Source organism: Rhinopithecus bieti, unplaced genomic scaffold, assembly GCF_001698545.2.
Source record: "Rhinopithecus bieti isolate Rb0 unplaced genomic scaffold, ASM169854v2 scaffold_13400, whole genome shotgun sequence".
In the NCBI taxonomy this organism is placed as follows: Eukaryota; Metazoa; Chordata; class Mammalia; order Primates; family Cercopithecidae; genus Rhinopithecus; species Rhinopithecus bieti.
In genome coordinates, this window is record NW_016807991.1 from 4,982,526 (window position 1) to 5,033,825 (window position 51,300).

General features: G+C 47.3%; 1 protein-coding gene across 1 annotated transcript; it reads right to left on the reverse strand.

Moving 5' to 3' along the window:
• Window positions 1–31,863: 31,863 nt before the first annotated feature.
• Window positions 31,864–48,039, reverse strand: ST6GALNAC1 (ST6 N-acetylgalactosaminide alpha-2,6-sialyltransferase 1). Its single transcript, XM_017884771.1, has 9 exons — window positions 47,706–48,039; window positions 35,699–36,398; window positions 34,423–34,591; window positions 34,081–34,252; window positions 33,584–33,722; window positions 33,247–33,350; window positions 32,964–33,053; window positions 32,777–32,876; window positions 31,864–32,485 (listed from the first exon to the last, which is right to left on the reverse strand). The coding sequence occupies exons 1-9, from the start codon at window positions 47,831–47,833 to the stop codon at window positions 32,288–32,290; spliced, it is 1,800 nt and encodes a 599-aa protein (XP_017740260.1). The 5' UTR covers window positions 47,834–48,039; the 3' UTR covers window positions 31,864–32,287.
• Between the last annotated feature and the right edge of the window lie 3,261 nt (window positions 48,040–51,300).

Genomic DNA, 51,300 nt, shown 5'->3' on the forward strand with positions numbered 1-51,300 from the left:
AAAAAAAAAAAAAAAAAAAAAGGATGACTTTATGTAAATATAATTATATAATATATACTTATAAAATTGTACTGCTTTTTATAATTACAGAATTTCTTTTACTAGAGGTTTTTTTTTTGTCTCGTGTATTTGAATTACCATCTTCTTTCAGCCTGAAGATTCCTTTAATATTTCTTGTAATGTGTGTCTGCTAGCAATAAATCCTCTTTTTGTTTACTTAGAAGTGTCTAGGTGCGTGCCACCACACCTGGTTAATTTTTGTATTTTTAGTAGAGATGGGGTTTCGCCATGTTGACCAGGTTTGAGTCCACTTTCCCTGGAAAGTGGGGCTGCGGCGTTCTCATACTGGAAGTCCATCTTTTGCAATTTTTTTTTTTTTTTTTTGAGACAGTCTCACTCTGTTGCCCAGGCTGGAGTGAAGTGGCACACTCTTGGCTCACTGCAGCCTCCATCTTCCAGGCTCAAGTGATTCTCCTGCCTCAGCCTCCAGAGTAGCTGGGATTACAGGTGCCCGCCACCTCACCCGGCTAATTTTTGTATTTTTAGTAGAGATGAGGTTTCACCATGTTGGCCAGGCTGGTCCAGAACTCCTGACCTCAAGTGATCCACCTGCCTTGGCCTCCCAAAGTGTTGCGATTACAGGTATGAGCCACCGTGCCCGGCTGCAATGGTTTTTAATTTAATGTTGACTTCCTCATTGATTTGTCATCTTAAAATTCTGTTTTTTGAATCAGGAAAATTGAGCTGGATGTTTGATAAATCTAAGGAATTGTTAACTTTTAAAATGTGTGGCTAGGTGTGGTGGCTCACACTGTAATCCAGCACTTTGGGAGGCAGAGGCAAGATGATATCTTGAGCCGAGGAGCTTGAGACCAGCGAGGGCAACCTAGTGAGACTCCATCTCTATTTTAAAAAAGAAAGAGGCCGGGTGCAGTGGTTCACACCTGTCATCCCAGCACTTTGGGAGGCCGAGGCAGGCAGATCACCTGAAGTCAGGAGTTTGAGACCAGCCTGGCCAATATGGCAAAACCCCGTCTCTACTAAAAATACAAAATTTAGCCTGGGGTGTTAGCAGGTACCTGTAATCCCAGCTACTCAGGAGGCTGAGACAGGAGAATCGCTTGAACCTAGGAGGCGGAGGTTGCAGTGAGCCGAGATCACACCATGGCATTCCAACCTGTGAGACAGAGTGAGACTCCGTCTCAAAAGAAAAGAAAGAAAGAAAATGTGTGATAGTAGCATTGTGGTTATTTTTTAAAAATGTTCTTATTGTTAGTAATACATACTGAATATTTACAAACAAAAGAATATGATATATGGGATTCTTTAAAAATAACCAAGTCTGGGCCGGAAGTGGAGAGTGGCTGGGGACACAGATGAAATGAATTGGCTGTGAGTGGATCATTGTTGGGGCTGCATAATGGGCATATGAGGGTTCATTACAATATTCTCTCTACTTTTGTATATATTTGAAATTTTCCCTAATAAAACATAAATTTTCTTTTAGCTGAAATATGCTTCATTAGATATTTTAAAACTATAAGGTTATCCTTAACTTCAATCAAAGGCTTTAAAAGTATATATACATGTTTTTCACAAGATGAACTATGGATTACGGATTTGCAAAACCAAGATATCAGAACTGCAAGTACTGTATGTTCTAAAACAACCATGTGTAAGCATTTTGTAAAACACATTTTACTAAAATCTCAGTATCTGAAATTGGCATGAATGTCAAGCAAGTTCCGAATCAAAATGTATTAGATGTTCTAATTATGTATCAGAGGCTGTTTTTGTCATTTCAATCAAAACCATTTTTAGATGATTAATTATTTTATGAAGAAAAGCAATGATGAAAATTGTTTTAGTTGTATTTCAAGAGTTTATAAAAAGACAAATTTATGCATTGAGTTGAAGCTGAGTAGAAACCGAGTTTGGAAAAAGAAAATACAGTTGATGGCTTAAATTTGAATATGAACCAGATATTCTAGGTCAGTCAGAAAATGGATTGTTAGCACTTGTGATTCACACAGTTAGAACCTACTGCTTTTCAGGGTTTAAGAAGTTTCTTTTTTATTTTTTTCTGTATACTCATTAATGGGAAGACTTTTTTTTTTTTAACTTCTTGAAAATGTCAACATTTTGAAAAAAACATTATTTTATCATAAATGAGAAACTAATTTTTTTTTGAGACCGAGTTTCCCTCCTGTTGCCCAGGCTGGAGTGCAGTGGCACGATCTTGACTGACTGCAACCTCCGCCTCCTGGGTTCAAGCAATTCTACTGCCCCAGCCTCCCAAGCAGCTGAGATTACAGGTGTGTGCCACCACCCACAGCTATTTTTGTATTTTTAATAGAGATGGGGTTTCACCATGTTGGCCAGTCTAGTCTCAAACTCCTGACCTCAGGTGATCCACCTGCCTTGGCCTCCCAAAGTGCTGGGATTACAGGTGTGAGCCACTGTGCCCGGTCAAACCATTTTTGTTTAATCTCATTTGTACACGGTTGTCAATCGTGCCTATCCAATGAAGCCTTCATAGAAGGCCCAAGAAGACAGAGTTTGGGGAGTTTTCTGGATAGCGGAGCATGTGGAAGTTCCAGGAGGGTGGGGTGCCCAGGAAGGGCATGGAAGCTCAGTGTCCCTTCCCCATACCTTGCCCTATGCGTTTCTTCATCTGTATCCATTGTGATATCCTTTACAATTAAACTGGTAAACTTAAGTGTTTCCTGCTCTGTGAGCCGCTCTAGCAATTTAATTGAACTTGAGGAGTGAGTCATGGGAACCCAAGTTTATAGCCGGTTAGTCAGTAGCACAGGTAATACAACCGCTGGGGGTTGCGATGGGAATTGGAAGTGGGAGGGAGCAGTCTTGTGGGACTGAGCCCTCAACCCCTGGTCTGATGCTGTCTCCAGGCAGATGGTCTCAGAAGTGAACTGAATTAGAGGACACCCAGCTGGTGTCCGCTGCAGAATTGATTGCTTGCTTGTTAGCAGGGAGAGATCCGCACACATCTGGTCACAGAGGTCTTCTGTGTTGATTGTTGTTGAGTGAGAGCAGAGGAAAAACGCGTGTAGGAAATGCGCACAAAGGAAATGTGCACGTGTGAGAGGGTGGGGCAGAGCTGGGAGCCGGATCCTCATCTTCCCTGGGAGACATCGGTAGATATCTAAAACGTAATTGTCAATGCACACATGCAGTTTCAAAGTGTGGAGGTAAATGCCAAAGGCTCAGCTGGAAGATTTGAAAGTGGCAGACTCTGTGTAGATGAAATAGCAGGAGAGTAGCTGGGGACTACTGATTTTGAAAAACAAAATTCTCACAGGGAATTCACAAGTTGAATTTTGTCCTCAGGCCCAGCATCTAGAAAATAAGCCCGAGCTCTGATGCCTGTCATTCAAGGCTCCCAATGAGCTGGACTTCGCCTGCTGCTCTAGTAAGATTCCTGCCTTATATTTTCTGCAACAGCATCACCTACTGTCTTGTAGGCCCCACATGTGCATGTTGCTGTCCCGCCCCATTCTTGCTTCTGCTTCCTCTTTGCTTGGTTTGCTATTTCTTCCTTCCACCCTCCACCTGCCCCACCATCACCTTTTTCTCCTGCCTTCCTGTGGGTTATTTTACTTTTAGCATTCTGTTTTTGTTTGTTTGTTTTTTGAGAGACAGAGTCTCACTCTGTCACCCAGGCTGGTGTGCAGTGGCATGATCTCAGCTTACTGTAACCTCTGCCTCCCAGGTTCAAACGATTCTCCCGCCTCAACCTTCCGAGTAGCTGGGATTACAGGTGCGTACCACCACACCCGGATAATTTTTGTATTTTTAGTAGAGATGGGGTTTCACCATGTTGGCCAGGCTGGTCTCGAACTCTTGGCCTCAAGTGATCCACCCACCTTGGCCTCCTAAAGTTCCAGGATTACAGGCGTGAGTCGCCATGCCCGGCTCCATTGTTTTCTTTATTCCCCAGGTTCCATGTTTTCTTCTTTTATCATTTCCTTCCTGTTCGAAGAGCTTCCTTTAGTTATTCTTTCAGGGTAGTTCTGGGGACAGTTCTCTTAGTTTTCTTCATCTTGTCTGGACACTACTGCTTTCCTTGGGTCAGTCTATCATTGTGGCAATACCACGTTGCCTTAATTACTGTAGCTGTGTAAGCATCTGGATATCTGGTGATGTAAGGCCTCTGGCTTTGTGGGATTTCTTCAGTATTGCCCTGGCTATTCTTGGCCTTTTGCATTTCCAAATGTTTTAGAAGCCGCTTGTTATTTCTACAGAAAATCCTGTTGGGATTTGGTTGGGATCACATTATAGATTAATTTGGGTAAATGGGATATCTAGAAACATTATATATAGTTCCATGTATTTGGGTTAATTTCTCAATAATATTTCAGTTTTCAGTATGCAATTGTGCTCATTTTTCCGCAAATGTATACCTAGGCGTTTGGTCCTTTTTTTTTCAACTTAAACATACTTTACTTTATTAAGAACTTATTGTACATAAAATGTCTTATGTGGTTGATCTGAGCTTTGTTCACGCTGACTTCAGGGGGTCTGGTTTTCTATGCTCAACATTGTTTGATTGCTGCTGTTGCTGTTGGTTTTCTTTCAGGATCAAGGTGGGTGCTTTCATAGATCTTATTTTTCATTCCTTCTCTGGCGATTCTTTCCTGGATTCTTTGCTTTGCATAATTATATCTCCAATGAAACCAGCTTCCCAAAGTCACCAAGATAAATCCCCCTACTCCAACATCACATGATCTTCTAATTCTACCTTCCCCTTCGTGCGGCTCGCCGGGCTCCAACGGGGGGGCCATGGGAAAGATTCCGCGCCTGCACCCGCCCTCTGTTTGGTGCTTTTTGATGTTATTGTAAACAACCTTGTTTTTAAAATTTAATTTCTTTATTTTTTCGTTGCTGACATATCAAAATGCAATAGTTTGTGTAATTATCTGTGTTTTGAGATCTTGCTAAATTCACTTTTAAATTTATGTATTTTAGGCCGGGTGCAGTGGCTCATGCCTGTAATCCCAGCACTTTGGGAGGCCGAGGTGGGCGGATCACAAGGTCAGGAGTTCAAGACCAGCCTGAGCAACATGGTGAAACCCCATCTCTACTAAAAATACAAAAATTAGCCGGGTGTGATGGCGCGTGCCTGTAATCCCAGCTACTCAGGAGGTTGAGGCAGGAGAATCGCTTGAACCAGGGAGGTGGAGGTTGCAGTGAGCCTAGATTGTGCCATCGCACTCCAGCCTGGGTGACAGAGTAAGACTCCGTCTCAAAAAAAAAAAAATTATTTATTTATTTATTTATTTATTTATTTATTTTTTAGTGATGGAGTCTTGCTCTGTTGTTCTCTAGGCTGAAGTGCAGGGGTACGACCACAACTCACTGCAGCCTCAACCTCCCAGAGTCAAGTGATCCCCCCACCTCGGTCTCCCAAGGAGTAGCTGGGACCACAGGCGCACACCACCATGCCTGGCTAATTTTTATGTATTTTTAGTAGAGACGAGGTTTTACCATGTTGGCTAGGCTGGTCTTGAACTCCTATGCTCAAGTGATCCACCTGCCTCGGCTTCCCAAAGTACTGGGATTACAGGCATGAGCTACGGTGCCTGGCCTAGTGTTTAATGAGTACAAAGTTTCTGTTACGCATGATGAAACAGTTCTGGAGATGGACAGTGGTGATGGTTGCACAACATGATAGTGTTTGCAATTGTTGAATACATAGAGGGAAGGGTCCCCCTCCTGCCAGGGAAGCTGAAGGACTGATGGCCCTCTCCCTATTCATGGCAGCCAGAACACAAGCACAGGGCAGAGTCTGCCACCTGGGTGCTCCTGGGACTTCGAATCTTGAGAGATTGATATAGAGATGCAGAGATAAACAGAGTTTCTTTTTTTTTGGGATAGAGTCTTGCTCTGTCACCCAGGCTGGAGTGCAGTGGCACAATGTCGGCTCACTACAACTTCCGCCTTCCGGGTTCAAGCCATTCTCCTGCCTCAGCCTCCTGAGTAGCTGGGACTACAGGTTCCCACCACCGCGCCCGGCTAATTTTTTTTTTTTATTTTTAGTAGAGATGGGGTTTCATCGTGTTAGCCAGGATGGTCTTAATCTCCTGATCTCGTGATCCACTCGCCTCTGCCTCCCAAACTGCTGGGATTACAGACATGAGCCACTGCGCCTGGCCAAGATAAACATTTTTTTACAACTGTGCATGGATAGATCAAGAGTCCACTGGGCTGGTGGCAGATCCCTGGTGGCAGCAATACAATGGTGTTGTCCCAAATGGACAGTTCCAGCGGCAAGATCTTGGATGCAAGTCTAACTGCCTGGTCACATGATCACTTATTTGAAGTCAACTTTATACTCTATGAAAGCACTGAGAACTGGATTAAGAAACAGAGGACATAACTGAGATCGTATGTGTGTGTAGGCATGGGTGTGTGGTGAGGGCAGTGCCACCCAGTGACCTCCAGCTGGTACTCTGAAACTGTGCATGCCTCCCCAGCCTCCAATCTACTCTGACTGAGTCCTCTTGGGAAACTCCCAGAGGCTGCACATTTCCCCAGAATGCAAGACCAGGCAAGCTCTCCTTTCTGCTGCTGGTCCCTAGTGACAGTCTCCCACCTCAGCACCAAAACAAAGCAAGTCCTCACCTGCTCCTTTCCCCAGGGAGCCCTGGATCTCAGATGTACTTGCCAAGTCCTGTGTGATTGCCTCCCTGGCTGCTGTCTTACTTCAGAGAGGCAGTTGTAGGGACAGAGAGAGTCAGGGACATCTGCTACAGCCACTGTTCCCCAAGAATCCCTTAGCTGGGTTCCCTTGGAATAAAAACGGAAGAGGGGAGGAATGCCAAGGAAGAGAGCACTTCGAACATCTCTGAGCTTCAAACACGCCAAACGGCAGTAGAGCACTTAAGAGAGTGGACTCCAAAGCCCAACAATCTCAGCTCTATTTGTTAACCGTGTGAACCCAGGGGAAATTACTTAGACTCTCTATGCGTCGGTTTCCTCGTCTATAGCACAGAAATGATGATAGTACCAACTTCATGAGGATTGCTGTGCTCATTAAATGTGCTTGCAACAGTTCTGGAAACAGGAAGTGCTATACAAACGTTGGCTGATACAGTCCTGAGCAGATTGAAAAGTGATGTGTTGGGGACAGACCTAGGCCTTGAGAAAGACTGGACTCTTTGTGGAGGAAGAACTACACTGCCAGGCATCGGACAGGGTAAGAGCTGGACTCTGCATGCAAACCTGGTGTCACCAGATCTGTTGGACTGCTGACAAAGATGGCATTGGCATTGAACGCACACCCCTTTGCAATGAGACTTTATCATTCCTCCTAACAAGAGGCTGAGTCTGTTTACCCACCTGCTGAATGTTGGCAGCTGCATAGGAAACGCCACGCTGGAGCAGAAAGAAGCTGATCCCAGCACAAATCGCTGATCTATAAAATCATAAGCAGATACACGGTCATTGTTTTAAACCTTCAGATTTTGGAAGACTTGGAGGGCAGCTTCACAGGTAGTGAGGTTGTTCTTGGGCCCTGTCTTTAGGGTAGAGCTGCTGCTTACACCCAGGGAGCCCCAGGAGTGGTGGCATTTTTTTCCTGGGCTCCAGCAGGCATCTCATGACGTGCTGTTTGTTTATCCCTTACCCACAAAGATGGAAGCCATTATTTCTTATATCACTTCTCTCTCTTTTTTTTTTTTTTTTTTTTCCTGAATCAAGCTCTTACTCTGTCTCCCAGGCTGCAGTACAGTGGTGCCATCACAGCTCACTGTAACCTTGACCTCCTAGGCTCAATCATCCTCCTGCTTCAGCCTCTTTTATTTTATTTTATTTTTTTAGATGGAGTCTCGCTCTGTCACCCAGGCTGGAGTGCAGTGACCGGATCTCGGCTCACTGCAAGCTCCGCCTCCCGGGTTCACGCCATTCTCCTGCGTCAGCCTCCGGAGGAGCTGGGACTACAGGCGCCCGCCACTTCGCCCGCCTAATTTTTTCTATTTTTTTTTTAGTGGAGACGGGGTTTCACCGTGTTAGCCAGGGTGGTCTCCATCTCCTGACCTCGTGATCCACCCGTCTCGGCCTCCCAAAGTGCTGGGATTACAGGCGTGAGCCACCGCGCCCGGCCTGCTTCAGCCTCTTGAGTAGCTGGGACTAAGGTATGCACCACCACACTCGGCTAGTTTTTTGTTTTGTTTTTGTAGAGATAGGGTTTCGCCATGTTGCCCAGGCTGGTCTCAAACTCCTGGGTTCAAGCGATCTGTCTGCCTCAGACGTCCAAAGAGATTACAGGCATAAGCCACCGTGCCTGGCCATCACATCACTTCTTGAGAAACTCTAGATGCTGGACCTGATTTCTGGGGAAATACAAAGCTGTAAGCAGGTTAAAAGACAATGACTAATTTTGGAGGACTGCACAACCAAAGGAAGGGAGACACCCAGAACTGCCCTCTACTGAAGGAGAATGAGGAAAGGGCCAGATGGGAACTTTAATCAAATAATAATAACTGTCCTTGCCAGGCGCAGTGGCTCTAGCCTGGAATCCCAGCACTTTGGGAGGCTGAGGCAGGCCAATCACCTGAGGTCAGGAGTTTGAGACCAGCCTGGCCAACATGGTGAAACCTCGTCTGTACTAAAAATACAAAAATTAGCTGGGCATGGTGGCGCACACCTGTAATCCCAGCTACTCAGGAGGGTGAGGCAGGAGAATCGCTTGAACCCAGGAGGCGGAGGTTGCAGTGAGCCAAGATTGCACCATTGCACTCCAGCCTGGGTGACAGAGCGAGATTCCATCTCAAAATAATAATAATAATAATAATAATAATAATAATAATAATAAGCGTCCTTTCAAAATAATAAGAGCCTTTTCAGATCAAAGAGATTGTATTAAAACATTTTAAAAGATAATGTTCTGGGACCAAAAAAAAAAAAAAAAAAACAAAAAACAAAATCTCATGATTTTCCAAGCTTAAAATTTCATTAGCCAACTTGAGAAAAGAGAATGGTCTTTGTTGAAATCCAAATAATTGGTACATAGGAAAAAAAATTAGAAGATGTAAGTTATAAAACAAAGAAGAGACTTGGAGGATAGGTCCCAAAGGGAAAAAAGAGCAGAAGGGAAGATGGAGAAGACAGACACATTCACCGGCCAGTGGGAAAGATTTTCCCGCTTTGAGAAAAAGAGAATTGAATTTGCAGATGAGAAAGGCTCACGGACACCCAGGTAGGATTACCTCTGAAAAGACAGATGTCTAAGCCTATCCTGGTGAAACTCCTGAAGGAGAAAGAGGAAATGTGGCCGGGCGCGGTGGCTCAGGCCTATAATTTTGGGAGGCCAAGGTGGGCAGATCACCTGAGGTCAGGAGTTCAAGACCAGCCTGACCAACATGGCGAAACCCCTTCTCTACTAAAATACAAAATTAGCTGGGCATGGTGGCGGGCACCTGTAATCCCAGCTACTTGGGAGGCTGAGGCAGGAGAATCACTTGAACCAGGGAGGTGGAGGTTGCAGTGGGCCGAGATCACGCGACTGCACTCTAGGCTGGGCGACAAGAGGGAAACTCCATCTCAAAAAAATAAATAAACAAATAAAAAAGAGAAAGTGTTGCCAGCTTCCAAGGGCAAGAGCATCTCCTTAAAAGGGAAAGAGAAGTAGCCTCACATTGAACTCTCTCGTTTCTAACATTAGAGGCTGGAGGACAATTTGGCAAGAGGACGAGGTTCTTATGAGATGTGTGGGTATGTTTATACATTCACAAATGCCCCCAGCCAGAAGTGATGTGTGTCTCCACGCCCAGCTAAGCACTGTGACGAATGATAGTGCTCTGGTTGTCTAAATGGTGTCTGCCTAAGTAAGAAACATACTTATTCCCTTGGCCCAAACCCCTTTCTTGCCAAGCCTCTCTTCCGGACCCAAATTGTATCGCCTGACATGGTCCTGATTTCGCTAGTCCCTGACTCTGAGACGATGATACTCATCGCTGTTTTCTGACACCCCTGAAACAACGAGCAAGGTTAGAAGAGTACAATGAATCTGTAAGAGAGGAATTCTCCACCCATGCCTGGGGTTGGCTCTGTCAAGAGTTTGTCTTTCATCTCCTCCTATGCTCAGGAGTGCTGTGCTTACGCGAAATGGTAGGGCGTGCAGACCCTGTTTCTTCCTGCCCTCGTGCTCAGCTAAGGGTAGACACCATGTCGTGCATCACCCTGGGTGTGCTATTTGCCTTGAGGTTTTTTTTCTGTTTTTTTTTTTTGAGGGGGGCTGGGGGGACAGGGTCTTCTTACTCTGTCACCCAGGCTGGAGTACAGTGGCGCCATGATCATGGCTTACTGCAGTCTTGAACTCCTGGGCTCAGGCTATCCTCCCACCTCAGCCTCCTGAGTAGCTAGGACTATAGACGCACACCACCATGCCTGGCTGATTTTTGTATTTTTAGTAGAGATGGGGTTTTGCCACGTTGCCCAGGCTGGTCTTGAACTCCTGAGCTCAAGGAATCCGTCTGCCTTGGCCTTCCAAAGTGCTAGGATTACAGGCGTGAGCCACCACACCCAAACTGCCTTGAGATTCTGAGGAAGCTGGTGTGTGTGTGAGTGTGTGTGTGTGTGTGTATGTGAAGGCGGTCAGGGTCAGGCCTCTGGTTCCCAGTTCCCCAGTGCCAGCACAGAACTATTCTTTGTGTCCACCCAGTATGTGATAATCCAGAGAATGCCACATTTTTGTATTAACTGATTTGCAAACAATTTTGTAGATAAGTATAAATGCTCAAGCTTGGTAAAGTATACTTTTCTCCTTCTGTGAACACAATGTTTGACTTTAAGCTTTCTTTTAAATACAGTCAAGGCGGGGAACAGTGGCTTATGCCATTAATCCTGTGCTTTGGGAGGCCGATCGCTTGAGCCCAAGAGTTCGAGACCAGCCTAGGTAACATCATGAGACCCTGTCTCTACCAAAAAGAGAGAAAAAAAATTAACAGGGTGTGGTGGCACATGCGCAGGAAGCTAAGGTGGGAGGATCGTTTGAGCCCAGGAGTTCGAGGCTGCAGAGAGCCGTGACAGCGCCACTGCACTCCAGCCTGGGTGACAGGGTGAGACCTTCTCTCAAAAATAAATACATACAGTCAACAGGACATGTGAGGACTGCCATGGAGACCAGCATGAATGCAACACTATCCTCTGAGTACACTTTAGACTTTCCATTACTGTCACTGCAAGGGGGTCCCGATCCAGACCCCAAGAGAGGGTTCTGGGATCTCATGCAATAAAGAATTTAGGGTGAGTCCAGAGTAAAGTGAAAGCAAGTTTGTTAGAGAAGTAAAGAAACAAAAGAATAACTAACTATTCCGTAGGCGGAGCAGCCCCAAGAGCTGCTGGGTGGCTTTTTTTTTTTTTTTTTGTATTTTTAGTGGAGATGGGGTTTCACCACGTTAGCCAGGATGGTCTTGATCTCCTGACCTCATGATCTGCCCGCCTCGGCATCCCAGTGGGTGGCTATTTTTATGGTTATCTCTTGATCATATGCTAAACGAGGGGTGGATTATTATGTTTTCCAGGAAAGGGGTGGGGATTTTTTGGAAATGAGGGTTCCTCCCCCTTTTAGACCATACAAGGTAACTTCCGGACATTGCTGTGGCATTTCTAAGCGGTCGTGGTGCTGGTGGGAATGTCTTTTAGCACACTAATACATGATAATTAGCATATAATGAACAGTGAGGACTACCAGAGGTTACTTTTGTTGCCATCCTGGTTTTGGCGGGCTTCTTTACTGCATCCTGTTTTTGGCCGGCTTCTTTACTGCATCCTGTTTTATCAGCAGGGTCTTTGTGACCTGTATCTAGTGAGCTCCTATCTCGACCTGTAACTAAGAATGTCTAACCCCCTAGGAATGCAGCGCAGCAGGTCTCAACCTCATTTTACCCAGTCCCTATTCAAGATGGAGTCACTGTGGTTGAAGTGCCCCTAACATTACTAACACACACATCTGTCCTGCTTCTGAATCTCTCTTGATCTCTCCAATGCACCCTCAACCCAGCAGCAACTTTTGGACCCTTTGCCTACTCTCACTGTTAGAGGCTTCAAAAAGCCCCACCTGATTCCTCACTGCAAAAAAGAACAAGATCAAAAACTGCCGATCCTAGGCTGGGCGTGGTGGCTCACGCCTGTAATCCCAGCACTTTGGGAGGCTGAGGCAGGCGGATCACCTGAGGTCAAGAGTTTGAGACCAGCCTGGCCAACATGGCGAAACCCCGTCTCTACTAAAAATACAAAAATTAGCCAGGTGTGGTGGCGGGCGCCTGTAATCCCCACTACTCGGGAGGCTGAGGCAGGAGAATCGCTTGTGCCTGGGAGGCGGAGGTTGTAGTGAGCCCAGATCGTGCCATTGCATTCCAGCCTTGGCGACAGAGCAAGACTTTGTCAAAAACCAAAAACCAAAACCAAAAAGACTGCTGACCGAGAAGCAGAGAATTGCGAGACGTGTTAGATTTGTACTTTAACCTTTTAAATCCTCTGAAACAGCTGAATTAGTTGTCTAAGTCCCAGGCATGTGAGAAAAGAGGAAAAATGTTGATTAACGTTAAATCCGTAAGTGTGTGAGCACTTACACCAGTGGCTCTGAAAGGAGGAAGGAAAAGAGAGAGGCTGGGTTAATGAAAGAGAAATTATGCTGCAACCTTTAATGGATAAGCCATGGTTTACCCATTGGTAAAACACTTACTTCCTGGCCCAGGCTCTGAATCATTACAGGGGGACTCTTTGGGAAGAACACATAGTTGGAGGCTGTTAGTCTGGTTTTGCATTGCTATAAAGAAATACCTGACAGTGGATAATTTATAAAGAAAAGAGATTTAATTGGCTCATTGTTCTGCAGGCTGTACAGGAAGCATGGTGCCCACATCTGCTTGGCTTCTGGTAAGGCCTCAGGGAGCTGTCATTCATGGCGGAAGGTGAAGTGGGAGCAGGCATGTCACTTGGAGAGAGAGCAACAGAGAGAAGGGGGAGGTCACAGACTCTTAAACAACCAGATCTTGCATGAACTGAGCAAAACTCACCTAACACCAAGGGGATGTTGCTAAGCCACTCATGAAGGATCTACCCCATGATCCAGTCACCTCCCATCAGGCCCCACGTCCAACATTAGGCATCATGTTTCAACATGAGGTTTGGAGGGAACACACATCCAAACTGTATCAGAGGTCTTAGAGTTTGGAAGCCCGAACTTGCACTTGGGGTTTTTGGTCTAAGCTTGAATGAGTCAAGGAAAAGGATGGGGCTGGGCATGGTGACTCACGCCTGTAATCCCAGCACTTTGGGAGGCCGAGGCGGGCAGATCGCTTGAGGTCAGGAGTTCAAGACCAGCCTGGCTAAGATGGTGAAACTCCATCTCTACTAAAAATACAAAAATTAGCCGGGCATGGTGCACTCCTGTGATCCCAGCTACTCAGGAGGCTGAGGCAGGAGAATTGCTTGAACACAGGAGGCAGAGGTTGCAGTGAGCCAAGATCACACCATTGCACTCCAGCCCGGATGGCAAGAGTAAGACTCTATTTCAAAAAAAAAAAAATTTTTTTTTAATAAAGTTAATTTTTTTAAATTTTTTATTTATTTATTTTTTTAGACGTAGTCTCTGCTCACTACAACCTTTGCTTTCCAGGCTCAAGAGATTCTCCCGCCTCAGCCTCCTGAGTAGCTGGGATTACATGTGCCTGCCACCACGCCCAGCTAATTTTTGTATTTTTAGTAGAGACAGGGTTTCACCATGTTGGCCAGGCTGGTCTCGAACTCCTGACCTCAAATGATCCTCTCGCCTTGGCATCCCAAAGTGCTGGGATTACACGTGTGAGCCACTGTGCCCCACCTAATTTTTTTTTTAAAATAATAGCGAAGGGGTTTTGCCATATTGCCCAGGCTGGTCTCAAGTGATCCTTCCCCCTCAGCCTCCCAAAATGTTGGGATTACAGGTGTGAGCCTCCATAGCTGACCAGAGTGGGAGCTATGGTTTTTTGTTTGTTTGTTTTTTAGATGGAGTCTCGCTCTATCACCCAGACTGGAGTGTAGTGGCACTATCTTAGCTCACTGCAACCTCTGCCTCCCAGGTTCAGGCGACTCTCTTGCCTCAGCCTCCCAAGTAGCTGGGATTACAAGTGCTTACCACCACGCTAGGCTAATTCTTTGTATTTTTAGAAGAGACAGGTTTCGTTATATTGGCCAAGCTGGTCTCAAACTCCTGACCTCAGGTGATCCTCCCACTTCTGTCTCCCAAAGTGTTGGGATTCCAGGCATGAGCCACCACATCTGGCCAGAGTGGGTGCTCTATTTTATGGCAGCTTCTTTTATTGAACAGATTATATGTTCCTGTCCAAATTTTATTTCAAATTTATGAGAGAACTATGCTTCTGAGAAAGCCAGTTCTAAATGTATTTCTGGTAGAATTTTCATAATAAGAAAGAGAGACTAGATAATACCATGTGACCTTATATAAGAAAGGGATGTCCGGTTCAGGGTTGGACTTACTCCCAGAATTAGAGGCAACTGTGTGAGTTAAAACCACCCAGAAAGGCCTCCGTATTCGGTGGCCTCTCCCAGAAGTAGAGCCTAAGCCAGGAATTTGGGGCATGTGGTTCACTGAGGGAGGGCTGGTCAGGACACACCTATAAAGGAGAGAAGAAAAGGATAATCAAGTGAAGTCTCAGGTGAAGGGCTTGGCTGGAACTGCCAGGATCTCAAGCTAGATCCCAACACGGAATTGTCCTGTCACCTTTTGTACCCCTTAAGTGAGACATCAGCTCCCCAGGAGTGGGGATGGGGTGGAATGTCCCAAGCATGTCAGGGTGAGAGGCTCTCCAGGAGCCTCCAGAGAAGGTCACAGGTGTCAGCTGGGTAGTGTTTTGCTGGCTGGTAAAGGGCATTTGGGTGGGTCCCTGGCAATCGTTATTCACACAAGCCAGAGTTCTGCTTTTGATAGTATTCAGGAAGTTATGGAACTATGGTATTAGAAACACAAACTAAAGAGATGTCATCTTTTTTTGAGGCTGAAGACAATGATCCTTCTCAGAAGCAGGTGCCTTATTCCACCTTCCCCCATCTCGTGTGTTTCTTTGGACAGTGTCCTAGATGGTAGCACTAATTGCACCCCTGTTATGCCACCAGCTCTTTCTTGGTAAGCTTCTGAAGCACGAGTTAATAAAATGAGTGTAGCTGATGAATATGCTAAATGATAATGTGTTCTGTTTTCTTCCTGCCTGACATGTAAGATAATCTGTTAGATGTCTGTAGTGGTGTGTGACGGGATGGGAGGATTCCATTTTTTGCATCTTTATTACAGTGGGTCTTATGTACTAAAGCATTTTAAGAGATTCTCCTTATTTCCCAAGAACACAAGATAAGATGTTTACTGCGTTTTTAGGTTGTGTAATTCAGGTGATTGTTTGGTATATTCACGTTGTGAAACTGTAACCACTATCTTCTTGCTGTTTATTCTTACAGCTCCCTGCCCCTCCCCAATTGCATCACACTGCATGCTTAGCTTAACTGTCTGTCTTCCCTTAGACCGCGAGTGAGTCTATGAGGACAGGAACTGTATGCCTTCCTAATCAATTTTCAGCACCTTGCCCAGCCTGGCACAGGACAGGCACTGAACAGAAATTTGTTGAATAAAGGCCCTGAGCAGTGGCTCATGCCAATAATCCCAGAACTTTGGGAGGCTGAGGCAGGAGGATTGCTTGAGCCACGGAGTTTGAGACCAGCCTGGGAAACATAGTGACAGCCTCGTTATGCTTTATTTTAAAACATTATCCAGGCATGGTGGCGTGCACCTGTGATCCCAGCTACTCAGGAGGTTGAGGTGGGAGGGTGGCTTGAGCCCAGGAGATTGAGGCTGCAGTGAGCTGTGATCACACCACTTCACTCTGTTACAGGCAGGTCTTTGTTCTTAGAGCTCCCAAGACGGGGGCGGGCTGCTCCCAAGATGGCAGCAAGCCTTTTGTTCTCTGACCTGGGGTTCTTGGCCTCACGGATTCCAAGGAATGGAACCTTGGGCCATGCGGTGAGTGGTATAGCTCTATTAGAAGCCGTGGGTCATGGAAGAGAACCGTGAAACCCAGTGACTAGTGTTCAGCTCAATCAGGATGAACCTGGGACTTAGCCGTGCAGGAACAATGGCGAGCCTTTAGCCCGACTGGGAGCAGCAACGGGTGCCTCGCTGGATCAGAAATGCAGCAGACACCTTGCCCAGAGTCAACAGTGGGTCTGAGACGGTGGTGAAGAGCAGTGGTGGACGGTGAGCGAAAGCTCACCTCGAGCAGTAACAAACACGGACCAGAAGAGTGTGCAGTTGCAAGATTTAACAGAGTGAAAACAGAGCTCCCAAACAATGGGAGGGGACCCAAACGGGGTTGCCACTCTCTGCTCAAATGCCTGGGTTTATATCCTGATCATTGTCCCTCCCCCTGTGCTCTCAGGCGATATATGATTTGACTATTTCTTTACCTCCTGCTTTAGCCTAATTTGTATTTTAGTAAGCCCTCTTTACTACCTGATTGGTTGGATGTGAGCTGAGTTACAAGCCCTGTGTTTAAAGGTAGGTGCAGTCACCTTTCCCAGCTACGTTTAGGAATTCTTAGTCGGCCTAGGAAATCCAGCTAGTCCTGTCTCTCAGTCCCCACTCTCAACAGGAAAACCCAAGTGCTATTGGGGAGGTTGGCTGACGACCGCTCTAACTGCTTCCTGCTGAATTGGGGCGTAGCAGGGGTTGTACAGTTGAGATTTCCTTGGGAGGGGTGCCTTGGATGTCATTAACATCGGAGCATGGGCTAGCAGGCTGGTCCAGGGGTCTGCGGTAGATCTTAGCCATGGACTGCATCTGGGGCTGCATTTGAAGAACGATTGGTTGTTTTACGGCTTCAATTCTGGAAGAGACAGACTTAAGAAGGAGGTTACGGATAGAAGGAGGTTGAAATGTATGGTCTGAAGTGCAGGCGATTATTTCTGTGGCACACTTCACAGGCCCTGACTATCTGCTTGACAGTTTTGAAAAGGCGTGGTCCAGTAAATAATGATTTGGCCATCTGATGGGTGCTATCAATGCCTAAGTGAAAGGTTTGGTGAAGGGTTTTAAGTAATTTCTATTGGTTAGCTGCAGGCAAAAGTATTTTTCCTTCTTCGGTGGCTAGCCATCCTGAGGGGAGGAAACTATGTCCTCATGAGGTTCCCCATTCTATTTCTCCTGCTGAGTGCTGGGGCTTGGTTTCCTGGAGGGGATTACCCCAATACTAGGGGTCCTTCTATAAGGATTTCTAATGGAGGGTCCTGCCTTGCGGCTCTTTTGGCTTCAGTATCTGCTTGGCAGTTCCCTTCTGTTTCCCTTTCCTTTCTGATGACCCCGGCAGTAAGACTGCCACCTCTTTAGGTTTCTGTACAGCCAATAATAATCTCCTAATGGCTTCCTGATGTTTCATGGGTGTTTCCTCGGAAGTTAGGAATTCCCTTTCTCTCCATATTGCTGTGTGGGCGTGGAGGTATAGGTAAGCATACTTAGAGTCTGTATAGATATTTATCCTTTTTCCTTCTCCTAATTCTAGTGTATAATGGCCCCAGCTTTTGCTAGGATGTCTCTCCCTAACAAAGGAATGGGGCTTTCAGGCACAATTAGAAAGGCATATGAAGAGAGTAAAGTTCCCCAGTCACAACTTAGTAGCTGGGAGAAGTATCTAGTGACTGCTCATCCTAGGACCCGTTGGATAGTGACAGATCTGGAGGGCAGTTGTCCGGGACAGAAAAGTAAGACTGAGAAGGCAGCACCAGTGTCCAGGAGGCAGTTAACCCCCTGGCCCTCAATGGTCAAGCTTACCCCGGGCTCTGTGAGGGTGATGGCATGGGCTGGTGCTTGCCCCGGGCACCCTCAGTCCTGCCGCTGGATCATCTGGTTAGTGGCTTCTGACTCAGAGAACTTTTGTCCCCAGGAGCAGTGGGCCTTCCAGTGATTCCCTTGACATAAGGTGCATGGATGAGGGGGTGGCTTACTTCTATTCCGCCAATCTTTTTTAAAGTGTCCTTGTAGACCGCACTGGAAGCAAGCACTATTAGGCATTTGATTTTTCCAGCCTTTCCCTGTTCCAGAGCCTCCAAAGTCCACTTGCCTGAGGGCCACGACTAAAGCAGTGGCCTTTATTTTTTTATCCTGTTTGTCCTGTTTCGCCTGCTCCTCCTGATCTCTATTATGAAAAACTGAGGTTGCCAAGTTCAGTAGGGTTTCTAAGTTTTGTTCCGGGCCTAAGGCGGATTTTTGAAGTTTTTTTTCCTAATGTCTGCATAAACTTATCCTTTAAGATTAGTTACCAGCTGACTGATAAACTTACCCTTTAAGATTAGTTGGCCTTCAGTAGAGTCAGGTGAAAGAGAAGTATGCTTCCTCAATGCCTCCCTTAGTCTCTCCAGAAAGGCAGTAGGAGTTTCTTCCTTTCCCTGTGATATAGTGGACATCACTGAATAATTTATAGGCTTTTTCCTAGTTTTCCTTAGTCCTTCTAGCATGCAAGTTAGTAAATGTTTGTGGCGCCAATTTCCATGTTCTGATTCTGTATCCCAATGAGGGTCTGCACTGGGAACTGCCTGCTGGCCTGTGGGGAATCGTTCTTTCATCTGTTGTCGTCCTATCACTGACCTGACTGAGATACCAGAGATCGCCAAACTCTCAGGCTGCAGTTATGGCGGCGCTTCCCTCATTTGGGGTTAGTGTCTGATTTAGCAGTAACATTATATCTCTCCGTGTCAGATGAAAGGATTGTCCTAACCCTTGTAAAACATCAATATAGCCATCAGGGTTATCTGAGAATTTACCTAGGTCTATTTTAATTTGCTTCAAGTCTGACAGGGAAAAAGGTATATACACTCTGACTGGGCCGAATTCTCCAGAATACATCTTAGGGGCATTTTGCCTGGGGGGAACGGTTCCCATCTGAAAAAAGAACATAGGGATGCCAGCACCCCTGGTCATTTTCCGATGAGCGTTAGTCCTAGTGCGTCCTCTATGGTCTGAATGCTTATTCCTTTCCAGGGTGCATAACCACCCATGGACCTCTGCTTATCGGATTAGTTACGCTCACTGATGTAGCAGTCCTGCACCCATTTTTCCACCTCTCTTGACCACAAAGAAAGGGGGCTGCTGGATTCTAGCGGTCCTTTACCAGCTTGCCCAACATTGCCTTTGTTCTCAGGGGTGAGTCCTAGAGCTGGGCTGGGTTCCTGAGTATTTCATAACCACCCAGCTGCCCCATCAAGATGCATTCCCATAAACAATAGTTCTTATGCAAATTCATTTCAGAGAGGGTGTAGGTAACCTTTTGGGTCAGGATTGAGATACAATGTTTTGATTCTGTAAGTAGTTTAAGGCTTGGCTGAATGCAAACAGCTGGCATGTTTGAGGAGACCAGTTATTAGGCAATTTTTCTAACTCTGCTTCTACAAAGAGTTTCCCTAACAATTACTGAATACCCATTGTGTTTTTTTCTCCTCGATCACCTGGGAGGAGCCATCTATCCATCGTGTCCTGAAGGGAGTTCCTCTTAGGTCTGGTCCGACCTTTGTACGGTAATTAAGATTTAAATCCTCTGTTAGGAAACCTGCTGGGTTAAGGGAATTTTCAGTAGTTAATGTTAAATCACCCTTTTCTAACATAATAGACCTGTACTTTTAAGATTTTGACTTAGTAAGCTACATTTTGCTTTTGACTTAGGATAGTTCTGAACTGGTGAGGTGTGCCCACCATGAGGTTTCCTCTAAAGGTTGTTTTTCTACGTTTAGCAAAGCAGTTGCCGCTACCGACTGAATGCATTTGGCCCATCCACGGGTTCCTGGGTTAAGGATTTTTGATAGGAAGGCTACTGGTTGTCAATGGCCTCAGTGCTTTTGGGCTACGCCCTTGTTTACACTGACGACAAGGTAGTAATGGAGTGTTGTAGGGTCAAGGAGACCTTCAATGATCAATTATAGGTTTTAAATTTACCCCGGCTTTTAAAGGAATAGGGTACACTGTTTTTTTCCTTACTACTTCTATCTTTCTCTTTCTCTCTCTCTCTGCCTCTCTCTCTTTGTAGATGGATTTTGGGAACACAGTGGAAGAACGTTCGCTCATTGCCCCCATTTGCCACTATAGGAATATGCATCTCCCTTTAATTTACTCAATTTCTTTTCATCCTATTATCTATTATGTTGTTGTAGACTCAGTTCCAGTGGTTAAAGTACTGGGTTATCAGTTCTAAGGCCCTGGCAAGGGTGATGGTGAATGGATCCCACATAACTGCCCATGTTGAGAGCTGTATACCTACATCAGGAGGGGCACCAGAGACAAGACTCCCTGGGTTCACAGCCTAGATGCCTAAGGACACAGCATAGAGCTTCCTTAGATCCCTTTGGAGATACAACCTGCTCTAATACGTGGGAGAGGAAGTGAAAGTCTGAAGCATTAGTATCTAGGAGGCAGGGATTGGAGGAAGTAGATTCAGAGGTAAGGAGAATTTGGGGGCTACAGTTTCAAGAAAGTCATGGTCGGGACCCAGGAGGTAGGGGTCAGAAGGAGAGGCAGGGGCGCACGCATGGACGACCGCTGAGTGGAGACTTCTTCCATGATCTCAACTGGTTAATGCTGGGAGTTCGGGACGACAGCTTTCTGCCTCTAGTCGACCCTTGGCTTCCCCAGGAAAATTGTGAAAGCGGAAGCTGGTTCCAGGCAGACCAACGCTCCCAATCGACAAGGGTTGGGGGTTGTTAGAAAACCTTTTCCCAGGAAGCCTCACACCTGAGTCTTAAGTCCGGCAGCCATGCTAATTGTTTTTAACCGGCTGACAGGTGCCCAATATTTTCTTACAATTCTAAGGAAGGACAGGACAGAAGGACAGAATAGCAAGTGAAAGTGGTCCAATATTACTTACTGCTTTGGAGAATCCCATACAAGCCACCAGATGTTACAGGCAAGTCTCTGTTTTTAGAGCTCCCAAGATGTGGTGGGCCGGTCCCAAGATGGCAGCAAGCCTTTTGTTCTCTGACCTGGGGTCCTTGGCCTCACGGATTCCAAGGAATGGAACCTTGGGCCATGCGGTGAGTGTTGTAGCTCTATTACACGCCATGGGTCATGGAAGAGAACTGTGGAACCCAGCAACTAGTGTTCAGTTCAATTAGGACAAACCTGGGATACAGCCTTTAGCCCAATTGGGAGCGGCAACGGGTGGCTCGCTATATCAGAAATGCAGCAGACACCCTGCCAGATCCAGAGCGGTGGAAGTCAACAGCAGGTCTGGGACGGTGGAAGTCAACGGTGGGTCTGGGACGGTGGTGAACAACAGTGGTGGACGGCGAGCAAAAGCTCAGCTCGAGCAGTAATGAACACGGATCAGAAGAATGTGCAGTTGCAAGATTTAACAGAGCGAAAGCAGAGCTCCCGTACAATGGGAGGGGACCCAAATGGGGTTGCCACTCCCTGCTCAAATGCATGGGTTTATATCCCGATCATTGTGCCTCCCCCTGTGCTCTCAGGCGATATATGATTTGACTATTTCTTTACCTCCTGCTTTAGCCTAATTTGTATTTTAGTGAGCCCTCTTTACTACCTGATTGGTTGGATGTGAGCTGAGTTACAAGCCCTGTGTTTAAAGGTAGGTGCAGTCACTTTTCCCAGCTAGGCTTAGGAATTCTTAGTCAGCCTAGGAAATCCAACTAGTCCTGTCTCTCAACTCCAGCCTGGGCAACAGAGTGAGATCCTGTTTCAACACAAAACAAAAAAGAGGGAAAAAATTTGCTGGGTGAAGAAGTAACTGAAAATAATGGAAAGCAGATCTTCCAGGCTGTGCTGGGTTGAATAACATCCCCACAAAATTCATGTCTGCTCAGAACCTGTGAATATGACCTTACAGGGTCTTTGCTGATGTAATCAAGTTGAAATGAGGGCATAGTGGATTCGTTTGGGCCCAAATCCAATGACCAGAGGCCTTACAGAAAGGGAAATTGGAGCATGAACACACACCAGGGAGCTGGTGGAGGCAGAGGTTGGAGAGATAGCGAGGGCACCAGGAGCTAGGAGAGAGGCATGGCCCTCAGTCTCTAGAAGGGCCTCCAAGGGCCAGGGGCTGAGGAGAGGCAGGTGCACCAAACAACTCAACGACCCTGCTGCTTGCGAGTCACTGCCTTTGCAGGGCCTCGGAGACCCGGGGACTGACCTGGGTGCTGACTGCACGTGCCAGGGATAACCCTGGTTTGCTTCTCATTGGACGAGGCTCCTGTCAATCATAGAAAGGCTTGGGATGGGGCTCTCACTGTGACATCTGGGCCTTTTTTCTTTAACTGGTCAAGCAAAGGGGCGGGACCTGATTGGCTGCAGGTTTGAGCGACAGTCATCTCCCCCTCTAGACTGGAAGGAGACCGGCAGTCACTGAAGCTCCTGAGCTGACGACTTCCGATGTCCCAGAGTGGCTCTGGGGGGGATTTAGAGGTTTTTGGAATTTCCCATCAAAGGTGGAGGCGGGTTTTACACCTCAACCTAGAACAAATCACCCGAGTGTCTTTCCTAATTTCCCTTTCTGAGTAACTGAGATTATAGCCTCCAGGGTGGCTTTACTAAGGCTTCTGGACCTGACAGGATTCTTCTAGAATTCCTCAGCTGCCAGGTGCTCTCACCTTCCCTCAATCCCGATGAGAAGCAGAATAACCAGATGTACAAAGAATTTGAATTCCATTTGTACAAGTACAGAGAGACAGCTGCCAAGGAGCTCTGTAGGAACGCGGACTTTGAGCATCTCAGAGGGTGGCCCTCTGGCGCATGGCTTTCCCGCCCGGGAGGCTGGTGGTGGCTGCCACATCAGGTCTCTGTGAGCAGAGATGAAGACTTTGCAAAAAAAAAAAAAAAAAAAAGGATAAAATTGTCTCCCTTTTTTGTATTTCCCTTCCCAGAAAAACAGCCTTGACATATGCTGCGGAGACAAGATCCGTGAACAGGTGGTAAAGGAATATGAATGGAAAACCCTGGAGGCGTTTGTGCTTCCGCTCTAGGGCTGGGAGCTGCCTGGCTGTGGTTTTAACACCTGACTTCCCAAAGTGACGTTTTCCTGGAGGAACAGGGGCTCTGTTTACTATGATGGAATTCAGCATAGCTGTTGTAGGGGAAGAAAAAACATTTTTTTTCCTTTACCTCTCATAAGTTCTTAGCTGTGCTGGCCTCCTGGAATAAAAAGACAGATTAACAAGAGAAAGACAAGGTGGTGGCTCATACCTGTAATCCCAGCATTTTGGGAGGCCAAGGTGGGCAGATCACTTGAGGTCAGGAGTTCGAGACTGGCCTGGCCAACATGGTGAAACCCCGTCTCTACTAAATATACAAAACAGCCTGATGTGGTGGCACGCACCTGTAATTCCAGCTACTTGGGAGGCTGAGGCAGGTGGATCGCTTGAACCCAGGAGGTGGAGGTTGCAGTGAGCCAAGATTATACCATTGCACTCTAGCCTGGGCAACAGAGCAAGACTCTGTCTCAGAAAAACACAAACAAAAAAACGAGAAAGAGCGAGACCCTGTCTCAAACAACAACAACATCCCAAAAAACAAGAGAAAGACAGAGGTTCGTCAGCACGCAGATTTCCTGTGCGCACGGGAGATGCCCTGGGAGTGCCTGGCTCTCAAAGAAGTGGCTTTGAATCCCAGCTCATGTGGCATCTTTCACAGAGAAGAGTATATCTTTTTTTTTTTTTGAGACCAAGTCTCACTCTGTTGGCCAGGCTGGAGTGCAATGGTGTGATCTCGGCTCACTGCAACCTCCACCTCCCGGGTTCAAGCGATTCTCCTGCCTCAGCCTCCTGAGTAGCTGGGATTATAAGTGCCTGCCACCATGCCTGGTTAAGTTTTGCATTTTTAGTAGAGATGGGGTTTCACCATGTTGGTCAGGCTGGTCTCGAACTCCTGACCTCGTGATCCACCCGCCTGGATCCCAGAATCCAAAGAACTGGGATTACAGGTGTGAGCCACTGCGCCCGGCTAGAGAACAGTACATCTTTAGAGAAGTTACCAGGGAAGAGGACTTTGGGTGTCGAGGGGCAGCCCCTTGGGGAAGGCACAGAGCTGGCAGGTGCAGACTGGTTGGGGAAGCCTGTTCCTGTGGATGCCTCTGGAGCTGGCTCCAGGCCCACAAGAGCACAAAGATGTCTTCAGTGTTTCAGCTTTGCTCTCCGTGGTAGAAAGGGGAGCAGGATAGCTTCTGTCTCTGTAAATTGATGTCCTGCTTTTATTATTACTATTATTATTATTGAGACAGAGTCTTGCTTTGTCACCCAGGCTGGAGTGCAGTGGCACAATATTGGCTCACTGCAACCTCTGCCTCCCGGGTTCAAGCAATTCTGCTTCAGCCTCCTGAGTAGCTGGGATTACAGGCACTCGCAACCATGCCCAGCTAATTTTTGTATTTTTAGTAGAGACGAGATTTCGCCATGTTGGCCAGGCTGGTCTCGGACTCCTGACCTCAGGTGATCCACCCACCTCGGCCTCCCTAAGTGCTGGGATTACAGGTGTGGTCCACCACGCTGGGCCTTGTCCTGCTTTTAGGCAAACAGGGTGGGCAGAGCTTTCTGGACCTGCTGCTTCAGAACTGCCTGCGTGTTTTGGAGTGGCATCCTCTGGCCTCCCACACTCTATTTCTTGGGGAACCTCAGTCTCTCGGTGCCTTCACCACAGTCATAGGCCATGCTGCGTACAGTGTTTGGGAGGAGAATGGGAGAGACCTGGAGTCTTGGCTTGTGGTAGTTCTCTCCAGTGATGTGGTCAAACTCATCTGATAAAGACCATGGGGGACATGTCCATATGTCCACAAATTAGATTCATTAGCTTATTCTAGCAGGGGAGTTACTGGTTCACACTAGAGGCACTGTGGGCCGCCTCCCCATGCAAAATAAGGGACATGTGGTTATAGGATTTGGGGAAGGATGGAATGGCGGTAAAATGTAAATGAAGCAGTTATTCAATAGGTTTAAAACAAATATAGTGAGAGCCTGTCTCTACAAAAAGTTTTAAAAAATTATCAGGTGTGGTGACATCCACCTGTGATCACAGCTGCTCAGGAGGCTGGGGTGAGAGGGTCACTTGAGCCCAGGAGGTCAAGGCTGTAGTGAGCTGTGATCATGCCACTGCACTCCAGCCTGGGCAACAGAGCAAGACCCTGTCTCAAAAAAAAAAAAAAGAATAAAAGAAAAAGAAATTTGCTGGATGAATAACTTCAGACTGGAGTTGAAGGCCTGGCCCTCAAAATTGACTCAAGGTCCTGTTTGTTTGACATAGTTAAGAAAAATGTAGAATGTTGTGCTCATTCTGGTTATCTGAAGCTCTGCACCTGGATTGGGATTGGGGCTTTTCTCTGTGTCAAAGGACCCGCATGCTGCCGAGGCAAGAGTGGGATGTTCCATCCTCCAGGCAAGAACGGCTTGTTCCATTCTCACTAATGTGACTTCAAACAGCAAAGCTTGTCATGGTCTTTGATTTTAGCAGCCAAGATTTCCCGGTTCTATGTCCTTAATGCTAATTAACAGAGCCACGTTTGTATGTGTTCACGGATGAAAAGCAGGTCAGACAATAAGCAGGTGGTTTCATCAGGCCATCCGTATGGGGTATCAGGCTATTATTATTCCCTCCAGACTTCTATTTCTTCTTCTGTTTGTAGGGAAGAAGCAGATACAACTAGAAGGGTTGAGGAGAATGCGGGTGTGGGGGCAGGCTGGCAGGACATGAATTTGCCAACTTGTCTGTCATGTTTCAGACAGTTTCAGAGAGATTCTTTAATCTTCCCCTTTATTGTACAAACCATCTGGAGGACAGAAAAAACAGTTTATCAATAGGGAAGATAATTCGTGGAAAATGTGTATGTAATTTTAGGTTGATCTTGAACTGCATTTAAAGCTACACATTTTTTGGCTGGGCACAATGGTTCATGTGTGTAATCCCGGCACTTTGGGAGGCTGAGATGGGTGGATCACTTGAGCCCAGGAGTTCAAGACCAGCCTGGGCAACAGAGTGAAACTCCATCTCTACTAAAAGATACAAAAAAATTAGCCAGGCGGGCTGGCGGGCTCCTGTAGTCCCAACTACTCAGGAGCTGAGGCAGGCGAATCGCTTGAGCCCAGGAGGCGGAGGTTGCAGTGAGCTGAAATCACGCCACTGTACTCCAGCCTGGGCGACAGAGCAAGACCCCATCTCAAAAAAAAAAAAAAAAAAAAAATTAGCCAGGCCTGGTGGTGCACGCCTGTAATCCCAGCTACTCAGGAGGCTGAGGTGGGAGGATCGCTTGAACCTAGGAGGTGGAGGTTGCAGTGCGCTGAGATCACGCCACTGCACTCCAGTCTCGATGACAGAGTGAGACCCTGCCTCAAAAGAAAAAGATTTTCTTTCTTATGTATGTGTGTATGTATTTATTTATATCAGTATGGACTCCTAGATTACCATTTGTTGAATGTGTTGAAATTCGTTACCATCATTACCAATTTTCATTCTCAAATAATCTTGTATTGAGCCAGCAGGAGCGTCTTTAGGCTGACTTCTGTGTTGTTTTTATGTGTCCCGTTCTTTAAGCACTTCCTTACTTCCTAGAACAATAAAATGTTCCAGGTTCATTTTGTACCTTCCCTACCCCAGCCCTGGAATCAGCCATTTCTCTCTAAGAAGTCCTGGTTGCTTATGGTGAAGAATGCTATCTAGGAACCCAAGATGACACGTGCTCACTGTTAGCGGAGTTTCGTTGATTCTGGACTCTATTCCTTGACATGTCCAGGGAAGATATGTATACGCATGTGCATGTTTATAGGCAGATCCCCACCCATAGATTTCTTCCTTAGATCTAAAACCACAAGTGCATACTGATACCTTCAATTCTAGTCCAACACCAGAGGGTTCATTGTTCATTATCGTCTTGCCTCTTTCCATAATTGTAACTTTTTTTGACGATGAGACACAGGAGTTCCATTTTCCTTAACATATTTTCTTCTTTGTAGAATCCTACAATTCATTGAAAGTGGCTTCAGAATGATAAAGCAGTGTGAAAAACAAACGTCCCCACCAACTAGAGTTCACTGTTTGTTATCCTTTTTGTCTTTATTTTGAAGATATGTGATTGAAATATTGTTTTGCCCCTTCTGTGGGGTTATGAATTAGGTTTTAATATTAACTTAAAAATTTTTTTTTAATTTTAATCTTTTATATAGAGTCTTGGTCTGTCACCCAGGCTGGAGTGCAATGGCTCGATCTCGGCTCACTGCAACCTCTGCCCCTCAGGTTCAAGCGATTCTCCTGCCTCAGCCTCCTGAGTAGCTGGGATTACAGGCACGTGCCATCATGCCTGGCTAATTTTGTATTTTTAGTGGAGATGGGGTTTCTTCATGTTGGTCAGGCTGGCCTTGAACTCTCGACCTCAGGTGATCCGCCTGCCTCGGCCTCCCAAAGTGTTGGCATTACAGGCGTGAGCCACTGCACCTGGCCCGATCCAGCTGTTTCTGTACATCACTTCCCTTTTCTGTCTATAAGTACTGCCTACCCAGGTTGCTGGGTAGAGCTCTCTGAACCTTCACTGGTTTAGGGTGCTGCCTGATTCATTGTTTCTTTGCTCAACAAATCTTCTAAATTTAATTTGTTTAAAGTTTTTCTTTTCCCTTTTTTTTTCCTTGTTTTTGTTTTTGTTTAATAGAGACGGGGGTCTTGTTATGTTGCCCAGGCTGGTCTTGAAATCCTGGCCTCTAGTGATCCTCCTGCCTCAACCTCCCAAAGTCCTGGGATTATAGGAGTAAGCCACTGTGCCTGACCTGCATTTCTTACTATGAGTCAACCTGAACATTTTTTTCACATGTCTAAGAATCATTTTTACATCTTTTTTGGGGAGTTGCTGTTCATATTTTTTTGCCTATTTTTCTATTTGGTTTTCGGTCTATTTTCCTCAAAGTCCTTTTATATATACACACACATACATACACACACCCTTTATCCATGATATATGTGGCAAATATTTTCTCCCACTTTTTGTCTTTTGACCTCATGGTGATTTTTTTCATCATGCAACATTTTATTAATGTTCTTTTTTTTTTTTTTTGAGACGGAGTCTCGCTCTGTTACCAGGCTGAAATGCATCTAGGCTCACTGCAACCTCGGCTTCCCGGGTTCAAGCAATTCTCCTGCCTTAGGCTCCTGAGTAGCTGGGACTACCATGCATGGCTAATTTCTGTATTTTTAGTAGAGATGGGGTTTCACCATGTTGGCCAGGATGGTCTCGATCTCTTGACCTCATGATCCGCCCACCTTGGCCTCCCAAAGTGCTGGGATTATAGGCATGAGCCACTGTGCCTGGCCCATTTTAATTTTATGTAGTAAAATTTACCAGTCTTGTATTGCCTTTGGATTGTGAGTCCTAATTAGAAATCTTTTTCTTACATTCTGGTCAAAGAGCTACTTACCTATGAATTCTTAGAACTCTTGTCATTTCTTTCTTTTTTTTTTTTTGAGACAGTCTTGCTCTGTCACCCAGGCTGGAGTGCAATGTTGCAATCTCTGCTCTCTGCAACCTCCGCCTCCTGGGTTCAAGTGATTCTGCTGTCTCAGCCTCCTGAGTAGCTGGGTTTATAGGCACGTGCCACCAGGCCTGGCTAATTTTTGTATTTTTATTAGAGATAGCGTTTCACCATATTGGCCAGGCTGGTCTCGAACTCCTGACCTTGTGATCCACCTGCCTTGGCCTCCGTCATTTCATTTTTTTACATTTAGATCTCTGAACCATCTGGAATTTAATTGTTGATGGGAGTTACAGACCTAGTTTGATTTCTTTCTAAATGACCACCTGGCTGTCTGAGCACCGTTAATCACAGGGCTTGGGTCTATTTCTGCACCTTCTATTCCATTCCACTGGTCTGTCTATTCCTGCTTCAGTACCACACTGTTTTAATTATAGAGACTTGATAGTATGTCTGAATATTTGGTAGAGGTAGACCTCTCATAGCCTTTCTTTCGCAGGTATTCCTAGCTCTTCTTACATTTTTATCCTCCATATGAGTATGTGTATCAGTTTAGGCTCTAGAAAAGATGTTTTGGCATTTTATTGGAATCACATTAAATGTATTAATTAACTTGCTGAGAACTGACATATTTATGATATTGGGTCATCTTTTCCAAGAACGTAAGATGACTTGGCTTATTCAGATCTACTTCTGTGTCTTTCAGGAGTGTTTTAATGTTTTCCTCATACAGACATTGTTGCTCTTGTAAATGGGTTTTCTCTACATTATATCCTCTACTTGATTATTTATGTTTATGAGTTATTGATTTCCATGTGTTAATCTTATATCCTGCTAACTTACTATAATATGTAGCCTATTTATCACAGTTTTCGTCTTCTTTTTCTAATTCTTATGCCTCTAATTGACCTATCTTTTCTAATTCTATTGGCTTACACTAGCAGAGTGAGCTAACCCATCAGTGTATTCCACTTTGGACACAGAGTAGCACTCAGTGAGGCTCAGTCCTTAAGTTTAGGTAGCCTGAGTTTAAATTTGAGGAGGCCAACATGGGGGTAAGGGGCTCTCTGCCCGTGGCTACTCAATTTCTCTCCTGCTCTGACCTGATGTGGTGTCCACCCTGTCAAAGTCGTTGTGACTAGAGCTTTGTGGGGGAAAAGCATTTATTGCTCTTCAGACCAGAGAAGCTGGGGTTAGGCTGCAAACGCCCCTGGCCTGGTCTCCCCGGGGTGGTCCGGGGCCCACCCGCCTCTTGCAGGGTGCAGGGCACCGGGAAGGGGGCGACCCAGGCGGATCTGACCTTCAGCTGCCAGCACAGAGCCGCCGCCCCCGCGCCCGACAACCCCCTGCAAACTCCCGGACCCGGTCCAGTCCCAGCCTCCGGCCTGTCGCGCCCGGGCCTGCAGCCCCGGGGATGGTTAGAGCCTCGCGTGTCTTCTCCTCACTCTCCGCTCGCTACCGGCACTTCTCTCAGGCCCGCACGCAGCTCCGTCCTTCAGGTTGCGGGGCAGAGGCTGACCGCCGCCCGGCCCACGCACACGAGCTCCTCCTGTGGAGGGGCCGACGCGAAAGCACCTGCGGCAGCGGCGCCAATGGCCCTTCTTACGCAAGGGCACCCCCGATCAGCGCCCTGCCAAATCGGCCCTGTCCATCCCAAGGTTCGCGGTGTATAGAAGCCACAGTGGCGGAGTTCTGCACGTGGGTGGCGCTTCCTTCCACCCGTGTGCAGAACTAAGGAGCCTGAGGTGCCGCGGAGGACAGGGCCCCGCGAACAACAGGGCGCCGAGCTGCCGCCACCTGCCGCCCGGAGCTGGCACTGCACCCTTTTAGTGCAAAGCAAATCCCTGTCCCAGTGGTCCCCTCTACCATGAAGTCTAAAGGGTAGCTCCTCTGTCTCGCTTCCACTCTCCTACCAAGGGTCCTTTATTCTATTTACTTATGTATTTATTATTATTATTATTATTATTATTATTATTATTATTATTATTTGAGACGGAGTCTCTCTCTGTCGTCCAGGCTGGAGTGCAGTGGTGTAATCTCAGCTCACTGCAACCTCCGCCTCCTAGGTTCAAATGATTCTCCTATCTCAGCCTCCCGAGTAGCTGGGATGACAGGCGCCCACCACCATGCCCGGCTTACTTTTGCATTTTTAGTAGAGACGGGGTTTCACCATGTTGGCCAGGCTGGTCTCGATCTCCTGGCCTCAAGTGATCTGCCTGCCTTGGCCTCCCAAAGTGCTGGGATTACAGGCCACCGTGCTTGGCCACTTTATTTTATTTAGAATTGTTAGGGTTGTTCCAGGCTCNTTATTATTATTATTATTATTATTATTATTATTATTATTATTTGAGACGGAGTCTCTCTCTGTCGTCCAGGCTGGAGTGCAGTGGTGTAATCTCAGCTCACTGCAACCTCCGCCTCCTAGGTTCAAATGATTCTCCTATCTCAGCCTCCCGAGTAGCTGGGATGACAGGCGCCCACCACCATGCCCGGCTTACTTTTGCATTTTAGTAGAGACGGGGTTTCACCATGTTGGCCAGGCTGGTCTCGATCTCCTGGCCTCAAGTGATCTGCCTGCCTTGGCCTCCCAAAGTGCTGGGATTACAGGCCACCGTGCTTGGCCACTTTATTTTATTTAGAATTGTTAGGGTTGTTCCAGGCTCCAGAGTCCAAATCATGCAGATAGAGCTCAAAGGGTAAGGTGAACTGAAATGTCTTTGGCTTAGCTCAGTTCTCGTCGTGGAGGTTTGAGAAAGAAAGCAGGTTGATGGGAGAATAGAAGAATGAAGGGACCACGTGCAAAACTGGTCCCTATCCACTGAGTAACAACTAAGGTGCATCTTCACTGTACAAAATTTATTTGCATTTCCATGGACAATATATCATTTGTATTATTATCAGTTTTCTACAACACATAGAGCTGTCAAATAGCTTAAAGACAAGGACAGGTATAGACCCTTCTAGAATCAGATAACCCCTAGAAAGGTCTTCTAGACAATCTGTAGTGAAGTTAAGTAATACCTTCAAGATTTCACAACTGCAAACTCGATCTGGAATTCACACCAGATCTATATGTTTCTGTAAATCCAGGCTCTTTTCTCTGTATCAAGAAGCTTTTGGGCTGGAAGAGTGTTTTTCTTTTTTTTTTTTTTTTGAGACGGAGTCTCGTTCTGTCACCCAAGCTGGAGTGCACTGGCCAGATCTCAGCTCACTGCAAGCTCCGCCTCCCGGGTTCACGCCATTCTCCTGCCTCAGCCTCCCTAGTAGCTGGGACTACAGGCGCCCGCCACCTCGCCCGGCTAGTTTTTTGTATTTTTTAGTAGAGACGGGGTTTCACCAAGTTAGCCAGGATGGTCTCGATCTCCTGACCTTGTGATCCGCCCGCCTCGGCCTCCCAAAGTGCTGGGATTACAGGCTTGAGTCACCATGCCCAGCCCCATCCTTTTCCTTGACTCATTCAAGCTTGACTCATCCAGCCATGGGCTGGAAGAGTGTTTTTCACCAGGAACTGTGGTATTCACCACTCATCACCCCATTTCGTTAAAAATCCCTGGCCTCAGGAATCTCTGCCAGGACCGACTGCAGTGTACTGAAGAACCTCAGAACCTTACTTGGCCATTTGCCATCTTGAGAGAGTCTTGTCCTTGGTTCAAGTGTTCCCTCGGAAGTCCTGAAGGGCTTGGAGCTTGGTCTGAGCCCTGGGAAATGATCAAAGAGTCTCAAGAGTCCCACTGTGTCCTGTGCCTTGGAGCGGGCAAGGAGACCACGGCAGCCCAGGCCCCGGTCAGTTCTTGGCTTTGGTAGTTCCAGGGCCGGGACGCTGGTATAGCCAGATTATTCCTTCATCGTGTAGCCGCTTCCAGACTTCTCTCTCCAGCTTGAAGTCATGATTTGTGTAAAAGATCAGCCGCTTCCATGATGTATCATAGTAGTGATCAGAAAAGCGCTCGTGGCCCTCGGTGATGAAGCCATAGGCACTCACCTGCATCAAGGTTGGAGGAGAAACAGGGCTTGTAGCTGCTGTCGCCCAGGCTTCTTCTCGTGGCTAATTCTGTGTTGAGGGGTGGGGGTTCTTTTCCCTGGCTCCATCCCTCGGGGTCTGGGTGCAGGTCCCTGGATACGCACACATAACTGCATGCACCCATACTCATGCCCACCCTCCTTCCCACCAGGGCTGTGCACCCAGCCCATCCATTGTCCTATGCTGAGCAGGCCCAGGAATAGCTCCCGAGCTGTTTCTTCAGGTATTTCTGTAGCTGCAGTGGAGCCTTACCTGGTCACAGAGCTGAAGGGCAGTGAGCAGCAGGAGGGCCCCAGTGGTGGGGCGGTATATCCTCCAGTGGGCACCATCCAGGGTCTTAGACCTCAGAAACCTGTGAAATGCCCCAAGCCCCCAACTGTCAGGAGGCTGCAAGGATAACAGGGACCTGGGCTACGTGTCATGTGCTTTCTGCTCTAACCTGTTCTTCATGTATCGGAGAAAGTCTGGGTGCAGCAACAGGTACCTGTCCATGTGCAGGGCTTCCCGAAAAGCTTCCTGGGGTCTGTGCCTGTGGTTAGGAAGGGGTCATTCAGACCCAGCTCCCTTACCTGGCCTGGGGTGGGCCAAGTCAGGGTCATGAGCATGACTGGTATCCCATCTCCAGGTGATAGCTAAGGCTGTCCCCACCTGTCCAACCCTTTAGAGCCATTCACGACATGGCTCAGCCTGGGATAAGGGGAGGGCAGGAGGAAAATGGGTACCTGAACCAGAAAAGGTTTTTTGACGTCACCGTCTGATTCATAAGCAGCGCTTCCAGCCACTCATAGTCCCGGGTGCCTTCCAGGAAGTGCAAGTAGCGGACGTCCTGAGGACCAAGGACAGGGAGTGGTCCAAAAGTACTGCCTTCAGGACAACCAGCGGGGGCCCAGCTCTGACTCCAACTGCCCACTTGCTGTCCTCTGGACTGGTCTCACTGTCCTCCCCACTCCTGCCCTTTCATCCAGACTCCATCCAGAAGAAAGCCTCTCCTCTCCCTTCTCACCGTGTGCTCCCTCATCCAGAGTCTGGGTGTGGCCAGGCTCCTTCCTCTTTGCTCACCTTCCCGAGAGGCACGTTCTTGAAACCCCGATTGCCCAATATAAGGAGTGACTGGGTCAGGGAGAAGGCAGTAAAGCCGTAGAAGGATGTCCGAGTCCCCACATCCTGTTCATAGCCTTTAATGAGAGCTCCGCTCAATCTGTGCAGAAAGATACAATCAGATGGAACAGGTGAGCAGAGGGGGGAGATTTGTGTAGGTGGATGGGGAAAGGAAGGAGAAATGGGGGAGGTAGCAGTTAAACATGCTGAAATTCTCTGGAGAGCCCAGGAATTCCACCTTCCAGATGCAGCCGTGGAACATCCTATGGGTCTCTCAGAAGAGTCCATGTCTGCAGGAGAGGGGCAGGAGAGGGGCAGGAGAGGGGCAGGAGAGGGGCTGGAGAGGGGCTGGGGGGGGGCTTGAGGGGGGCAGGAGAGGGGCAGGAGAGGGGCTGGAGAGGGGCAGGAGAGGGGCTGGAGAGGGGCAGGAGAGGGGAGCTTGGGTGGGGACAGCTTACCGGAACACATAGTCATGACTGTCTATCTCCTGGCCCATGTGGGAGTTGTTCAGGATGCCCCCGTTGCCCACCACGGCACAGGTGATGCACCGGAGGCTCCCAGCGGGGAGGCTGGCCAGGAGCAGCTGCTGCTGGGGCACTGGAGGGAAGCGTGTCACGACCTTCTGCACCACTGGAACAAGAGTGGGCGTGCTGCATTCAGAGCCCTGGGAGGGACAGGAGTCTGACCCTTCATTCCTTCCAGGTCTGGCAAACCCCAGGGAAGAGGCAGACCAGAAAGCCAGCTGCCCTCTGCCCTCTGCCCCGGCCTACTGCACACCTTCCCCTGGGGTAAGGACTCACAGGAGTAGTTGAGCTCCATGAAGCCAAAGGGTGGTGCAAAGTGTTCCAGGCGGTCCCACTCACTCCGGTTGAAGTGTCTGGAGTCCAGGAAGAGAGTAAGGTCGGGCAGAAAGAGTTTCTGGAGCCACAGCGACCTGGAGGCTTTGATCTTCACGGAGTCAGAGCAAGTCTATATGTAGGAGGATGAAGTTAGGAAGGGAGAGACCCAGAAAGGCCATCAGCTGGGAGCTGCACCACTGCAAGAAGGGCTGGGGCTTGCAGTTTGGAAGGCACAGCCTCTGCTACTTCTTCCATCCTGTTCTGAGGGTCTGCTCACCCTCCCCTCCCCATTGTCTGGGCTCATTGTGGTCCTAAGGATTACGGAAAATGGGTGTTCTCGGCCGTCAAGGCAAATGCACCTTTGTAAGTGTGAGAGGGGCCACATCTTGGGAATGTGGCATGTGTCCAGTGTGCTGTCAGGGCCATGCTTGCAGTCATATGTGTGTAAACGTGTGCGTTTTGTGGGCCTTCTCCCTCCTTCCCTTTATTTCCTCCCTTCCTTCCTTCCTCCCTCCCTCCCTTCCGTTGATCCTTCCTTCTTCCCGGCAGGGTCTCACTGTCTTGCCCAGGCTGGAGTGCAGTGGTGCCATCGTAGCTCACTTTAACCTCAAGTGACCCTCCTGCCTCAGCCTCCTGAGTAGCTGGGACTGCAGTCGTATACCCAGCAATATACACATTTTGGATACTGCCCTTCTGTGCAAGGACAGGTGAGAAGGACCTTGTGGGCAGGTGTGGTTAAGTCAGACTGTTTCCTTAGGGTTGGGAGAGAGTGAAGGCTATGAAATTGGCTTTGCAGGGAAGACAAGGCATTCCTGGAGGCCAGAGCTGGGCGTGAGCTTGGGGTATCCTTGTCTGTGAGTCCCTCCCCTGCAGCCCCTGCGAGAGGATGGGGATTCAGGGGCCAAGCCCCAGAGTAGATCACACTCTGTTACCCCAGATGGATGACCTCCAGGCCTCAGGAGCTCCAGGGCAGGTCCCATCTCTCTCACCCCACTTATGCCGTTCACACCAGGGGTCCGGGGCCTGCTGTTCCTCCTCCCCCATTGTGGCCATCATTGGAAGGATGGGTGGGGCAGAGTCTTGTAGGGCTGAGCTCTGCCTCATAATGAGCTTAGGGCAGGACAAGACCAAGTCTAGAAGCAGAGCCCAGGAGCTGAGGAGAGGGTGAGCTGGGCTGCCTCTCAGGAGGGGCTTCAGAGCTGGGAGCCAGAGGGAAGGGGTGGTGGCAAAAACTCACTGTCCGAAGGCCTCCTATTTCGAAGCTGTATTTTTCCTCAAAATCCCACCGAGGCTCAGACTTGAAGTTGGCAGCCTTCAGTCTTTGGTTTCTGTGCGTCGTGGGGCTCTGGAAAGGGGCAGGGGGTGGGGTGACCTGAGCTTTCTTCTCCTTGGGTGGGATGACTGCTGTGGTCACTCCTTTCTGTCTTGTTCTTGTTGACACTGCTCCTGTGGGGGCCAGCATAAGCAGCCGACTTTTGGGAATGAGCGTCTTGGCCGTGGTCGCCACTTTGCCCTGGTGCTTCACCGACACCGTCCTGGTGGCCGTCAGCTTCCTGGTCTGGCTCCTATTTTCTTGGGTCGTCTTTGTGTCCTGGCTCTTCCGTGACTGTGCCTCTGTCCTGCCAGAGGCCATCCCTGCTTCTTGCCCTCTGGGTGACAGTGTGTTCACTGTGGTCTTCTCTTTTTCTGGGCTATTCCATGCTGCTGTCTGTGCTGTGTCGGGCGCCTTGTCCTGCTCCTCCGGTGGTGCCGGGTTGGCCTCCTTTCCTCTGTCTCCGGTGGTGTGGGCTTTGGGCTGGGTTTGTGGGTTGAGGGTATTGTTCTCTGGCACTGGCTCTGCATAGATGGTTGTCCTCCTTGCTCTTGTGGGTGCCTGGGACTTAGGCTTTGCCAGGGACTGTGGAGACCTTTCTTTAAAGTTCTCTGTGCGTTGATGCCTAGGGACAGAGATAACTTTTGATGAAGGCTGAAGATTGTGGAAACAGGTCAGAAGCATAAGTAGTTTTTTTTTTTTTTGATACAGAGTCTTGCTCTGTCACCCAGGCTGGAGTGCAGTGGTGCAATCTCAGCTCACTGCAACTTCCATCTCCTGGGTTCAAGTGATTCTACTGCCCCGAGTAGCTGAGATTACAGGTGCCCACCACCAGCCTGGCTAATTTTTGCATTTTTAGTACAGATGGGGGTTTCACCAAGTTGGCCAGGCTGGTCTCAAACTCCTGACCTGACCAGTGATCCACCTGCCTTGGCCTCCCAAAGTGTTGGGATGACAGGTGTGAGCCACCGCACCCGGCCAGAAAATAGATTCAGACAAAAGCAGAATAGAATTTGAGATATGTATGTAGGACATACGGGAGAGCATCTCATCCAACAAACGTTTACTAAATGTCTATTCTGTGCAGTGTGCTGTGCAGGCACCGGGAATACAAATTTGAATAAGGCACAGACCTTGGACCTATGTAATACACGATTATTGTTATTCAAGGCAGGAAACAAAGGTCTTTGATCACTGGAGAAAGGCAGGGCCGGCCAAGGCAATATTGGAAGCAGGCTGATTACCTAGGCGAGCCCTTCCTCCATTAGGGCCTCCCCGCCTGAGCTGCAGCTGACCCTGGCTGGTATTTCCAGCCTTTCTCAGCCTCAAAGCAACACATTTATTCAGGGTTTCCAGCAGGGGCAATCTCTATTCTGACCTTGAAACTGAAGCTTAAATTTCCCAAGGGTGTTAGGAAAGGGCTGACAGCTGACAGTTCTTCCTCCTTACCTCCCAAGGATCCTTCCTCCTTGAAACACCTTTTTTTTTTTTAGATGGAGTCTGGCTCTGTCGCCCAAGCTGGAGTGCAGTGACACGATCTCAGCTCACTGCACCCTCCACCTCTCTGGTTCAAACAATTCCCCAGCCTCAGCCTTCCGAGTAGCTGGGATTACAGGCGCATGCCACCATGCTTGGCTAATTTTTTTTTTTGTATTTTTAGTAGAGATGGGGTTTCACCATGTTGGCCAGAATGGTCTTGATCTCTTGATCTCATGATCTGCCCTCCTCGGCCTCCCAAAGTGCTGGGATTTTACAGGTGTGAGCCACCGCCCCCAACCTTTTTTTTTTTTCCTTTAGGAGACAGGGTCTTTCTCTGTTGCCCAGGTTGGAGTGCAGTAGCACATCATAGCTTACTGCAGCCTCAAACTCCCGGGCTCAAGCGATCCTCTGGCCTCAGCCTCTCAAGTAGCTAGGACTACAGGCATGCACCACCATGCCCAGCTAATCTATGTGTATGTGTGGGGGGGCCGGGGGCGGTGTGCGTGCGCGCATGCGCATCCATGTTTTTAGAGACTGGGTCTCACTGTGTTGCCCAGGCTGCTCTCAAATTCCTCACCTCAAGTGATCCTCTGGCCTTGGCCTCCCAGTGTGTTGGTATTACAGGCGTGAGACACCGTGTCTGGCCTAAACACACACATTTTTAACTGGACTTGCATAGAAAATGCCTCTGCCTTTGTTATATGACTCAGAGAAGTAGCTTGGATGAGAGATATTTCTGACCAGAAAGGAGAGATGGGCCTCAGGGCAGGGTTGGACTGAGATATGGAGCATCCCAAAAAGGCTAATGGGCTTCAAACCCTAATTCTTTCTGTATTTTCATTTTCAACTAAGAAAAGAAAAGGAAAAATTTATTATAAGAATAGAAAGTGTTTTAAGGAACCCAAGAGCAGGAAGTAGTTGAGCCTCTGGAAGGGCTTGGAACCAGGAATCTCTCTCTAAGGCTTTGTCTCTATCTCACCTCTCCCACTGAATCAGCTTTCTTCTTCTCTTTCGTTCTGTCTCTGCAGACAGGTCTCCTCTGCTCTCTAGCCCACGGGCTGGGGGAAGATTGCCACCACATAACACCTGTGCTGGGGACTGTGGACTCTTTTTGCTCCCAATTTTTCACTCTTGCAGGAGAAGACTGTGGCCCCCTTGGGTCCTATCTCCATCCCTTTCCAGGGGTCTTGGTCACATACTATGTGACATTCTGGGGCTCACTCTGTGCCTGGGAGGAGGACACTTTCAAGAGGAAGAGGGGGTTATTGGTTCATGAACTGGGAAGACACCCCCAAAGTATCCATTCTGAAAGAATGCCACTCAACACAGAGTGAAAAACCTGAGGGAGTGAAGAACACATTCTTCATCAATTCATTCCACATTTGCCTGGTAGAAGGTCTGAGTGCTGTGGGCGGGTGGGTGTGAGGCTCGCCACTCCTCTTGGTCTGACTACTCAGTGTAAGCTCCAAGCTCGCTTGGGTCATTCAGCAAAAACCAAGCTGTTCACTGGGTTTAACAAACAGCTCTTGTTACCCAGCAAAGCCTCTTGGTGGATTCACTTCCCAATCCCCAACCTCAAGAAGCCTATGGAAACTTCCCTTCCGAACTCCAGCAGCACTCTGCAGAGAGGGATTCTGCTGAATGACATTTCCTCTATCTTGAACATTTTCATGGATGTAGCTGCCTGGCTGGCAGGCACCTTAACTTGGCCGTGGCGGGGAGACATGATGAGGCAGGGGTAGTTTTTGACCTCACACATCTCAAGCCACATAGCACGGACAGCTGGCTGTCTGCTTAGTGGCCAGACTGACCCTGAAGAGGTAAGGCACTCCTCTCTGGAACCCTGTCTAGTGGCAGGAATGGCACAGTGACTCCTGGAAGCCCTCTTCCACCACAAATCCACAATTGATTGATGACTCGTTCAGGTTTTGCCGGAAGTCACAGCAGTAACCCAGGTAGTGACAAAATTATGTAATTAAGTTTCATTTAATTCCCTATAATTAAATACACCTATGATTGCTAGGGCTGTGGGTGTTGAGATAGGCATTTCCTTATTCTCATGCATGGTATTTACTAAACGCTCAAATTATGTCTATATGCTGAGTGCCCTGTGTTCAACGTGTTCGGCCCTGTGTGGTCCTGACCCTGTGAGCTGGGCTGGGGTGTGGGATGGCTTTTTTCCATTAATGACTTCTAGTCTGGAGGCACAGGAAAATTAATCATGGATCATACTCAAGCAAAAAGCAATTTACCTGTATAATCGTAATCTACTGGGGAAGTAAAAATATAAAATGTACTTTAATAAATGAATTTATTGGCTGGGTGAGGTGGCTCATGCCTGTAGTGCCAGCATTTTGGGAGGCCAAGGTGGGCAGATCACCTGAGGTCAGGAGTTCAAGACCAGCCTGGCCAACATGGTGAAGCCCTGTCTCTACTAAAAATACAAAAAAATTAGTCGGGCGTGGTGGCATGCACCTGTAGTCCCAGCTACTTGGGAGGCTGAGGCACACTGGGCGGCAGAGGTTGCAGTGAGTCGAGATTGTGCTATTGCACTCCAGCCTGGGCGACAGAGCAAGACTCTGTCTCAATTAAAAAATAATAATAATGGCCAGGCATGGTGGCTCACGCCTGTAATCCCAGCACTTTGGGAGGCCGAGGTGGGTGGATCACCGTAGGTGGGGAGTTTGAGACCAGCCTGACCAGCATGGAGAAACACCGTCTCTACTAAAAATACAAAATTAGCTGGGCATGGTGGCACATGCCTGTAATCCCAGCTACTTGGGAGGCTGAGGCCGGAGAATTGCTTGAACCTGGGAGGCGGAGGTTGCCGTAAGCTGAGATCGTGCCATTGCATTCCAGCCTGGGCAACAAGAGTGAAACTCCATCTCAAATAGTAATAATAATCAATCAATTTATCATGAACAAGAATTGCACAAAGAAACAGGAAAATAATTATCTGGCAACCTTCTCCCTCTCTGTATATATATTTTTTCTTTTTTTTTTTTTTGAGACTGAGTCTCTGTTTCCTAGGCTGGAGGGCAGTGGCGTGTTCATAGCTCATTGCAGCCTCAACCTCCCGGGCTCAAATGAGACTCCTGCCTTGGCCTCCTGAGTAGCTGGGACTACAGGTCCATGCGCCACCAGGCCCAGCTACCTTCTATATTTTTAAGTGCACATCACCAAGGGGTGTGGGTGTTGAGATAGGCATTTCCTTACCTGGAAATACCTGGAAGTGAAGATATGGCAAAAGGTTCAAAGTTCATTTATGCCTGCAGCCATGACACACCTATTGGCCAGAGAGCAGTATTTTCCAAGAATATAGTACAAGAGATAACACAGAAATGTTGAAGTTGACTAGGATATTGAAGAGGCTGAAACTGAAATTTGAAAAAAATACCCCAATCAAAGGTCACTCACTAATAAAGCCAGTAGGAGTAGAAGATTATTTTATGGAGGATAAGAAAAGAGCTGAGGCCGGGCGCGGTGGCTCAAGTCTGTAATCCCAGCACTTTGGGAGGCCGAGACGGGCGGATCATGAGGTCAGGAGATCGAGACCATCCTGGCTAATACGGTGAAACCCCGTCTCTACTAAAAAATACAAAAAACTAGCCGGGCGACGAGGCGGGCGCCTGTAGTCCCAGCTACTCGGGAGGCTGAGACAGGAGAATGGCGTGAACCCGGGAGGCGGAGCTTGCAGTGAGCTGAGAGCCGGCCACTGCACTCCAGCCTGGGTGGCAGAGCAAGACTCCGTCTCAAAAAAAAAAAAAAAAAAAAAAAAGAAAAAAAGAAAAGAGCTGAAAAGATTCCTTTGATTCTGTAAATAATTTTGCACCTGGGCTCCCGCCTTCTATGGCACGGAGACCGGCTGCAGGTGAGTTGCGCCTGGTATGTGGCGAATGGCTGGTCACACAGATTCGCCTCTATTCAAGTCCCTAAGTCCTGGGCTCTCTCTCTCAGTCCCCACCATCAACTTTGTCCTCATTTTATCTCAGGCCCCCAGGCTGGGCAAGCTTTCCTCTTCCAGGTTTCATATTTGGTTCCCACAGCTTTGTTGCTGCTCCTCCTTGAAAGGAGGACAAACCATCCCTTCGCTCTGCCCTGTGTCCCTCTCCACTCCCTGCTGCGGAGCTCTCTACCTTCAACTGCTCCTGCCTCCTGTGCCCCATGTTGTTAGCCAGGCCTGGAGTTTCCAAGACCCCCTTGGTATCCACGGAGGCTATTCAAGCCCCCTTTTGGTGTTTGATCAGTGCTCAGGGTCTCCTGTCTCATGTGAAATAGAACCCAGCCATATTCTGCTTTTCTTTTCAAACTCCAAAGTTGGCCAGGTGTGGAGACTCACACCTGTAATCCCAGCACTTTGGGAGGCCAAGGGTGGGAGGCGGATCACCTGAGGTCAGGAGTTGGAGACCAGCCTGGCCAACATGGTGAAACTCCATCTCTGCTAAAAATACAAAAATTAGCTGGGTGTGGTGGTGCAAGCCTGTCATCCCAGCTACTCAGGAGGCTGAGGCAGGAGAATTGCTTGAGCCTGGGAGGTGGAGGTTGCAGTGAGCAGAGATCACACCACTGCACTCCAGTCTGGGCAGCAAAGAGAGACTCTGTCTCAAAACAACAGCAACAACAACAACAACAAACCAACTAAATGAGACGCCTTATGGAAAGTTCTACGACAGTTTGAAAACACAATGCAGTGTATATTCTGCAATATTCATTGAGTAGCCATGACATGTCAGGCATTCAGAGGTATTTGCTAGAGATTAAAGATAAAAAAGCAATGGTCACTGGTTTTAAGAGGCTCACAGTCTATAAGAGAAACAGACATGAGTATAATCAGCTGCCTTAAAGTGTCATCGGTATGATGATATTAGTCATATGTATGCGAGGCTGTGGTGACAGCCCAGGGAGGCAGTTCTGCTCGGAGGGACACTTTGGTATGGAGGGGTTACCTAAGCTGAGTCTTTTTCTCCTGAGTCTTCAGAAGTGAACCTTTATGAGTTATTTTGTTTTATAAAACAATGTGTGCTTATTACAGAAAAAGCAGAAGCTGCTTTCAAACATGAAAGGATGGCAACCTCCTATTATCCCAGTCCCTTCAAAGAATCTCGTTAGTACCTCAGGGCATGAACAGCTGGATCCCTTTTCTACGCCTGTCATGCTTTTGAATATAATTATATAATATTTTGAAATTGTTTCCCTCTCCACCCCACTGCCATGCCCCCAGCAGTTAAGATTTGGTTCCACGTTCAAGATGTAGTGAAACAGATCAATCTTGGAGAAGTTATGAGGGAGGACTTTATTACTTACTCCTACCATTGCCCTTTCCCTGGAAAGATTTACTCTGCTGGGTGGCGGGAATGAGAGAAGGAAGGATCTGTGGGTTCCAAGGTCAGAGGACCCTACTTCCTGGCATGTTCCAAGGGTCTAACAAGACCCCTGAAAAAAAAATGAATCCTGAACCTAGGAAGAGAGGACCACAGACAGTGTCAGAAAAGTCTCACACTGAGCCGAGACCGCGCCACTGCACTCCAGCCTGGACAACAGAGCGAGACTCTGTTTCAAAAAAAGAAAAAGCAAAGCAAAGTCTCTCACACATAAGCCAGGTGGACCTGAAAGAGCCGAGCGGCAGGAACAATGACTGTTTCAGCAGCGACTCAATAGCTAAGAGTCAGCGACCCATTCCCATGCCTTGGCACTGCATGGGATGTCCTAGAGCCCTCATACCATCCTGCAGAGGAGCAGGAACCACGGAGATTAAGTTTTCCTGAAGCTTGGTGGATGGGAGTTCAGAATCAGCAATCAGGAGGTGATAGAAAATAAAGTTCTTTTCTTTTCTTTTTGGACACAGAGCCTCACTCTGTTGTCCAGGCTAGAGTGCAGTGGCATGATCTTGGCTCACTGGAAGCCACCTCCCAGGTTCAAGTGATTCTCCTGCCTCAATCCCCTGAGTACCTGGGATTTCATGCACGCGCCACCGTGCCCGGCTAATTTTCATATTTTTAGTAGAGATGGAATTTTTGCCATGCTGGCCAGACTGGAGAAAATAAAGTGACAGCAAGAAACTGACAAACAGAACCCGTAGGTCTGTTTTTACAGCTCACTCTTAATTACCATCTCCAAAGCTAAAACAAGCATAGATCTTCCAAAACATTTACACTGGATGATGGAAGCCAAGCAGAGACATCGTCTTAGATGACAGCTACACATCAGTGAACACAGGATGCACGTGGGTGTGTCTAAGATGGTATGAGAGATGGCCCAATGGGTTTGAAATCACAGAATTGTCTTTTTTATTTTTATTTTTTTGAGACAGAGTCTTGCTGTGTCACCCAGGCTGCAGTGCAGTGGAGCAATCTTAGCTCACTGCAACCTCTGCCTCCCGAGTTCAAGCGATTCTCCTGTGATAAAAGCGATAATAGCCTCCTGAGTAGCTGGGATTACAGGCAACTGCCACCACGCCTGGCTAACTTTTGTATTTTTATTTATTTATTTATTATTATTATTATTTTTTGAGATAGAGTTTCGCTCTTGCTGCCCAGGCTGGAGTACCGTGGCGCGCTCTTGGCTCACAGCAAGCTCCGTCTCCCGGGTTCAGGCAATTCTCCCTGCCTCAGTCTCCCAAGTAGCTGGAATTACAGGCACCAGACCATGCCCGGCTAATTTTTGTATTTTTTAGGAGAGACAGGGTTTCACCATGTTAGTCAGGCTGGTCTCGAACTCCTGACCTCAGGTGATCCGCTCGCCTTGGCCTCCCAAAGTGCTGGAATTACAGGCGTGAGCCACTGTGCCCGACCTCATAGAATTGTCTTGAAGTTCTTCTGCTACACTCCTCCCACCATCCTATTTGTTGCCAAGTCCAGCTGATCTGACTTCTTCTCAGTCCTTTCTTCCTATTCACACTGTCCTTGCTCACGGTCTTATTAATGCCATCCTAAACCATGGCAATGGTCTCTAAACTATCCCCTCTAAAACCACGTTCCCCCGATCATCCATCCTGTAATCTATTGACAGAGTACTCTGCATAAAGCATGAATTTACTCAAGTTAACTCCCTTACTCTAAGTTTTTGAGAGCCATAAAGTTTAAATGTTTTGGCATGTTTTTTAAGGTGACAAATTCATTCTTTCATCAACAAGCATTTTATAAAGCACCTCCACTGGGTCCAGGCCCTGTTCAAAGCACTGAGGAAACACAGACAATAAGACAATGCTGGCTGGGCTCAGTCACTCATGTCTGTGATCCCACCACTTTGGGAGGCTGAGGCAGGTAGATCGCTTGAAGCCAGGTATTCAGGACCAGCCTGGCCGATATGGCGAAACCCCATCTCCACTAAAACTACAATAATTAGCCGGGCATGGTAGTGTGCGTCTGCAGTCCCAGATACTCTGGAGGCTGAGGCAGGATACTCGCTTGAACCTGGGAGGTGAGGGCGCAATAAGCCAGGACCGCACCACTGCACTCCAGCCTGGGTCACAGAGTCAGACTCCATCTTGAAAAATAAATACATAAAAGAAATTACATAATTCATGTAATCTCACAAATTCATGTAATTACATGATAAACACACACACACACTAGGTGCTCTACCTGGCTCTAAGCTCTTTTATTCCACCAAGCCAGCCAGGCCAGAGCTCAGACCTTGGCTGCTGGAGGTGGGGAGTGGGGGTAGGAGACATGGGGATGAGATGAGGGGAGATTGGGGAGCTGGAGAGAGGAAGGCAGTAAAAGAAAACTCCCCTTCTTTTTTCAAGTTGTAACTCCTCCTGTATGGTTACTTAAGTGAGCGCCTGTCTTGGAGGGTGGGGCTGGCGGTCCCTGCCTGCCCTGAGGTTCATTCAGCTTCTGTCTGATGTTGGGGGCCCCTGCGCACTTGGTGGTCTCTGCACATTAGGAAATGTGGTTTATCTGGGGAGGGGTTCTCCTTTACACTGAGAATCCCCGCAGGAGGGTCCTTTCTAGGATCACGTCTCCCACTGCCCCCTGCGGCATTTAGTGTCCCCAAACACTGTTCTGGAGTGAGTATCCCCTTATTGCTCCAGCAGGTAACTGGGCAGTTGAGGGCTCTGGTCTCTGCCCTCCCACCAGGAAGCACTGAACTTCCCTTCCACTGCTTTCTGGGCTGTGAAGACCTGGGAGGGAGGGGCAGGGTGGTTCTGTCTCTTCCCAGGTACATTACATTGTGGACAGTTCCAACAACTTCCTGCCTTCAGAAATCTCTAGACCAGAACCAGATACCACTCCATTTGCCCCTCAACTCCAGGGCATGTGGTATCTGCTGGGAAGGCCAGGCCCAGTCACTATGAGTGACTCTCGGGCAGCCCACTCCCACCCCAAAATGTCGCCCCAGAAGGACTCTAACCCTCTGAACTTCTCTCCTCCCCTGTCATCTTATCTAAGCTAGCCGGTCTTGGGTTTTTGTCAGTTGCAATCAAGAGTTCCAACAAACACAAACCTATATTCACATCATACACAAAAGTACATTTCTGATGGATTCTTATTAAGCTTAAAGAACAAAAGTACAGAAATATCAGTAGATCTGAGAAATGCAAATTAAAAAGAGAAACACTTCCACCTATCAGATGATTAAACCTTCAAAACCTTAATGAAAGCCAGTGTGGTCCTGGGAGGTAAAGATTGTCTTGGCAATTCCACTTCGAGAAATCTACCCAGAAATCAGTTATGCAAGTGCTCAAAGGTATGTGAGAAACTTGATAGGGGTTGGTTAAGTAAATGGTACCTATCCTGTGGAATGCTAAGCAACTGTTCAAAGAAGAGAGTAGACCTGTATGTCCCGACATGGAAAGATGTCCATGATATAGTGTGACTTACAAGGTCAACCTGTGGGACAATATATAGCATGAGATACATATATATGTATACATATATATGAGAGAGATATATATATAACTTTCTTGTGCATATATCTGTAAATCTATATGATATATGTGTGTGTATATATCAATCTCTATATATATACAATATATATACATATATGTATCAACTGTCTCATGCTACCATAGTTGACATATAGTATATCAATATATCAAGCAATCACTATCAGTACCTGTACTAGTTCTATATGCTATATGGTAGAGACCTCACAGCTGCCTATATCTCCATCTATCCATCTATCTGTCCATCTATCTGCCTATCTACCTATGTGTGTGTGTGTATGTATGTATGTATCTATCTATCTATCTGGCTTGTATAGCATAAAGGTAATGAGCACAGGGTATGGCACCAAAATGCCTGGTTTTGAATCTTGGCCCTGCCACATACTAGCAGGGTGATCTTGGAAAAATCACTTCAGTTCTGTGTGTCTCAGTGTCCTCTTAATAATGAGAATTAGTGAGTTAACGTACATCAAGCATTTAGAATAGGGGCTGGCACACAGTAAATACTATAGCAGTGTTAGCTGCATAATAGAATTCCGTGTACCTTCAAGTGTCGAGAGTGCTCACCTTGAAGAGCGGACAGAGGTGGAGGTATAATAGGGAGACTCACTTCCTGCTTCACCTTTCTGTATTTTTTTTTTAACTCTACGAGAACCTGCATTACTTTCAATGTTTAAGAACAGTGAAATGAAATTATTGGCTGGGCACAGTGGCTCACGCCTGTCATCCCAGTGCTTTGAGAGGCCGAGGTGGGTAGATCACTTGAGGTCAGGAGTTCAAGACCAGCCTGGCCAACATGGTGAAACTCTGTCTCTACTAAAAATACAAAAACTTAGCCAGGTCTGGTGGTATGCGCCTGTAGTCCCAGCTACTCAGGAAGCTGAGGCTTGAACTTGGGAGGTGGAGGTTGCAGTGAGCCAAGATCACGCCACTGCACTCCAGCCTGGGCAACACAGTGAGACTCTGTCTCAAAAACAAAAGAGAAGAAAAGAAAAGAAAAGGGCCTCTTACTGCAGGAGATGTGTGTATTTTCTAAGAAAAATGGTCTAGAAGGTTTTTTTGAAAGATTAACTTGGTGTCCACAATTGAAACTGCCTCCCTAAGAGGGAGGCCCTCCATTTTACCGACAAACTAAGGGTGAGTCCGGGTCTGCAACAAGTGGAACACGCAGGATGGCTCTTTCACTTCAGGACATAGAGAATGGCATGTAAGAACGAACCCAATGCTGCTGCCATTACTCACAGTCCCAGAGGGGAAAGCAGTCATGTCTTCTGTCTGCACTCTGCAGACCTAACCCATCAGTTCTCAAACTCCTGTACGTGTCCCATGGTATCTGGACATGTTCATCCCAAGGCGTCTTAGTTCCCCACTGCCACCCCTTCTGTTCCCTGCAAGTCTTCCCATTAGTCTTTCTTCCCAGTGGTTCTTGAGAACATTCCTGACCCCTGACACTCCCGTGTGGACACACAGGTGGCTCAGACTTTCTCTGTCCTCCCTGGGCTATCATTTTTCTGTTTCCTCAAATGAATGGAATAAGAGGAGTGGAAAGGACGAGAATCTTACCTGGAAGGCTTTGTTTGAGGATCCTTAATAAAGGAGAGCAAAGCGAAGAGAAAGACCAGGAGAGCCAGGAGCAAGGACCACTGGATGTCTTGGCTCAGGTGCCTGCATCTCCACAGGCAGGACCTCATGGCGGTGGGTCGGGTTCTAGAGGAAGGTTCTGCATGTCCTGGGGCCTTGATGTAGGCAGCTGGGAGTCTCACCGCTCAGGTTTCCTGGCCAGGAAGTGCACACCTTTTGTCTTAACAATGAGCCACTCAGCAAGTGCTGAGTTTATCAGTCTCTGCCAGGGAAGGGAGGAACCGCCTTCACTGCTTTATAAAGGCTTATAGGCTGGCGTGGCTTGAAGGAAGGGAAACTCCTTATGTTCAAACACGTTCACCTTCCTTTTCTTTGTCTCTGAAGCCAATATCTGAAAGTCAAGCTTTATGAGAAAAATAACCACATTATATGCGATCTCATCTTGGTCAGGTTACTTAACCCATCTGCCTCCATATAAATGGAAAAAGCAGTTACCTTCCTTGTGGGATTATCATGAAGACACCTTGAGGCTGCCATGGACAGTGCTTTGTTTGTGGTAGGCACCCAACACACATGTTCAATACTTTAGCTCAACCTTCCCTGTTTCTCATCTGAAATCATGACCATTACAACAATGACCAGCAAGTATGAGGGCTCACTCTGAGCCCGGCACTGGCCAGTCTTCACAGGCACTCATGGAACCCTCACAGCCACTCTAGGGGCTGGGTGCTGTCATCATCTCCATTTTACAGAGGAGGAAATGGCCTCCAAGAACAAACTGCCAGCCCAAGATCACACGGTGAGTCACTGGCTTGGGGTCCAGATCCAACTGACCTGGAGGTTGCATTCTTTTTTTGAGAAATAGAGATGGGTCTTAGTATGTTGCCCAGGCTGGTCTCAAACTCCTGGACTTAAGTGATCCTCCCACCTCAGCCTCACAAAATGCTGGGATTACAGGCATCAGCCACCACGCCCGGCCGTGATTGCATTTTTCTTTCTTTTTTTTTTTTTTTTTTGAGACAGAATCTCACTCTGTCACCAGGCTGGAGTGCACTGGTACAATCTTGGTTCACTGCAACCTCTGCCTCCCGGGCTCAAGTGATTCTCCTGCCTCAGCCTCCTGAGTAGCTGGGACTACAGGCACCTGCCACCACGCCTGGTTAATTTTTGTATTTTTAGTAGAGACGGGGTTTCACCATGCTGTCCAGGATGGTCTCAATCTCCTGACCTCGTGATCCACCCACCTCGGCCTCCCAAAGTGCTAGGATTACAGGTGTGAGCCACCGTGCCCGGCCGATTGCATTCTTACCCACTGCTTAGTAGCACCTATGAGAAATCATTCACTCTACCTTGATCAAAGCAATGCAAAACAAAACCCACATAATTCTTGGGAAAAAAAAGTACACCTCAGAGGAAAAACATCAAGACCATGTGTAGAAAACTTTAAAAATTCAGAAAAGCAGCCCTCCATAAAGTACTGTGGGTTAGTCATTTTATAAAAATATTGTCCAGGGTGTTGAACTGTGGGAAAGGTTTTGGGGCCTGGGCTTGTTGTTCACACCTGGCAGTGGGCATTTCTCCTAATGTACAGTTTTCAGTTCTGTACACAAGGCTCTTGGCCTTCACCCATGGCATGCACCAATAAATGATTAAACCACCATCCTCAGGGAGGACGAAAACGGCAGGAACATACGTCTGAGCAGCTGAGAGTAATACAGATGACTGATGGCTTCCTTTATCCCCTACCATACACTGCAACTCACAGCTCTGTTCCAAGGCATGGGCTGGTAGCAAGGAGAAACATCTCTGTTAGTACTGACTCAGCCTCTCTCTTTCTCTCTCACTGTGCCTAACCTACAGACGCTCATACATTAACTCTATAAACATTTTCTGCATTGATCTGTATCAAGTCATAACTCTTTGTCCTAACTGGCCCCTTATCCTAGGTTCCCTTATGCACTTGACATGTACAACTATATTCCTGTATCCTGGTGCCTGCTTGCAACGCTATGCAAATAAGTGCACAGTGAAAAGGTATTTTCTTACCCACAGCATTGGTGTGACTAAACACAGTATCTCTTTCATAGCACCCTATGTTCTGAAGAAGGCACTGGCTGTCAGTGCTCGCTGCCTTCCACAGGGCGTGGAGATCCAGTTGAGCTCCTGGGTGCAAGCTGAGCTACTGTGGACAATCTGTCCCTCTCACCACATTAGAGGCAGGTTGAACTTGAAGACTTTGAGGCCAGCTGGTGTGGCAGGATAATCCAGAGTCCTAGTTTCCTGGTTCTCAGGTTCCAGACCACTGCTGCTGTAGCATGTGCCTGGGCAGAATGTGGGATCCAGAGAAGTGTATGTTTTAGGATAAATTGACTTTCCAATTGTTTTGTTTTTGTTTTTCGAGACAAGGCCTCTTTCTGTCACCCGGGCTGGAGTGCAGTGGTGCAATCATAGTTCATTGAGGCCTTGAACTCCTGAGCTCACAAGATCCTCCTGTGGCAGCCTCCCTCAAAAGTAGCTGGGATTACAGGTACGTGCCATCACACCTGGCAAAATTTTTTTTGTAGAGATGGGGGGGTCTTGTTATGTTGTGCAGTCTGGTCCTGGTCTCAAGCGACCCCACTTCAGCTTCCCAAAGTGCTGGGAGCACTTCGTGTGAGTCATGTGTATGAGCCGCTATGCCCCGCTGCCAATTATTTTTTAAACATCATCACAATTTTGTGTTTGGTAAGATCTACTTTTCTCTCCTTTTTATTATTTTATTTTATTCTCTTAAGCTCAACGGCAAAAACTTTTTCTCCTTTTTAAACTAAAGCTTTGAACTTTAGTCTTTGAACTTTAGTATACATCAGCTGATGGGACATGTGAGAACTTACATGCAGATAAGACTTATTAAAAGATAATTTTTCTGTAAAAGGTAAAATCATTACTCAAATAGACATAGGACATAAAAATGTGCTAAAGATTTGATTCTACTCATGAGAGAACCAGGCAGATATAATAACCAATTCAAAAGAGAAGTGCATGAGCACAAAGTAATTTAGATTGTTTTTCTTTTGCTGTTTTCAAGATTTTTCTCTATCTCTGGCTTTCAGTATTTTGACTGCGATGTGTCTGTATGGGTCTCCTTGCATTTATTCACTTGGAGTTTCTTGGATCTATGTATTAGTGTTTTTCAACAAATTTCAGAATTTTTCAGGTATTATTTGTCTGAATATTTTTTTCTCCCTATCTCTGCCTCTTGAGCATTCTTTCCTAGGATGAGTATGTTGGTGTGCTTAACAGTATTCTACATTTCTCCGAGGCTCTGTTCATTTTTACTTATTATTTTTCTTAGTGTTCGTCGTCTCTGTTAATCTGTCTTCATGTTGGCTGATTCTTCCTTCTGCCAACTCAAATCTACTATTGATCTAGCTAGTGAATTTTTCATTTGGATTATTTTTCAACTTCAGAATTTCCATTTACTTCAGAATTTTAAAAAATCTTTTTAGTTAACATTCTTCATGAGTCATTATTACCATGCCTTTCTTTAATTCTTTAAACATGGTTTACATTAAAAACTTTTTTTTTTTTTTTTTTT

Bases quoted from the DNA above. Each gene is read 5' to 3' on its own strand.
- ST6GALNAC1 (XM_017884771.1), bottom strand. From the start codon at position 47,833: ATGAGGTCCTGCCTGTGGAGATGCAGGCACCTGAGCCAAGACATCCAG. The intron at 34,592-35,698 runs GTGAGTTTTTGC...TCCTACATATAG, and splicing joins AAATAGGAGGCCTTCGGACA to ACTTGCTCTGACTCCGTGAA. The intron at 33,723-34,080 runs GTAAGCTGTCCC...CTTTCTGCACAG, and splicing joins AGTCATGACTATGTGTTCCG to ATTGAGCGGAGCTCTCATTA.